The sequence below is a fragment of the Muscardinus avellanarius genome (genome assembly GCF_963383645.1).
Source record: "Muscardinus avellanarius genome assembly, chromosome: 1".
Taxonomy (NCBI): Eukaryota; Metazoa; Chordata; class Mammalia; order Rodentia; family Gliridae; genus Muscardinus; species Muscardinus avellanarius.
The window spans coordinates 38,003,357-38,075,445 of NC_137786.1; the positions used below are offsets into that span (position 1 = coordinate 38,003,357).

Here is a 72,089-nt window from a genome sequence, read left to right on the forward strand (position 1 = left end):
GGTACTAAGGGAGGATGGACCTCAACTCTGAACCACTGCGTTCCTAAAATTCTTTTGCTGAAGAAAGAATTGCAGGACCGCTAAGCACAGCCTTGGCAAAGATTTAGGAACTGTGATCCACCAGTGACCCAGAGCAAAATGCCCAGGTTTGAGGGTTCTAATTATGTATGTGATATTCATGGGGAGGGTCCTACGCAGGTGAGCTATGGTTGGGTTTTGCTGATAAACATTTTCAGGTTTCATGGTGACCATGTCCCATGGTGACCCCCAGGCTCTTGGTGGTCAGAAAGTTCCTCTTTGGTCAAACACTCTAGCCATTAATCACATTAATCAAAATAGACACATTGTGCAAGTTGCTCAGGTGGGTGACTTGAATGTTTAATCTCGTTATTCCTTGTGGTACTAGGGATTGAACCTACAGGCATTCTACTTCTAACACCCCCCCTCCCCCCAGTTCTATTTTATTTTGAAACGGTCTCACTAAGTTGTGGAGGGTACCTAAGTTGCTGAGGCTGACCATGAACCTGAGATCCTTCTGTCTCATCCTCCAAGAACTGGAATTACAAGCATGCACCACCATGCCCAGCTGATGTCCGATCTCTTATATGCTGAATGTTCGCCTTAGACTTAACTGAAGAAGCAATGGCAATGCTCAGGGAAGGCCTCCCTCATCTGAGATATTGCTCCAATCATCTGTCCCAGGAGGGAGCAAGGCCACCAGAGCAAGAGTCCACTGGTCTCCTGGGTGGGGTCCCCTCCTGGGGGCTCCTGTTGCTCCTTCAAGCGTCTCAGGCGGGCTCTGGTACAGGTGGCTCTGAGCCCCACACGAAGCATCCAGGTGGTCCACAGAGCATCCAGCAGCCAAAAAGCCCAAAGGAGGTCAGTCAACTCTTATCATTCAACTCTTAGGATGTCCCAGAAGAGCTCGCACAGGACAGAATAGAAAAGGAGTCACCAGGGTCCACACGCCACCTGCTCCAGGGACTGGCAGCCTGTGGAGCCCTATAGCCTAGTCTGCAGAAGGCCTCTTACTCACAGAGGTGAAAGTTCTGCTTCATCTTGTTGGTCTTGTTCACACCAAGTGACACCAGATATGTAGTATTCAGCAGCTCTAGCTGCACGCAGTTTAATCGTCTTTTGGCTGATTGTGCTGTGTTAGGCAATAGGTGAAAGCTGTGTAGGCACAGGAAACCTAGGTGCTAAATTAATCACAAGAGGCTATCAGCCTAATTGCTAAGCTGCTGAGGCTGACCTCGAACCTGTGATATTCCCATCTCAGCCTCCCAGGTCTGTCTTGGGACAACAGGTCTGCACCACCACATCTAGCATCAGCCTGAAATTTAATCATGGGGTATGAAATTGTCCACTCAAACTGTCATGATGATAGATTTGGTTAGTGTTGAAAAATCCAAAGAACCACTTAGCCTGAGTGCCTTTGGTTTATAGAAAGTTGACTACTGGAGCCAGGCATGGTGGTACACATCTGTATCCTAGTACTTGGGAGGCTGAGACAGGGTTACAGGTTTGAAGCCAGCCTCAGGCAACTTAGTGAGGCTCTCAGAAACTTAGGAAGACTAAGTTTCTAAATTTAAAAAAGTAGGGTTGGGTGTATATCTCAGAGACAGAATGCCTCTGGGTTCAATAGGAAGGGAGGAAGGAAGGAAGGTAGGTAGGTAGGTAGCATAAAATCATACTGGTAGTGCTGGAGCACAGACCAGAACCCAGGTCTCTGGGCACAGGAAGGGGGAATAGAGTGTGCCTAAATGATCGGGGATGTGGGGACAGCAGGGGTAGGGGTAGTCACCACACTCTTCTCGTAATTCTCTTTGATCCAGTCTTTCTCCATTCTTAAGGCTCCAGACTATATGTGGAGCCTGGACTTAGCAAGCCACTCTAGAAGCTAATGCTTAAGTCGTGGGGCAGTTTCGCCCGTTCCTAGATGAGTAGCCCTTAGCAAGTTACTTTATTTTTTTTTAACATCTCCTTTTATTACCTCTGAAATGGAAAGTAAATAAGCTCTCACCTGACAAGATAGCTTTTATAGATTATTCAATAATAAAAATGAATGCATTAAGCCGGGCATGGTGGTGCACACTTGTACCCCAGCATCTGGGAGGTTGAAACCGGAGGATCACGGTTGCAGAGTGAGGCCCTCTGCAACTTAGTGAGCCTGTTTTAAAATAATGAATACAAAATAGGGCAGGGGGTGTAGCTCAGAGGTCGAATGCCCTGGGTTCTATCCCCAGGTCCCCCCCACACAAAATAAAAATAAATAAATAAATAAATAAAAATGGACTCATTAAAAAATACTGTGTAAGCCTGGCATGGTGGTGCACGCTTGTAATCCCCGCGCTTGGGAGGCAGAGACAGGAGGATCGCGCAGGTTCGAAGCCAGCCGCGTGCGCTGGCTTAGGAGACCCTGTTTCTAAATAAAAATATAAAAATAGGTCTGGGAGTGTAGCCCAGAGGTAGAAGGGCTTCCAGGAACCCCAGTACCACCAAAAAAAAAAAATACTGTGTATACACATAATAATATTATTTAGCCTTAAAGGGTGATGGGAATCCATTTGCTTCCTGAGACCATCTACCAAATAACTACCTATATCCCAGCTCTTAAGTGACACTTTTCTTCAGATGTTAAGTACATGAAATTGCTTAGTCGCCATAGTGTGTGTGTGTGTGTGTGTGTGTGTGTGTGTGTGTGTGTGTTTTCATTCCTAGTAGTTCACAACATAAAAAACGAAGCTTCTAATCATCAGCTTCTTAGACTTCATGAAACATGGTACTAGGTTAAAACTAAGAATGAGAATAAGGAGCTGTAGTAATGTCACAAGTTTATTTTATTCTTTGATCAACGGCTAGCCTGAGGAACTCCAGAAGAACCTTATGTGCCTGTGAGAGAAAGAAGAAAAAAATAGAATGGAAAAAAGGGAATTTTATCCAAATGAATAATCCACCTTAACTCAAATAAACCAGTTCAAAGAAAAACCACTTATATCAATGAGACTTACATGAAGGCATACTAAAACTTTAAAAATTCTTTGCCCAGTATATACTTTCTACAATTAAAACTTCTTAACCACCAATTTCTCTCTCCTCCCACTCTCTATTCTTCTCTTCCCTTTCACTCCTCAGTTATAGCCTCCTTAATGAGGGAGTAAAAAGGGAGGAGTCAGAACTAAAACTTACCTGGGAATAAAAAGACTAGGACATGGCAGAAAAAGAAAAGGCAAGATGGGGTGGCGAGGATGGAGAAAAAGGAGTGGAGTCAGGAAGGAGTGCTGCGCACAGCAGTGACTAGCTGCCGTGTGCCTCTTTATCACAAACTCCCAACTTTGTTTGGAGTGGAAGGTGTATGGGGATTATTTACACACGATATATATTTATATAAATAAATGTGTATAAATGAGTTAATATAGTTTCATATATTTATGGAGGTAGGTAAAGAATGGACCAGTGCTAATGTGCAATGAACCAAAGATTTTTATTAACCCTAATGCAGTTTTACAAAATGTAATAAAGGAAGGAAATTACAAAAACAAAGCTCCTGTGAACTCACAGAAATTGGTCCTAAAACTACCTGAGGATGTAGGAGGCAATGGCACTGATGAGTGCACACCTGAGAGCAGCAGCATGATGTTTTAGAGCAAATATATTAAAGTCAGAAAAACGGACTTCTGATCTTTTCTTTTCTTTTTTTTTTTTTTTTTTTTTGTGGTACTGGGGTTCCTGGAAGCCCTTCTACCTCTGGGCTCCACTCCCAGACCTATTTTTAAATTTTTATTTGGAAACAGGGTCTCCTAAGCCAGCGCGTGCGGCTGGCTTCGAACCTGCGTGATCCTCCTGTCTCTGCCTCCCAAGCGCGGGGATTACAAGTGTGCCCCACCACGCCCGGCACTTCTGATCTTTTCTGCTCCATCTTTTTTTTTTTTTTTTTTTTTTTTTTTTGGTGGTACTGGGAATTGAGCCCAGGGGAATTCTACTTCTGAGCTACACCCCCAGCCCTCTTTTTTATTTGAAAACAGAGTCTCACTAGGTTGTTTAGAGTCTTGCTAAGTTGCTGAACTGGCCTGTAACCTGCCTTCTCCTGTCTCAGCCTTGTAATACTAGGATTACAAGCATGCACCACCACACCCAGCTTTCTTCAGCTCCATTTCTTTCTAGCCATGTAATCTTGGGGTAGTATCTTTGGCAGTTCTCAAAACCATAGTTCTCTGATGCATAGCAAATAAATTAATGCATATACAGCACTTAAAATAGTGTGACATTAGCAACAACCAATACAAGTAATATTTGCTTTCTTATCCTTAATATCATTTTCTCAAAACTTGATTTAGATCCAAATTTACTGAACCATTCTTTGACAAAAAAAAAGCTCGATATATAATTAAAAACTAAGAGGGAAAGAATTGATATACTTGAATATATAATTTTTTTGTGTGTTTGTGGTACTGGGGTTCCTGGAAACCCTTCTACCTCCAGGTTACAGTCCCAGACACCTATTTTTTTTTTGTATTTTTATTTGGAAACAGGGTCTCTTAAGCCAGCACAGCTGTCTTCGAATGTGTGTGATCCTCTTATCTCTGCCTCCCAAGTATTACGAGTATGCACCACCACGCCTGGCGAATATATAAATTTTTTTTTTTTTTTTTTTTTTTTGGTGGTACTGGGGTTCCTGGAAGCCCTTCTATCTCCGGGCTACACTCCCAGACCTATTTTTACATTTTTATTTGGAAACAGGGTCTCCTAAGCCAGCGCGCGTGGCTAGCTTCGAACCTGCGCGATCCTCCTGTCTCTGCCTCCCAAGCGCGGGGATTACAAGCGTGCGCCACCACGCCCGGCAATATATAAAATTTTAATTATTCCACATATAACAAACACCCATAAACCAAGTTGAATGGAAAGAAGTGGTGGAAATATGTTTAAAAAGTTAGGAATAACTCTTTAGTGTCCATAAATAGAAAGCTCAAAGTGTAACTGTACCCAAAGACCACAGAATATTCTCAGTTGTTTAGGTTGGGCTTATTACTTAAGCACAAGGGGGAGGATACATGAGGAATCATGGGATTTCTAAGTAGTGGTGTTGGAAAGGACATCTTTAAGTATCAGCTTGAGCCAGGTGTGGTAATGCATGCCTGTAATCCCAGTACTTGGGAGACTGAGAAGAAAGGATCACAGGTTCCAGGACATGCTCAGCAAGTATTGAGAGCCTCATCAACTTAGCAAGACCTGCTTCAACATAAAAACAAAATAGGGCTGGGGGTGTGGCTTGGAGGTAAATGCCCCTGGGTTCAATCCCTAGTAACACACACACATACACACAACTCAGCTTCCATTAGGTGACTTTAAGACAGGCTCAAAGAAGTAAGCTTTTCCTCTGAATTGGATTCTGTCAGAAAGTGGGGAATTATGTGGCTGAATCTCTTAATATAAATATTATCTAGAGAGAAGAAATACGCCAGCCTCACTCACGAGGGCGTGGCAGAGGCGCCATATTGCCACCGGCGGCAGCAGCAGCGAATTCACCGAGTCCACTACAGCTCCATCGGCACACTCAACAACAGTGAGTCAAATTGTGGCCCCTAGTGAAGAAATCCCAGTATAGCACTCCCAGGGACTTGACCCAGTGGGGGAGTGGCAGTGGCAGAGATATCACACCATAGGAGAACGCCCAACCTGGCACCCCCCCCATGGTCTAAAGCAGCCTCGATTGACTCCCTGGGTCTGAAATTCTGCCATACAACCTAGTAAAGGAGTAGTGGGGACTGAGATACCACAGACTCGAGATCCAGAACACCTTAAGTGAAGTCTTAGTGACCCAAGGGAAGAACCCAGAGAAAGCACAAACTTCCTAAATCATGGGAAAGAGGAATAACAATGGAGCAATGAATGCCCACAACCTCACAACATCAGAACCTGATAAAACAGAAATTCAGAGATTTCTAGAAGATCAAATCAGGAAAATAACTGTAGAAATAATAGAGATGTTTCGAAAAGAATTCAGAGAGAGCCAAAAAGAGATAAAGGATGCAATTAATGAAGTAAAGGCCTCAATTCAAAGTACAAGCAACTGATTAGACCTCATGGAGAATAGAATCTTGCTCTTAGAAGATGAGCACTCCAAAAATGAACGCATAGTTTCTAAATTAGAAAAAAATATCCAACAGCAGGAATCTGACATTGAAGAAATATGGGCCCATTTTAAGAGAGCTAACCTAAGTAATTGGAATAGAGGAGGGAAAAGAAGGTGAAACCAAAGGGATCAACAATCTCTTCAAGGAAGTAATAGCAGAAAATTTTCCAAAATTAGAGCAAGAGGTCGATACTCAGGTCCAGGAAACTTATAGAACCCCCTTTAGACAGGATCAGAGAAGAGGATCCCCACACCACATAATTGTCAAAATGACCAATGTGGAAGCCAAGCAGAGAATCTTAAAGGCAACAAAAACAAAGAGCCAAGTGACATTCAGAGGCAAACCAATTAGAATCACTCCAGACTTCCCAAACCAAGTCATGAGAGCCAGAAGGGCTTGGAGTAACATATTCCAAACTCTGAAAGAAAACAACTTCCAGCCAAAAATCTACCCAGCAAAACTTTCTATCAAATTAGATGGGGAAATAAGAAGCTTCCACAACAAACAGAAACTGAAGGAATTTATGTCTTCAAAACCAGCGCTAGAGAAAATACTCAAAGAGATTAACTACAAAGAAGAATTAGGTAACACACATCAGAACCAGAGAAACAAGATTTTCCATCCAACAGACAACTAAGATTGGTTATCTGTGGAGATTCATTATTTATGTTAGTCTTTTACGTATCTCTAAATTATATTGTTTGCTTTTATTGTTGCTAATCTTTAGGACTTCTAGTTGGAATATTAATATACCTTCAGATATAGCATTTGGAAATATTTTATCCCATTCTATCAGTAACTTTTAACTCTGTTTACATTGTCTTTGGATATACAATTTTTTTTTAATTTTTAGGGAGTTTGTATACCCTTCTGTTGCCTGTGCCATTGAAATCATATCCAAGAAATCACTGCCAATTTCAATGTTGTGAGGTTTAATGACACAGATTTTCATCTAAAAGTTTATAGTCTTAAGATTTATATTTAGGTCTTTTATCTATTTTAATATTTGTACATGGGGTTAGGTAAGGTCCAGTTTTATTATTTCTTATGTAATTATTATTTTTCAACAATATTTAGTTAAAAGATTATTTCCTCCACCAAATGTTCGTGGAAACCTTGTCAAAAATAACTTGACAATATATGGAAGAATTTATCTCTAGGCTTTTATTTAACTCCAATAGTTTATATATCTGCCTTTAGAACAGTACTACATTGTTTCAATTATTGTAGCTTTATATGGTTTGAAATCAGAAAATATACATCTTCTAGCTTTGTTCTTTTTCGAGATCGTTTTGGGTATCTAGAGTCCATATTCCACATTAGGATAGATTTTTTCTGAAAAATAAATAAATGTATGATAGTTTCACAAAAAAAGGAAAAAAAATATTCTCTGGTAAGAAAGAAAGCAAAAAGAAATATTGAAATGTTATCTTTAAGTCATCAAAAGCTTGGTATCAGACAAACGAAACTGTTCTGTGAGATTATCATTGTTAATTTTGGATAAATTGCTATAATACTAGATGTCAACCACTAAGCCAAGCATGGGAAGGAGGGATGGGGAGGGAACGGGGTGGGGATCGGGTAGGGGCTAATTGGGTGATGTGTGCATGTATGTCTACAAAAGTTTTTTTTTTAATCCCATTATGATGTATGAATACAGTGCACCAATAAAAAAATAAATAAATACTATCTAAAAAGAAGCCAGGGTCCAGGAAGTAAGGCCCCGACCCCGGGTGGGTGGGTGGGCGCGGGGCACCCTTAGGCAATCCCCCCCCAAAAACTAACAAAAAAATAAAAAAATAAAGAAAAAAAAATAAAAAATAAATAAAAAGAAGCCATGCGTGGTGGCACAGGCATGTAATCCCAGCATTCAGGAGGCTGAGACCGGAGGATCATGGTGCAGACAGTCTCAGCTACTTAGTCCCTCTGCAACTTAGTGAGACCCTGTTTCTATATAAAGAATAAAATAAATAGGGCAGGGAGTATAGCTCGGGGATCGAATGCCCCTGGGTCCCATCCCCAGACACGCAAAAAATAAATAAATAAAAATAAAAAGAGGAAAAACTAGGCCGGGTGAAAGCCATGACAGTGTATAAGTAGCAGTCACTCCTATTAGCCAGGATACAGGCTGTTCATTCTTCCTTTGGCTTGGACAATGTTCATGTTATCCAGATTCAGGCATGGTGATGGAGTTCTCCTGGTTTTGTATTCATCCATTACTGGCAATGAGTGGCCTGATGCTCAATGAGTGGCCTGATGCTTTTTGAAATGCTTTGTGGTCAATAGAACACCAGGGCTTAGCTTGAGTGGCAGACCACCTCCTGCACATCAGGGCTGTTTCCTCTTTGCTAAAAGCCATAGGAAAAAGATGCCCCACCTCATACGTCAATAAAGGGCACAATAAAACATAGAGATACATTTTTTATCCAGCATGCACATTAAAATGAATTTAATGTCCTGATACCCGGGAGATTGAGAAAGGAGGATCACAGGTTCAAGGCTAATACTTAGTGAGACCCTGTTTCAAAACAAATAATAAAAGGCACTGGGGGTGTAGGTCAGTGGTAGACTCCCCGTATGTTTCGCTTGCAAAAATATGAAATGATAATTTGGCTTTGAGGAGACCCACTTTGTCCTCAGACCACATTCCTTCCTTCTGCATCCTCGCATGCAGGTGAACTGCAGGGAAGGCTGGGGCTCCCATCCTGCCCCTCAAGGGAGGAACCTCGATCAGAACCCGCCTCTCCCCAGTGCTGAGCCTGACGATTCGCTCCCCCACTCCATTATCTAAATAAAAGTCTTGCGGGCAGGACGGTGGATTTGGCTGGTTTCAGTATTTTCAGTGTGCGAGAATCTTCTTGGCTAGTAGTTTTGCTGCCCCCTGGTGTTGGGAAAACCAGTGGGACCGGCACCTGCAGATAAGGACCACTAGAGGGCAGCAACACGCCGGGCGGTGAGGATGGGGAGCGTCCTCCTTGCGCTAGGTCCTGAGAATCTAACTTTGGTCTTCATTTGTAGCTCAGAGACAGTGCTGCTCTCTACAATAAAAGAGAAGAGGGGGCTGGCTTGGTGGTGCACTACTGTATTTCCAGTACTTGGAAAGCTGAGACAGGAGGATAACAGCGAGGAATGGGCCTCTCCACAACCTAGGGAGACCCTCTTTCCAAACAAAAAGGTCTGGGGGTATAGCTTAGAGGTAAAATGCCCTGGGTTCAATCCCCAGTACTTAGGTACGTATGTGTACACACATACACATATACACAAAAGTTGTTTTTAGATTAACATGCCCAGCAATGTCTGCAGGGATGGTTGAAAGGAATGGTCAAAGGGCAAATCTTTTAGAAGAAAGGCAGAAAAAGATGAAGAGCCAGGGATAACTTCAGCAGGTATGGACGCACAGGTTGTCCAAAGGAAGGAACAATAGTTATATTAAAGTATTATTTAGATAGAGGAAGACGTTAGATTTTAGTACCTTTGTTCCTTTTTAAGAGTATTTGTCGAGCACCTACTTTTTAAAGAAGTGTGTGTCTGGGATTCAGGGAGGTGGACCATCTGTCTGCCAAAGGAAGATGCAGGGAGCAAGCAGAGCCAGTCTAGGAGAAGCCAGGCTGTGGCTGCCACTGACAACCCCTTGAGGGCAGGGCTGCCATTACAGCATGCCCCTCTGCTGAACAAAAGCAGCTTTAGGATTCAGTGTTTGCCCTGCTGGGTTTTAGTCTGCCTTTGGTCTAATCCCTTTTTACCATAACCCTATTCCTCCCTTTTGGAATGGGAATGTTTACCCTATGCTATTTGATCTTGGAAGTAACTTGTTTTCTATTTATTTATTGTGGTATTGGGGATGGAACCCAGGGCCTTTTATCTCTGGGCTACACCCCCAGACCTATTTAATTTTTATTTGAAAACAAGGTCTCAGTAAGTTGCGGAGAGCCTAAATTACCGAGGCTGGCCACGAACCCACTATCCTGTCCCAGTCTCCTAAGTACTGGGATTACAGGCATATGCCACCACCCCCAGCTGCTTTGATTTTTATAGGGTTCATAGCTAAAAGTTTGTCTTGAGTCTCAGAAGAAAGTTTGGACTTTTGAGCAATAATGGAACAGTTAAGACTTTTGGACTCTTGGGGACAGGTTAAAGGCATGCACTGTGACTTGAAGACCATCTTTCCGGGCCTGAGCAGAATGCTACAGTTTGGGGCTTAAATGTCCCCCAAAAGTCTACATGTTAGCCAAACATGGTGGTGTGTGCCTGTAAACCCAGCACTTGGGAGGCTGAGACAGGAGGATCGCAGGTTTGAGGACAGCCTCAGTAAGTAGTGAGATTTTCATCAACCTAGCAAGACCCTGTTTCAAAATAAAATATAAAATAGTATTGGAGGTATAGCTAGTAGGTATTGGAGGTATAGGTAGTAGGTAAATGCCCCTGGGTTCAATCCCCAGTAACTAACACACACACACACACACACACACACACACACACACACACACACACACACAGTGTTACTGGGGATTAGAGGCTTGTCCAGCAGGGTGGTCCTGTTAGGAGATGAGGCTGGGGCAGGGCTATCACTCAGTGGTAGAGCACTTCAGCATGGGGAAGGGAGGTTGGGCTTAGTGGGAGGTCTTCATCTCACTGGGGTCATGCCCTGGAAGGGGAGTGCAGTGCAGGACCCATCTCTTCCTCTTTTGCTCTTTGACTTACTGACCATGAAGGGAGTTTTGCTTTGCCACATGATCCCATCATGGCTGCCTCACCACAGGCCCAAAAGCAACAGGGCCTATGACCAGGTACCAGAACCTCCAAGATTGTGTGGTAAAGCAAACTTTCTCTATCAGTTGATTACTTCAGGCATTTTCTCGTTCTGGGGGTTGAACACAGGGACTCACACATGCTCAACCACTAAACTACATCCCAGTTTATTATTTCAGGTGTTTTATTAGAGATAAGCCAATACAAGTCTGTATTGTATATCTTCACGCTATACTCCCAGACCTATTTTTATATTTGGAAAGAGGGTCTCACTAAGTTGCTGAGGCCTGCTTGGAACCTGTGCGATCCTCCTGTCTCAGCCTCCCAAGTACTGGGATTACAAACGTACGCCACCATGCCCAGCTCCTGATTGATTTCATTTATGTTTTTGGTGGTACTGGGGATGGAACCCTTCTACCTCCGGGCTACACTCCCAGACCTATTTTTATATTTTATTTGGAAACAGGGTCTCTTAAGCCATCGAGGCTGGCTTTGAACCTGAGCAATCCTCCTGTCTCTGCCTCCCAAGCGCGGGGATTACAAGTGAGCGCCACCACGCCCGGTTGCTAAGAGCCTTGTTGTTGAGGCTGGCTTCAAATGTGCATCCTAGCTGGGCATGGTGGCGCATGTTTGTAATCCCAGCATTTGGGAGGCTCTTGGCAACCTCGTAGACCTTGTTTCCAAATAAAAAACTAAAATAGGAGTGAGGGGTGTAGCTGTGGTAGAATGCCCCAAGGTTCAATCTCAAGCACACACACAAAAAAAAAAGTGTTGGAGGAAATAAGATAACACTTAGGTTAGTACCTAGTACATATTAAGTTTTCAATAAATGACAATCATTGTTATACCCTAATATAAGGAATATAAGGTTCTACCTGCTAGACTTTTTAAAAAGCTTTTTATGGAACAAAAAAAAAAAATGAGCTTCAGGAGACATGCCGCATCAGCACTGGGGTTCCCATAGCAGGGACCCCACCTAGGAAGCCACCAGCTGTGGGCCTGGCCCCTGGCTCACCCTCTAGAGGATGGATGCAGTCATCTATACCAAACTTCACATGGCATTGTCAAAATGAAGTTCAAATCCACTCAGTCCACCCATTTTTTTTTCTTATAAATGTACATGTAGAGACATTTTCCATAAAAGTTCTTTTTTATGTGGAGTAAAATATTCTGCAGAAACACTCAGCTTTGCTTTTGTCCTCATCACCATCAACTCTTTCCCATTCTAGAGAAAAGAACAGAAAAATGTTAAATAAAAAAAAATAGTTCCAAACTTAAAAAAAAAATGAACTTACTTTTGCAAGTGCCCAAAGGAACTGAAAATTTAGGATGTTCCAAATAAGCCCACAGATAAAGCAAACTGAAGAAAGCAATATAAGTTGGAAATTTGAGGAGGACACACATTTTACAAATGCCTAAAACAAACTGAGAAACTCATTAGAGATGCTTTATTCTTCTTTCAGACACTTTGCTGGGCTCAGAAAGGTAATATACAGTCATGCACCACATAACAATGTTTCAGTATCATTCACCTAATGACATTGTAGCTGTCTTGATTTGTCTAAATCCATTTTCTGATATTCACAAAGGGAATCATCTGACCGCCTCGGCTTAGTGAGGACCTTTGCAACTCAGTGAGACCCTGTTTCAAAATAAAGAATAAAAAATAGGGTGTAGCTCGGAGGGAGGTAGAATGCCCCTGGGTTCCATCCCAGTACCACAGGAAAAAAAAAGTATATCCTATTTCAGCCTCCCAATTACTGGGATTATAGGCATATACCACCACACCCAAATAATAACACTATTTTATTTATTGTGGTACTGGGGGTGGAACGCAGGAGCTTTTCTACTTCTGGGCTATACTTCCAGACCTATTTTATACTTTATTTGGAAACAGACTCTCACTAAGTTGCTGAGAGCCTAAGTAGCTGAGGCTGCCTTCAAACATGTGCTATCCTCCTGTTTCATCCTCCCAAGTGCTGGGATTACAAGCGTGGGCCACCACGCCCAGCATAACAACACTATTTTTTTTTTTTTTGGTGGTGGTACTGGGGGTGGAACCCAGGGGCATTCTACCTCCCTCCGAGCTACACCCTATTTTTTATTCTTTATTTTGAAACAGGGTCTCACTAAGTTGCTGAAAGCCTCACTAAGTAGCTGAGGCTGGTTTTGAACCCATGCGATCCTCCTGTCTCAGCCTCCCAAGCGCAGGGATTACAAGCGCACGCCCAGCTTCTAACAACACTATTTTAAAGGTGAGAAAATGTAAGGTCAATGAAGTTAAACAACTTGTACTTGTCTGAAGGCATCCATCTGAGTCAAGATTTCAACTCAGGTAATCTTTCTTTTTGCAGTACTGTGGCATTCTACCTCTGAGCTACACCCCCAGCCCTATTTTTTATTCTTTTTTTGAATCAGGGTTTCACTGAGTTGCAAAAGGCCTCACTAAGTAGTAGCTGAGGCTGTCCGCGAACTGTGACCCTCCTGTCTCAGCCTCCCAAATGCTGGGATTACAAGTGTGCGCCACCACAATGGGCTCAACTCAAGTAATCTTTCAAATCAATGCTCTTAGTCATCTTCCCAATGTTGTCTTTAAACATATAAAGGAATACCACAAAAGTACCCAGAACTATTTATCTAGTCCCATTAAATTTGGAAAATCTTTTTATTCTAAAGAAAATCTTTAAACCTGCTTGTTATTAACTGACCATGTACCCAAAGTGAACTATGTTTGAACTCTATACGTACTTGGCCACTGAAGGCTTCTGGAAAAAAGTCTCAATGTTCAACAGACCAGTGTCATAAATTCCTGGTCATCAATTTCTACAGGATCCCAATTTCTTTCTTAAATATGGAATGCTTCACGAATTTGCATGTCATCCTTGCCTAAGGGCCAGACTAATCTTTTCTGTACCATTACAATTCTAGTGTAAGTGAGCACTGAACTCTGGGTTCCTGATTTCTGCCGGATCCTGTTGATGCTACTATATTACTGTTTCCAAGATCCAACAAAATCTGTCCCATTCTGTTTTGTGATTGGCAGTTTGCTCTCAGTAGTCGTGCCTCCAACCTTTCATGCCACAGTCATCATCTTTTGAGTGTGAACTGGACCTGGTGAATTGCTTCTAAGTTGGGCTTAGTCCTCGGCTTGGCCCTAATGGAAGGTGGTACAAACTGTTAAAAGATGGGGCTTAGGCCGGGTGTGGTGGCGCATGCTTGTAATCCCTGTGCTTGGGAGGCAGAGACAGGAGGATCGTACAGGTTGGTAGTCAGCCTTGCTGGCTTAAGAGACCCTGTTTCCAAATAAATAAAAAAAATATAAAATAGGTCTGGGAGTGTAGCCCGGAGGTAGAAGGGCTTCCAGGAACCCCAGTACCACACACACACACACAAAGATGGGGCCTAGTCGGGCATGGTGGCACATGCTTGTAATCCCAGTGCTTGGGAGGCTGAAAAAGGATGATCGCACAGGTTCAAAGCCAGCCTCAGCTACTTAGTGAGGCTCTCAGCAACTTAGTGAGACCCGGTTTCCAAATAAAATATAAAATAGGTCTGGGAGTGTAGCCTGGAGGTAGAAGGTCCTTGGATTTCATCCCTAGCACCACACACACACACACACACACACACACACACACACACACACACAATGGGGCGTATGCCTGGTGTGGTGGCTCATGCTTGTAACCTCAGCATTCAGGAGGCTGAGATAGGAGGATCGCTGTTTATCAATGGCCCTTTGCAACTCAGTGAGACCCTGTTTCAAAAATAAAAGACTAGAGCTGGGTGCGGTGGCACACGCTTGTAATCCCAGTGCTTGGGAGGCTGAGACAGTAGGACTCCACAGGTTCGAAGCCAGCCTCAGTTACTTAGTGAAGCTCTCAGCAACTCAGTGAGACCGTTTCCAAATAAAATAGAAAATAGGTCTGGGAGTGTAGCCCGGAGGTAGAAAGCCTCTGGGTTCCACCCTCAGCGTCACAAAAATAAATAAATAGCCAGGCATGGTGGCGGGGACAGGAGGATCGTGCAGGTTCGGAGCCAGCCGCACGCGCTGGCTTAGGAGACCTTGTTTCCAAATAAAAATATAAAAATAGGTCTGGGAGTGTAGCCCGGAGGTAGAAGGGCTTCCAGGAACCCCAGTATCAAAATAAATAAATAAATAAATAAAAATAAAGATAGGAATAAAACAATAAAAAGACTAGCTGGGCGTGGTGACTCACGCTTATAATCCCAGCACTTGGGAGGCTGAGACAGGAGGATCGCAAAGGCTCAAAGCCAGCCTCAGCTACTTAGTGAGATCCTGTTTCCAAATAAAGTATTAAATAGGTCTGGGAGTATAGCCCAGAGGTAGAAAAGCCCCTGAATTCCATCCCCAGTACCACAAAAAATAAACAAATTAAAAAGGACCAAAATGCCCCTGGGTTCCATCCCAGGTACTACCACAAAAAAAAAAAAAAAAAAAAAAAAAAGTGGTGGGGCCTGGCAAGAGACTATGTCAGTGGGAGGACAGGGAGGGGATGCTCTTTAATGAGATTGTGGGACTCCATCCAGACTCTTCCTTTTTTATTACCAGCCATGAGGTGAGTGGCTTTCTCTGCGATGTGGCCTGAACAGTGCACTGCCTCACTATAGGACCCAAAGCCACAGGGCCAACCAACCGATTTGTCTTCTTGAAATAACCTCTTTTTTTTTTTTTTTTTCCATTCTCTATTCCTACTTGACCTTCAAAGCTTCCCTTTGTGGGAGGGCATTGGCACCAGCCTGTAATCCCATCTGCCATTGGGAGGATCTACGATTGATTCAAGGGCAGCCTCATCACCGCAGTGAGACTTTTCTGCAACCTAGCAAGACCTTGTTCAAAAAAAAAAAAACAGGCTGGGCGTGGTGGTGCACGCTGGTAATCCCCGTGCTTGGGAGGCTGAGACAAGGAGGATCACATGGGTTTGAAGCCAGCCTCAGCTACTGAGTGAGGCTCTCAGCAACGTAGTGAGACCCTGTTTCCAAATAAAAATATAAAATAGGTCTGGGAGTATAGCCTGGAGGTAGAAAGGCCCTGGGTTCCGTCCCCAGCACCACCAAAAAAAAAAAAAAAAAAAAAAAAGGAAAACAGAAGCCAGGCGTGGTGGCTCACACTTGTAATCCTAGCATTCCGGAGGCAGAGACCAGATAATTATGATTCTCAGACAGCCTCAGCTACTTAGCAAGGCTCTTCACAACTCAGTAAGACCCTGTTTCAAAAAATATAAACACTAAAAAATAGAGCTGGTGGTGTAGCTTGGTGGTATAACGGCCCTAGGAGGTTCCATCCCCAGAACCACAGCAAAAAAAAAAAAAAAAAAAAATCAGCAACGAAGAATTTTACCTTGGGTAAATTACCTTGGGTTCCATCCCCAGTACCGAAGGGGGAAAAAGAAAAAAAAGCCAGACTTGGCAACACACTCATAATCCCAGTACATGGGAGGCAGAGACAGGAGGATTGCAGGTTCGAGGTCAGCCTCAGCAAATAGTTAGATTGTTTCAAAATAAAAGTAAAATAGAGCTGGGGTGTAGCTAGACGTAAAATGCCCTGGGTTCAATTCCTAGTACAAAACAAAAACTTTCCCTTGATATGATGAAAAAAAATCTAACCTCTTTTACATGGTTTATAAGGCTCTTGTGGGTTTGTCTCCAGAAACATTCTTTCAGTTCCAAGAATGCTAAAGGCTAGAACAGACTCCGTATCACCTCTTTCAGGTCACTAACTTTCCTTGGCCCTCCAGATTACCCTACTTTCACGTGATACTGAGCAATCGGCACCCAGGCAACTACAGTTTAAAATGTTTTAAAATGTTTCTTTACTCAGCAAGGCACGGTGGCGCACACCTGTAATCCCAGTCCCTGGGAGGCTGAGACAGGAGGATCGCAGGTTTGTGGCCAGCCTCAGCTACTTAAGTGAGACCCTACGCAAGATAGTGAGACCCTGCTCCAAAATTAAAAAAAAAAAAAAAAATTGGGCCGGGGGCGCAGGATGCCCCTGGGTTCAGTCTCCAGCACCCCGCGCACACAATTAAAAAATGTTTACCCTACCAGACTAACATTTGGGTTGCGGTAACCGTCTGCTCCTTGCCCACGGCCGGATTTCCCAGTATCGTAAACAGCACCCCGCACAGCGCTGATTCTCCAAACGCGTGTTGAAAGATTAAGCTCGCCCATTTAGCTACCTGACTTCTCCTCCTCTAATCCTCATTCTCGAACCCTTGGCAAGAAGGGCCTAAGCCCGAGCGCGGGCATCTTCCTGGGAAGCCCTCCTGCGGCGGGGGAAGCGGCGGGTCCCGCGCGCGGCCCGGCGGCCTCTTTAAAGGGCGCGGGCGGCGGGTCACGTGCGGGCGGCCGCGGCCCCGGCCCCGGCCCGACGCGGCGAGGGCGGGACAGGGCCCGATCCCCGCGGCCCGACGTGCTCGCGCCCGCGCTCCCGGCAGGGCACGCGCGTCGGCGGGGCCCGGGCTGCTGCGGGGAAGATGGAGGGCGGGCCGCGGCTCAGGAGCGGGGCCAGGTGCGGGGCGCCGCGCGCGCCGGGAGGGGAGAGCGCGGAAGGGGAGGAGAGAGGACGGAGCGCGAGCTAGGTAAGGCGGGCCGGCCGCGGCGGAGGGGTGGGGCGGGGCGGGGCGCCGGAGCGCGGGATAAAAGCGTGCCGGGGACGGTGAGCCGGCGTAAGCCCGAGTTCGGTACCCGGGACGCCGTTCTCTGCGGTCCCGGGGGGCCGGCGGCGGGAGGAGGGGCGGCGCCGTAGGTTTCAGCCGCCGCGCCGCGGGCCTTCCCCCCGCAGGGCGCGCGGCCTGGCCCGCGGGAGCCCGCCACGCGCGGCGCCGCTCCTCCGCGCAGGGGGCGTGGCCTCCCTCGCTCCTCCGCGCAGGGGGCGTGGCCTCCCCCCGGGCCCGGCGCCGCGTCGGCCGGAGCCCGACGCCGTGACGCAGCACGTCGACGTCAGTGACGCGCAGGCCCGGGCCGCTCCTCCTTCCCTGAGTGAGTGCCGGCCGGGCTGGGGCGGGGGAGAAGAGAGGGAGGGAGGGAGGGAGGGGGAGAGAGAGGCGACCCGGGAGTCGTTGTGGGCCGCGGGCTGGACCGGGTCCTGGGGCGGCGGGAGCCCGGGCCGGGCGGAAGGGCTCGGCGGGCGGTTAGAGGGCCGCCGCGGCCGCCGGGTCCCCTCCCCGGCCGGACTTGCGCGCCCCGGTGCCCCGAGCCTCCGGCGCGGCGCCCACCCCGCTCCGGCTCGCGTCTCCCGACTCCAATTAGGTCAGGCGCGGAGTCCCGCGGCTCCGGCCCGCGACGCGCGGCCGCCCCGGGCTCGCCTTTCTTTCTTCCCTCGCCTTCCTGTCTTTCTTCACCCTCCCCCCTTCTTTTCACGGTCCTGGGTTTTTGTTTTTTTTGTTTTTGTTGCTGTTGTTTTGTGCTTTAGGGGTTTTGTTTCCCAGCTCGAGCTCATGGGTGTACATTATCATGCTACTCTTTTGTAGAGCAACCCGACGGCCATGGAGGCTGAAGAGACGATGGAATGCCTTCAGGAGTTTCCTGAACATCATAAAATGATCCTGGACCGATTGAATGAACAGCGAGAGCAGGACCGGTTTACCGACATCACCCTGATTGTCGACGGTGGGTAGGGTAATGGGTAGAGGGGCAGATTTGTGGCTTCAGTTCTTTACTCCTTCTGCCACCTGCCCCCACCTTCTTAGCCCACCCCATGTGGGCTCCCTGCTGAAGTCTGTGGAGGGTTGCATTGGGACCAGAGGGCACTTGTCAGTGTCTGCTCCTGTCTTAGACTCTGCTGCAGAAAGCTGGTTGGCCAGTCCTGCTCGCAGTACAATCTCGTGTTCATCACATTTTAACTTTTTGTGGCGTGTTGAAGTATTCTCTTTGTACTTGTTAGTACAAGATAATGAAGTTGAAGATACAGAAGATGTATCTCAAAATGTTTAATAGCCTCTTGTTGGTAAGCTGCTTTGAGATGTCCCTCACAGCAGTCATTTGGGAAAGTGTGATACCTTTCTAGTTTTCCAAATGGTCTTGAAGGGAGGGCGTGAGAGATTCCTTGCCTGTGCTCTTAACTGCTTTGGGAGCCCCTCAAGTTGAGCTCTTTTATCAGTAGTATTTGTTGTCATTATAATGGAGGCATACCCACCTTGGCTATGTATCTTTTTTGATTAGTAAAAAATAGGCTTTTCTGCACAAGCTATTATAAGTCTGTCGTAGACTGAGTTTCCATATATTAGGTTGAAAAGTTTTCCGAGTTTCCATATATTAGGTTGAAAAGTTTTCCATCACAGACACATCCAACTATGTGTGTGTTCTATTGTTTTTTCATCTCTCCTTCCTAATGATGTATGACTTTTTGCATTGTTTTTATGTTTAGCAGTTTCAACTTAGTAGAATAGGCTGCTTGTTACTTAATTGAAAGTAACGGAAAGTGTTAGGAGGTTCTTTACATAGTGTTGTAAACTGGACTTTGTAAAAACTGAACTAATACTGGTTTGGTTTTTTTTTTTTTTTTTGCTTTTTATTTATTTATTTATTTTTTTTGTGTGTGTGTGGTACTGAGGATGGAACCCAGGAGAATTCTACCTCAGAGCTATACCCCCAGCCCTGTTTTTATTCTTTATTTTGAAACAGGGTCTCACTGAGTTGCAAAGCTGTCCGAGAACTGAGATCCTCCTGTCTCAGCCTCCTGAATGCTAGGATTACAAGCATCCGCCATCACACTCGACTTAAAGATTTTGAAATAAGATTTGACTTTATGTCTAATTTGTATGAAAAATTTCCAAAATAGCCGACAAGAATATTCTGACTTTGGCTCAATACTTATATAAAAATAAAACTGTTATGAAGCGAAAATTTGGTGTTTTATAGTTTAGTTTAACATTGGTTTTTGTGCAAGCAAGCATATGATACCATTCCCCTCTTTCTACCTAGGACACCCTTTTAAGGCCCACAAGGCTGTTTTGGCTGCTTGCAGTAAGTTCTTCTACAAATTCTTTCAGGAGTTTACTCAGGAACCTTTGGTGGAGATAGAAGGTAAGTTCTTGTTAAAATTTGTAACACTTAGCAAACATAATTGGCTCTTTTTTGGTGTGGTACTGGGGGTTGAACCCAGAGACATTATACCTCCACGCTACATCCCCAGTCCTTTTTTACTCTTTATTTTGAAACAGAGTCTCACTGAGTTTCAAAAGTTGTTGAGGCTGTTTTGAGAACCTGTAATCCACCTGTCTCAGCCTTTCTAGTACCGGGATTACAAGCCTGTAATACCATGCCAGGCTCATAATTGGTTCTTTAAGGGTTTTGTTTTTTTCCCCCCATACTGGGAATTGAACCCAGGGGTATTCCACCACTAAGCTACACCCCAGTCTTATTATTATTATTATTATTATTATTATTATTATTTTGAAACAGGGTCCAAGTAGCTCAGCTGAGTTCTGTAAGTTTTAAATAGTTAATTTAGCTAGACACCATAGGGAATAGGCATCAATAATTCCTGTCAAGCAGCTAGATAAATTGTTCTTTTTTTTTTTTTTTTTTTTTTGGTGGTACTGGGGTTCCTGGAAGCCCTTCTACCTCCGGGCTACACTCCCAGACCTATTTTTACATTTTTATTTGGAAACAGGGTCTCCTAAGCCAGCGCACGCGGCTGGCTTCGAACCTGCGCGATCCTCCTGTCTCTGCCTCCCAAGCGCGGGGATTACAAGCATGCGCCACCACGCCCGGCCTAAATTGTTCTTTTGACACTGAGAATTCGTAACTTCTGTAAAGAGCTTGGTAGAATGGCTTGCCAGGAAAACTCTTAGGTGTGGCTCTCCAAAAGATATCTTTTTTTATTGTTGAAACCAGTTATTTCCTTTTGCAAACGTACATTAAAAGTAAACTACCATCTTTTAGTAAGCTTATGTTTCAAATTGGTGGGGATTCTTTTAAGTTACAGGCGTGGTCTCTGTACCAGCAAAAGTAGGTGATGTACTAACAGGTACAGATTACATGCATAAGGTGAAATTTGTTCCTATAACCTGGAAAAGGCTAGGAAAGATGAAGTAAAGTAGCATTCAGAGGAAATTCTAGCGGGTACAGAATGTGTAGAAGGGAAGGATATCATTAATTAGACATCATTTTTATAATTGCTTGACTTTTTTCTAATAGCCTGCCAAGCAACAAGCAGTGTGCTATGTATTTTGTTTGTTTTCTGAGGCTTCTGTTGATCTTTTAAAGAGTTAAGTGGTTATTTCCAATTTACACATCAGGGAACAGGGTCCAAAAGGTTACACGCCCAAGGTTCTCCAGCTAGCAAGAGATTCAGTTTATGCTATTAATTATGATGCTTTGTCTTTTGCTTCTACAATATTTCATCCCATCTCTCAAAAAATTTAAAATAGGAAATAAGTCCATTTGCCTATGTAAATACAGAATATTAAGCTTCTGTCAGGGTTTTTTAGTTTTGGTTTATCTCTTACTGCATACGTATTCTTTGTTATAAATAGGTTGCTTAGAAACACTATTCCCTTGGAAAAATTTGATGCCTAAGGGAGTAAAGAAAACAAAGAGTTAAAAATATCCTATTATTTTAGTATGTTCCAGTTTATAAATCTGCAGTTAAATTTTCTTTTATATGATGGACAGAGCATAGGCATAATGGGAATCCTCAGAGTTCACTAAAGTGAGAATCTAGTTGCCTGGGTGGTATTGGCTTTACTGTAGTGTAGGACTCCATCAGTTCATTCATCTGAGGCTTGCTAATTAACCCTAGGCAGGTTAATTAGTACCTCAGTTGCATATCTGTCTCATTTGAAAAAAAGAGATTAACTGGCTCATAATGGCTAGTCGAAATAATTTCTCAATATCTCTGGCCTCCTGAGTCCATTATGGTATTGCACTGCTAAGCCTTCAATATTTTAGTTGTATATGATAAGGTGGAAAGAATTCTTTATGTTCTTGTAATTTGTCCAGATTCCACTGTAAAGAATGAATTTGGAAGCTGGGCGTGGTGGCGCATGCTTGTAATCCCAGCACTTGGGAGGCTGAAACAGGAGGATCGCACAGGTTCAAAGCCAGCCTCAGCTACTTAGTGAAGCTCTCAGCAACTTAGTGAGACCCTGTTTCTAATAAAATACAAAGTTGGGTCTGGGAGTGTAACTCAGAGGTAGAAAGCCCCTGGGTTCCATCCTCAGTACCACAAAAAAAAAAAAAAAAAAAAAAAGACTAAAAAATAGGGCTGGGTTTGTAGCCCAGAGGTAGAATGCCCCTGGGTTCCATCTCAAGTACTGACAAAAAAAGAATGAATTTGGCTTAGTGTCTTGAACCTTAAACTCTGGGATTGTTCTAATGTCCAGCAAGGTCACTGTAAAGAAAGTGACAGACTGTAAAGAAAGCTACAGCCCATAATTAGAAAACCTGAATTTTAGTCCTGATATTAACTCTTTGTCAGTTGTGTGACTGTAGATATCTATCTTTGCTCCCCCCCACCCCTTCAGTACTCGGGATGGAAGCCAAGAGCATTCTACCTCCGAGCTATACCCCCAGCCTTATTTTTTTATGCTTCATTTTGAAACAGGGTCTCACTGAGTTGCAAAGGGCCTCACTAAGTAGCTGAGGCTGTCCCAAAACCACGATCCTCCTGTCTCAGCCTCCCCAATGCTGGGATTATAAGCATGTGCTACCACACCCGGCCTTTTTTCTTTTTAAATCTGTAAGTATATTAAATAACTTTGGATGTCATGGACATTTTTAATAGTATGTTACAAGACTGGATGCTGTTGAAATCCTCTGGAGAATGATTTATTTTGTTTGTTTTAGCAGGCAGTCAATCTGGTTAGGTTTAGACTGCCCTTTGGCTGTGGATCCAATTTCGTTTTAGTCTTCTAAACCTTTGTAGTGCTTTCCTGGTTCCACGTATGCTGCCCTAGGACCTGGTTGGTAGTCCATGTCATAGTGCAGTTCTCAAAGCCTTTGCTAACCAGCTTTGGGTCAGTACAGCTTCACATAGGAGCTCTAGATCACATATAAGGATTGAGAGGACCTTTTTCTGACTCCCTTCTTTCCATGATTTCCCCCACTCAAACTCCCACAAGCTTCTTTTGTGGTTCTCTGGCTAGAAACCTGGGATTTTAGCCTTTCTTTGTTCTTGTACACTTCCCATAGGTGGGTCTGTTTTCTGGACAATGTGGTGACAGAAAAAAGGTAGAGGGGGGAAAAATATGAATTCTTGCCATACTCTTCAGATCATAGTCTTTTTCCTAATTTCTTTGTCAGAGGAGAGAGCTCTTGAGTTTAGTTGGTAGCAATATGTGTAGCCTCAAAACTAAGATTTGTCTTGAGGCAGGATTGAGAGAGTAGAAAAATTACCAAATATCCTCTCCACTCCTTTCCCTTCCTCCTTTATGACCTTTCCTGGTTCTCTAGCCAGGAAGAGTTTCTCTTGGAATTTTTTTCTGTCTCCACCCACTGCTATGTATTGAAGTTGGGCTCTCAAGTCTAACCTGGGTGATACGGGAGGAGAAACAAAACCCAGAAAACTCACTCCTCTTTGAGTTATTATTTCTCTCCCCAGTCTGCTTGCTTTCTGCTTTCAGAGTCCTTGTATATTTGCTTATGTTTTTTTTCCAGGATTTTTATTTGTAATCAGTAGACAAGGCAGCATGTAGTGTGCATGTACTTTCACTGTCTTAGCCAGAACTCAAATCCCTGCCTGTAAAATAATAGTGACTTCTAGGTGTGCACATTAGAAACACCAGGAGAACAGAGAACGTTTACAAATGCCAGTATCCAGGCTGTATCTCTAAGTCAATTAAGTAGATCTTCAAGGATAGGATCCAGTTATCTATACTTAAAGGTTTACTGGCTCCTTGTTATTCAGGGTGTTTTCTGAAGACTAGTGCTGGGTGGGATTGTTAGAATTGTAGACTAACAATCACAAGATCCCCAAATGATTCTCTTTGAACAGAAGAGTTGGAGCAGCACTACACTAGGATGATTCCAATGTGCGTCAGTGTTTAAGACCACTGCCTAATGGGATTTTATAGAAGCAAATAAAGGATGCGTATGTAAAAAACATATCATATAAATGTATGCACATTTGTATATAGACAGCTGGGCATGGCAGTGCACGCCTGTAATCCCAATACTTAGAAGGCTGAGACAAGAGAATCACAGGTTCAAAGCCAACCTCAGCAACTTAGTAAGTTTCTGTTTCAAAATAAATAAAATAAGGCTAGGGGTATAGCTCAGAGGTGGAACCACCCCAGGCGTAATCCCTAGAACCACATATACATATAAATCAAATTATAACATATGCTAAATATAAACTCAACAGATGGAAGCTGAGAAGTCTCTCCTTGTTCTCTTTCCATAGAGAAATGAGTTATCTTTGTTTAAAAGCTTTGACTTCAAAGTGTTGCCCTTGAAACCAGTAGCATCCTAGCTCAGTTTTATAACTTGGATTCACCCCACGTGTAATCTTTTTTTTTTTTTTTTTTTCCAGTACTAGGGATGGAACCCAGGGGCATTCTAGCTCCGAGCTACATCCCCAGCCTTATTTTTTATTCTTTATTTTGAAACAGGGTCTCAGTGAGTTTTAAAGAACCTCCTCACTAAGTAAGTAGCTGAGGCTGTCCACGAACTGCAATCCTCCTGTCTCAGCCTCTCAAATGTTGACAATGCAAGTGTGTGCCACCACGCCTGGCTTCTTTTTGATTTTCTTGAAACCACAACTCCCTAATCATCTGGTTTCTCTTTAATGGCAAATTTACCATTGTGTCCAATATTTTAGCCCCTACTATCACAAGGACAAAGCAATGTTCAAACATTGAATAGTTTTCTACCAGCTGGGAAAACTTACTAGAGAAATGTCAGAATACTGTCCCTTTATTGCTTTTTTCTAAGTGTTGCTGTTGGAGGAGATTCAGATTAAGATATTATTAGCATTTTCCTCAGATATGCTTTTAGAAAAATTGTGTTCTGCATACTTCTGTTATGAGAGGAATAAGGGGTTGATAAGAAAATTAAACAGTCCTATGATTTCTAAGTTACCAAACTAGTCTCTGATAGAGAATGAAATATTTTCACAGCAACACATTGTCTACTGCTTCAGTTACCTGGGCAGGTGTTATCAGTTTGGTTCATGTTAGTTAATTAGGTTGGGGGGTTGTTCCTAGGACAGCATTGGGGTGGTCACATAAGCTGTTGAGATGCTTACTGAAAGGAAAAAATCCTTGTTTCAAGTGTGAGTCTAAAGATCAAAAACCAATACATATTAAATATACAGCTGATTCTGATCAATCAAGATTGGGAACAAAGTCTATAACTCTTTATTAAAATCCTTGAAGGCTAAATGTGCTTCTTATAATTCCAGATTTCAAAAATTTTCTAAGCCGGGCGTGGTGGTGCACGCTTGTAATCCCTGCGCTTGGAAGGCTGAGACAGGAGGATCGGCACAGGTTCGAAGCCAGCCTCAGCTACTTTGTGAGGCTCTCAGCAACTTAGTGAGACCCTGTTTCCAAATAAAATAGAAAATTGGTCTGGGAGTATAGCCTGGAGGTAGAAAGCCTCTGGGTTCCACCTCTAGTACCACAAAAAAAAAAAAAAAAAAAAAAAATTTCTAAAGGTAAGGTAGTTTGTATGTGTTATATAATCTCAATGAAATATAGGGTAACCAAATGTCGGGGCCCACTCGGCTGGACCGAGATGGCACCCAGGCTTGTTGCCAGCGTGGACTCAAGATGGCGCCTAGGTTTGCAGCCAAGTCACGAGGCTGGCGGTGCCCTGAGCCTGCGCAGTGAGCCCTATCAGGCGCCCTACGGGTGACGCAGCGCCTCGTGCTACCACCAGCCCGCCTATGAGAGGGTTAGAAATGCGCATGCCCTAACTGTGGGAAGCTTGGGGTTGGTGGAATGATGAGGGAAGGGTTATGAGACTGATATATATTTGCCTGCTGTGCGCATTGGCAGCGGAAGAAGAAGCAGCAGCAGCAGCAGCATTATTATTATTGAGAAGGAGCATTAAAAGAGGAAGTAGCTTCATCAACAGAGTCGGCGTTCGTTTGTTTCTTCCCTAGGCTCTGCTGGTCAGAGCCTTAGGGATGCGATAACCAAATATTAATATTTCTGAACCAGACATGTTAATATTTATTCTAAGTGGGATAAAGACTATACATAGTCTTATGCCAATTCTGACCAAGTTTTACTGACAAACTGTGTGTGTGTGAGGGATACTGGGGATTGAACCCAGGGGCATGCTACCTCTCAGCTACACCCCCAGCTCTACTTTTTGTTGTTTTGTTTTGTTGTTTGTTTTTTTTTATTTTGTGGTACTGGGGGTGGAACCCAGGGGCTCTTTTACCTCTGGGCTATACTCCCAGACCTATTTTATACTTTATTTGGATACAGGGTCTCACTAAGTTGCTGAGAGCCTCACTGTAGGTAGTCGAGGCTGGATTTGAACCTGTGCAATCCTCCTGTCTCCACTTCCCATGCGCTGGGATTACAAGCGTGCACCACCACGCCCGGCTTTTGTTTTTTATTTTGAAACAAGGTCTCACTAAGTCGAAGAGGGCCTTACTAGGTTGCTGAGACTGGCCACCAATCTGTGATCCTCCTGTCTTAGCCTCCCAAGTGCTGGGATTACAAATTGTACCACCATGCCTGTGAAACTTTTGATTTTAAGTGATTTGGGAAAGTAGAATCAATAGGATACTGACTATGTATGAGAGAGAATAGGGAGACAGAATTAAGATTTGTCATTGATTCCATATGGTGTTGAGTGAGGAAGAGGTGTATGCAAGTAGGGTGTGGTGGCACATTCCTAAAATCCTCAGTACTTAGGAGACTCAGACAGGAGGATTGAAGGTTCTAGACCAGCCTCAGCAACTTAGTGAGCTTCTCAGAAACCTAATGAGACCTTGTTTCAAAATAAAAAGGGCTTGAGTTGTAGCTCAGAGGTAGAACATCCCTGGGTTCAATTCCCAGTACCAAAAATAAGAAATAATAAAAATATTGAGCAAATAATTTTAGATATAAAACTTATTAAGGTGCCAGGTGTGGTGGTGCACACTTTTGTAACCCCAGTACTTGGGAGGTTAAAGACAGGAGGATTGCAAGTTTGAGGCTAGCCTTAGCAACTTAGACCTTTTTTTTTTTTTTTCAAATAATAAAATAGGTCTATGTGTGTAGTTCAGAGATAAAATACCCCTGGGTTCAATCCCTAGTACCCTCTTCACACACACATATTAAGGCTATATGAAATTCATTACTAAACATCAGGTATTGTTGATATCTTTCACTAAGACTGTTGTCTAAATGAATAGATTAAAAAGCATTAGAATAAATGATAAAAATATAGATGAACCATTAGAAACAGTAAACATTCTAATTTTCTTAAAAGAAATTTCCTTGCTTTGATCTTTTTTTTTGACACTAGATACTGAACCCAGGAGCATTATACTTCTGAGCTATACCCCTAGTCCTATTTTGTTTTTATTTGGAAACAATATCTTGCTAGGGTGATGAGTCTCCCTACTTGCTGAGGCTGTCCTGCAACCTTCCCTTGTGTCTTAGCCTCCCAAGTACTGGGATTACAAGTGTGTACCACCATACCCGGCTTGCTACCATCCACCAGTTTTTCCCCCAAATGTTAATACTGCTAGTTGCTAGATGGCAACCATGCTGGCTTGAAAACTATTTTCCTGCCTTCAACCAAATTGTGTTTTCTGGAATGTTAATATTGCTCGTTGTTAGAAGAGAAAAATGTCTAAAGGTCAGTTTTCAAGCGGCAGATGTTCTAATTCTTCAAGTTACATTGCATTTCTTGACATGCTTTGTTAACAGAATGTGGCATGTAGACTTCAAGTAAAACATCTCAACGGATGGTAGTACAGGCCTATAATACTAGTACTTGAAAAACTGAGACCGGAGGATCACAGGTTCGAAGCCAACCTCGACAACTTAATGAGACTGTCAGCAACCTGGTGATATCCTGTCTCAAAATAAAAAATAAAATAGGTCTGGGGAGGTAAGTCAGAGGTGAACACCCTAAGTTCAATCCCTAGTAACACCACCCAAAAAAAAAGTCTCCAGAGATTGTCAGCAGGCCCTGTGGATTGTAGGAGAAAATAGATGAAGTATAATATCCTAATATTTTTGAGATTCTTGATAGTATTGAAATTTTGTACATAAAATAGTGCAAATACCTAATACATGAGTAAACCTTTCTAATAAAATTATTCCTACAGATCAAGATATGAGTCTCAGGATATGTAGATCAGTGGTAGACTTCTTGCCTAGCATGCACAAAGTCTACCTCAGAAAATAAAGGGCAAGATGTATATTAGTATGCACAATAAAGAATGAGATTTGGAGTGCTTTAGAGTTATGAAAAATAGGTTGTAGTGAATGAGGTCCTGGATATTCAGACTTTTCCAAGCAAGAAGGAAAAGTTTAAAACTGTAATCATATACTTAAGAGTCACACCTAATTTTCATCACTTAATGTCTATCTCAGTGAGTTGTTTTGAGCATTCACTTAATACTTGTATTTTAAGCTGTGCCATATATATGCTTTTTTTGTTTGTTTGTTTTTTGGTGGTACTGAGAGTGGGACCCAGAGACTTTCTTTCTACCTCCAGGCTATACTCAGACCTATTTTATATTTTATTTGGAAACAGGGTCTTACTAAGTTGCTGAGAGTCTCACTAGGTAACTGAGGCTGGCTTTGAACCTGTGTTATCTTCCTGTCTCAGCCTCCCAAGTGCGGGGATTACAAGTGTACGCCACCACTCCCAGCTGCTTGTTTTGTTTTTTTGATTTGTGGTATTGGGGATTGAACTGAGGGCTTTCTACCTCTGAGCTATGCCCCCAACCCTTTTTACTTTTTGTTTTGAAACAGGGTCTCACTAAGTCCTGTGATCCTCCAGTTTTAGTCTCCCAAGTACTTGAATTCCAGGTTTATGCCACCATGCCCAATTTATGTAAGCATTATATATGTGGGTTTTTTTTTAATTAAAATCATAATCTCATTCTACTTAGTCTACTTTAGTAAATATTTAAACATTGTTTTTAGAAAGGTATTTTGTTAGCTGGGCCTAAGTTGCTGAGGTTTTTCTCAAACCTGAGATCATCCTGTCTCAGCCTCCCAAGCACTGGGATTACAAACCACCACACTCGGCTGTTTTATTTTATGTGTGTGCCTGTGGTGGTCGGGGGGAATACTGGCTATCAACCCCAGGAAGGGTTGGGAGAGTGTGTGTGTGTGTGTGTGTGTGTGTGTGTGTGTGTGTGTGTGTGTTGTTTTGTTGTTGTTGTTGCTGTTGGTATTGGAGATTGAACCCAGAGAATTCTACCTCTGAATTACATCCCCAGCCCTTTTAAAATTTTTTGTTTTAAAACATGGTCTCACTAGATTGCTAAGAGTCTCACTTTGTTGCTAAGGCTTTCCCCAGACCTGCAACCCTCCTGTCTCAGCTTCTCAGCCATGCCTGGCTAGGACTAAGTTTTAAACACAAAACTTGAAAAGTGATATTCACGAAAGCTTAATTTAAAAGTATTTTTAGTCATTTATTCACTTCTTTGCATGCCTGTGTTTTAGGAAGCCCTGTTAGATACTATAAGGTGAGTGTATAGATAAAAAAAATTAGGTCTCCCAAGTAAGATATAGCCAGGAGATATCCATGAGTTGTAATGATCAGAACAGGTAAAGTTGAGCCTGGGGGAAATATTAAAAAAAAAAAAAGTTTTATTATTAAATCATGAAGAGCCAGGCATGGTGGCGCACCCTTGTAATCCTAGCATTCTGGAGACTGAGACCAGAGGATCACGATTTGTGGACAGCCTCAGCTACTTAGTGAGGCCCTCTGCAACTCAGTGAGACCCTGTTTCAAAATAAAGAATAAAAAACAGGTCAGGTGGTGTAGCTTGGAGGTTGAATGCCCCTGGGTTCCATCCCCAGACCTGCATAAATAAGTAAATAAGGAATAGAAAGTCTGAACAGACCTACTGTGGAGGTTGAATTAGTTATCAAAAACCTCCTAACAGCCAGGCACAGTAGTACATTTCTGTAGTCCCTAGAACTCCAGAGGCTGAGGTGGGAGGATTGCAAGTTCATGGCCAGCCTAGGCAATTTAGTGAGATCTTATCTCGAAAAGAGCTGGAGATGTAGTTCAATGGTAGACCACACTGGGGTTCAATCCCCAGTACTACCATTAAAAAAAAAAAAAAAAAACTAAGATGAATTTAACCAAACATTACAGAATTAATGCCAGTCCTTCTCAGACTCTTTCAAAAATATTGAAAAGATCTCATTTATGAAATCAGTTTTACTCAAATACCAAAACAAGATGAAGACAGTAAAAAAAGAAAACCATAGGCCAAATATTCCTGATGAATATAGATGCAAAAAGTCTCATCAAAATATTAAGTTTAACAACCTATTGAAAGGATTATACATCATGACTAAGTGAGATTTACTCTTGGGTTCGAGGGTAGTTCAACATACAAAAGTCAGTGTGATAAATCACTTTGACAAAGAATAAACAGCACATACATGATCATCTCAAGACCAATAAGTGGCCCTGGTCATAATTAAATATTTTGTGGCTATGACTTCAAAAGCATAGGCAATAAAAACAAGCACGTGGACTTCATCAAATTAAAAGCTTGTACAGCAAAGGAAACAATGAAAAGGCAGCCTATTGAATGGGAGAAATACTCTTACAACTCATAGTAAAAAAAAAAACTTGTAGTAAAAAAAAAAGCCACTTGATTTAATACAGTTGGCCAACAGGTGTGGGAAAAATGTTTCTCATCCCCAGTTGTCAGGGTATTGGAGATCAAAACTATAGTGAGGCATCAGCTCACTGTCAGGATGAGTATTATCGAGAAAAGACTATAAATTTTGGTGAAGACAGAAATTGAAACCCTTCCACACTATTGGTAGGATTGGGTATGGTCATTATGGAAAACTGAGAGTTTCTAAAAAAAACTAGAACTACTATATGAGTCATAAATTCTACTTATTGGCATTAAATCCAAAAGAACTGAAGGTAGCATCTCAAAGAAATATTAGCGCTCCTGTACTTTTTGCAGCACTATTGATAGTAGCCAAGATGTGGAAAGAGTATAAATGTTCATCCACAAATGAATGAATAAAGAAAATGTGCATACATATAGATGCACACATACAATAGAATACTACTCAGCTGTTAAAAATTCTGCCCTATGCAACAGCTGTTAAAAATTCTGCCTGTATGAACTTTGAGCCTTCACAAATCTTTGGGAAAGATCTTAAAAGTAATTTACCAGGTAGTGTTGGAATTTGGTATGACATTAATTGTACCATTAATGAGAATTCTTATAGGAAATTTTAATGACAGTAATGAATTTCCAAAATACTTTTTTCTTTACTATATAGTATAAGATTTAAATTATTGTGAACACATGCTAATATACATCTTTTTTTACAGGTGTTAGTAAAATGGCCTTCCGTCATTTAATTGAGTTCACATATACAGCAAAATTAATGATACAAGGAGAAGAAGAAGCCAATGATGTATGGAAAGCAGCAGAGTTTCTACAAATGCTAGAAGCTATCAAAGCACTTGAAGTCAGGTAATTATTTTTTTTGTTAGTGAGGTGCACATAGTCATATTTAGGCATGTTCACTCTTGGTCAGGACTATAATGTGTATCATGCCATTAGAGAGTGGACATTTTGCCTGGTGTAGTGGTGCACGTTTACAATCTCAGTACTTGGGAGGCTGAGACAGGAGGAATGCAGGTTTGCTGTCAGCCTCAGCTACTTGTGTGGCCCTTTGCAACTTAGATCCTGTTTCAAAATAAAGAATAAAAAATGGGGCTGGGGTTGAGCTCAGATGTAGAATGTCACTAGGTTCAATCCCCACTACACCCCCCCACACACATACACACAAAAGAATTGGCATTTGAAATTAAGAATATTTGAAGAAGCCAGGTGTGGTGGTGCATGCCTATAGTCCTAGTACCTGGAAGATGGAGAGAGTGGGATCACAGGTTCACAGCCAGCCTCAGCAGCTTAGGCCCTCCACAACTTAATGAGTCCCGATCTGCTCAGAGGTAGCATGCCCCTGGCTTCAGTTCCTAGTACCACCCAAAATAAATAAATAAGGATCCATAAAATCCTTCTGGATAATTATTCACTTGGATTTGATTTCTTATTCTTATGCAAAAAATGTACTAAGATTAAAGTAGCATCTTTGGTATGTAATAAAATAGAGAATTTATGCAACTCTTGTAGGAGTTCTCTGAGTACCTATAAACTTTTGTTGAGTTCAAGATGTAAATTATTTGTATCAAGCCATATTATATTCTACAAAGGGGTTGTCTTACAAAGACTAACATAGTACTGTTTAGAAATCAGTAAGAAAATTAGTGAAGGCAAAATAAATAGGTGAGAGCATAGTGTGGTGGCGCACACTTGTAATCCCAGCGCTTAGGAGGCTGAGACAGGAGGATCACACAGGTACAAAGCCAGCCTCAGCTACTTAGTGAGGCTCTCAGCAACTTAGACCTTGTTTCCAAATAAAGTATAAAATAGGCCTGGGAATATAGCCTGGAGGTAGAAAAGCCCCTGGGTTCCACCCCCAGTACCAGCAAAATAAATAAGCCAGGTTGGGATAAGGAGATAGTTTAATTAGAAACATTATAATATAAGTGCATTCCATTTATATCTATATACTTGCTAGATGAGTTACATCTGGCATTGAGTTCTGGAGCATTTAATACAAAGAAAAAGAAAAAATATTCAGTTACATTATTCATTTTTTTAGAGTCATAATGGATCTAATGCTAAGGAACAATTCTTGATATTAAAACAAAATTTCTTCTAGGAGATATTAAGAAAATATTAGGGAAACTATTCATAGTGATACACACTTGTAATACAAGTACTTGAGAGACGGAGACAGGAGGCTTACAGGTTCACAGCCAGCTTTCGCAACTTAGTAAGGGTCTCTGCAACTTAGACCCTGTTTCAAAATAAAAGAATAAAAAATGGAGGTAGAATGCCCTGGGTTCCATTTTCTGTACCAAGAAAAAAAGAATTAAAGGATATAATGAACAAATACTTCAACATCTTCACATAATGAACAGTGACAGTGTAAGATAGTGTAATGACTAATAACAAGCTCTTAGAGTTATTCTCCTTGGGTTACTATCTAAGCTCTACCACACTGTGGCCTTAATGAGGTTACTAAACCTGTCAGCTTAGTGGCCTTAGCTGTCAAATGAGGTATAATGTGCTTTCTACATAGAATTATTTGTGAGAGTTTTGAATTAGATGTAAAGGGCCATAGCAAGATGTCTGGCATGTAATACTGTAAATGTGTGAGTGACTACAATTATCTTTGGTATATACTTTTTTTTTTGGTGGTTACCCTTAATATAGGTCATTGGCATTTGGCATGACATAGTTTGGTAAAGTCTGCTTCATGGGGTAACAATGATTTAATCCAACTCACTGGTATGGTTTGATTTAGACAAAATTGAGACTAGCTCTGAATAAATAATTCAACTATAGTTATCCATAAATTTAATGTCTTTTAATTAGTTTGATGACAGTTCAAGATTAAACCAGCCAAGCATGCTTGATCCTAGTACTTAGGGAGGCTGAGACAGGGAGGTTCAAGATCAGCCTCAGCAACCTAGTGAGACCCTGTTTCAAAATAAAAAATGAAAAGGGCTGGGAGTATAGCTTGGAGGTAGAATACCCCTGGGTTCTCCCCAGTAACCCCTCCCCTACCACACAAAGAGCAAACTTCCTAACAAGAGTATATACTCTTGATGCCTAACACCTGGCACATAGCAGGTGTTTAGTAAACATTTGTGAATGGAAAGATGGATGCATCTGTGCCAGTTGAAACTAGATCCGTACTCGTCTGCAGAGAGAGCTAAACTTTGATATCAAAATAGAAATGGTGCTGACTGGGCAATCCCTTCTCAGACTGAAGGTAGACTAAGGGAAATGTATTTGGCTAGGACAGTATCAGATTTGTGGTTAAAGGTTGGTGGAGAATGTTTTGTGTGGCCTCTTGGTTGTGAATACTTTCATTATAAGGGAAGTTCTTGGCAACAGAACTTTCTGTCACAGTGATCTAGGTTGAATTTGGGGGACATTTAATCAAGTTCATGTTTGTAGTGTTTGGTAGATGAGGTAAAAATGTAAGACTGGGGGATTCTTACAGTAATTACAACCATCTGTACTTTTCACTATAAAAACAGTAACATTATTGCTTGAACCAGATAGGCATGTAGTATACTCTGATGAGTTTCTTTGAAAACAGGAGACAGCAATATTTACATATTGTCTGGGCTTCTTCAGGGAAAGTGTCTATGACATTTTTCCACCTGTGTGTGAGCTGTATTTCATTAATTGCATGCTTGTAATTTTTTGATTGAAATTTTGATATTTTAAATAATGTATAATGTACCAATGCTGGTATTTATATCCTTTCAGCCCCCAGTACACACAGTTTGTTGTTGCCGTGTCTTCAGTAACTTTTACTAAGTGAAAGTCTATTCTTTGAAGTCCACTAAGTTAGCTTGCTGGTCAGCTGATAATTGGACAGGAATTTCCTTAAATTTCTTGATCCAGTAATTTTCTGCACTTGTGCTGAGGAGCTCTGTTTGGGGGCACACCATCAGTGTTCCATCATGCAGTTTATAAGTCTTGCTTTAACCTTTACTTCCTGAGTGCACAGAACCTCAAGGTCAGATAGTGGTGAGAGCTTTGAGCCCTCTAAGGTCTTTCTTGGGAAAGCAGGCAACCCTGTACATGTGTGTGACCTGGATTTCCTAGAATTGTCAGGAACTTTTCAAAGACCCCTATGGACATCTTATTTCCTGATTGTTTCCTTTAAGTATTTGGTTAGCTTAGTAGTAGCTCCAATTGGTAATTCTATTTCAGTAGCAGCAATGATAAGCAAGCACTGTTGGATTGTTTCTTGTATATATTTTGTGATTGGGGCTACTTCAAGAGAGCTCTGAGTCAGATCAAATCTCCAAATATTGTGTATTGTTGTCCTGTTTTAGGTCTATTTCTTATTTGGTATGTGTAAAGCACTCAAAACAGTGGCTGCTACATAGTAATATTATTACCCATATGCTCTAGTCTCTGCTTAGAATGCCTTCTCTCTGCTTCATTATTGGCAGACTCTTACTCATCTTTCTGGTCCCAGTCCAGAACTGGCCACTTGTTCTCTAAAGTCTTGCCTATTGCTTCTAGCAGGTTGACTTAGATGCTTCTACATTTTTACTTTTTTACATTTTCCATTTAAGCAGTAATCATACTATTATTTCCACATTTCCCCATTAGACTAAAACCACTTGTAGGAAGGGATTATGCATTTTTCATGTTTAGGAGGCACTTGGATGAAGCTTGAAAAGCTCAAATGAACTTGTGTCTCTTGGGCTAACCAGTTGCCAGGGCTTTCTTCTTTCTTTCCTCTGGAGTCTCTACAATTGCTTCTTGGCTTGCCATTTAACTCTGAATACAAGCTGATTTTTCCCACTGTATGAAACAAAAATCTGTTAGCAGCACGTTTTGTTCTCTATTCCAGTTTGAGGCAGGGATCTGGGTTCATTAGGTTATGTTCAAAATTAAAGGGAGCATAAGAAGGCTGGTTAAGAAGTAGTTTACAGTTTACCTCAATACTTGTACTTGAACAAAATTTAGCCATACTGCTTCATTATAAAAGGTACTTTTTTCTCATTTTGATGTTTTTCAAGTAGGGGTGTCTCTGGTCCATTAAGTTTATAGTTTATAGTTCAAGTTTATAGTTCTGAGAATATTTCAACAAAATTGACAGTGATATTAAGTTAGGTTGGAAACTGTGATTTAGAGCTTACATATTAATTTTTATTATATTACAGTTATATTCTATATTATAAGTTTTGATTGGTATTCTACATCTAGTTATAACTGGGTTTTAGTTAAATCAGTTATTTGCATTGTTGATGATGCCAAAGAAGTTGAGGTTTTTTTTGTTATTTTTTGGTACTGGGGATTGAACCTAGGGTCATTCTAGCATTCTTTTGAGCTACACCCTCAGCTCTGTTTTAGTTTTATTTTATCACACTAGGCTAATTGGAGTCACACTACTTGCTACTTGCTGATGCTATTCTTGAATCTGCAATCCTCCTGTTTCGGCCTCCTTAAGTACTGGAATTACAGGCATGTGCCACCACATCTGGTTAGCAAACATTTTCTTAAAGAGACAAAATAAGCTGAATACAGTGGCACATACCTATAATCCTAGTAATTGGGAGGCCTGAGACACGAGATTGCAGATTGCGGGTTTAAGGCCAGCCTCACCAGCAACTTAGACCCTGTTTCTAAATTTTCCTAGAGGTTATAGCTCAAAGGTAGAAATGCCCCTGGGTTCAGTCCCCAACACCAAAAAAGGAAAGACATAGTATCTTAGACTTGTTTGCCAGGTAGTTTCTTGCAGATTCTTAGCTCTGCTATTGTAGCATGAAGACAGCCATAGCATGTTGAAGAATCTATGTTTTAATAAAACTTTGTTTACAAAGAGCAGGTTGCAGTTAGGTAAGTGTTTGCTTGCTCCTGCTTTAAGCATTCTAATAGGTGTTTATAGGTATATCATTGTGGTTTTAGTATAAGACTATGTAAGTGGCACGTAACTATTTCAAGTTAGGGGTTTTGGGGGGTAGTGTTTGGTACTGGGGATTGAACCCAAAAGTATTCTATCTCTGAGCTATACCCTCAGCTCTCTTTTATTTTTTAGTTTGAAACAGGGCCTCATTAAGTTTCTGAGGGCCTCACCAAGTTGCTATGGCTGGCCTCAAATCTGTGATCCTCCTGTCTCAACTTCCCAAGTACTGGGATTATGAGCATGAGCCACTAAGCCCAGCTTTAACAGTTTTGAGATTTAGCATACATACACATACCTATTTTATTGCTGTTAGATAATGATCATATTTATCTCCTTCTGATGTTTCTTCATTTTGTAATTCATTCTTCTCTCCTTATCCCTGCCTTAATCTTTGTACAGCTGTCACTATAGAATACTGTACATTTCCTAGAGTTTCAGATAAATGTAATCATATGGTATATACTTAAGTTCTCTCACCTTATTTTGAAATACATCTGTATTGTGTTTATATATATTTAACTCCTTTTCATTGATGAGCAGTATTCTGAATATACCACAGTTTCTTTTATCATTTCACCATTGGTGGCCATTTAGGTTATTTACAGCTTTTTTGCTATTAAAGTAAAATGAATATGAACATGTGTGTACAATTTTTTAGACATATGCTCCATTTCTCTTGGTAAATACCTAAGAATGGAATAGCCATATAGATACATGTTTAATGTTTGAAGGAAAACAGTTGTGTCATTTTATACTCGTATCTGAGTGTTTCAGTTGCCTCACCACCTTGCTAATACTAGGTATGACCAGGTCTTTTCATTTTACCCATGCTGCTGGTGGTTGTATAGCAGTTTTAATTTGTATTTCCCTAATGACCAATGGTGTTGAACATTTTTTGCACACATTTTTTGCCATCTGTATTCTTCTGCAAGATGTCTGCTCAGAACTTTATCCTACTTTTTAAGTTGAGTTATTATCAAAAAACAGTGAAGAGTGAGGTTATATCCTATTTGTAAGCTAATAGGTTAGCTAACCAGTTTTCATAGTTTCATGGATGTAAGCAGAATACACGAGACCCTTGACTCAGCAAAAAAGGACTTGGTTATTTAAAGCATAGGAAGTCCCATGGGCTCTGTGTTTATATTGGTTTTCCTTCGGTGCACTTCCCCCCCAATCCCACAGGAGTGGCACAGTGCCCTAGGTGTATGTTGTACTTATAGTGGTTTACATCATAGTTGAAGAGCCCTGAGCTTTAGGAAACCTAAATCTTTTATAATTAGCTGCAAGAAAACCTGCCTGACCTTTCTCCTAGAGGGCACATTATCTTTATTATACTGTATGTAAGTACCTACCTAACATTCTGGAAGTAGACCAGCTTTATCTTTTAAAGCTCTTAGCCATATAAACAACCTTGAAAAGATAGAAATCAAAAGCTGTCAAAGCCTTGTTGATAAGACATGCAAAAATGCAAGGGATTACTGGGATGTAATCCATTCAGTTTTTCTTATTACTTATTTAAGGTTACTGTTAATGGAATTTCAATCTGGAGGATATAACTATTTTGTAGTACTAACCCAAGTCATTGCATACATCCCTACAGGTTTGTACCGGAATGCAATAACTGAGCAAATCTTTAGAAAAGATGGCATTCTTCTTTAGTTTGGTATTAACTTTTCCACTTAGCCCTAGGTTAAGTATAGCAAGATATTTTAGCAATGAAGTCTAGGGCAAGTCTGTCATCTATAATAACCCTTGCCAGTGATTTGAGGCTCACAGGAATGTCTTCCAGAAGTCAGTGGGTGTCACTGATCATATCAGCTTTAATCAGGCACAAATTTTGTATCAACTTCTTAATTGGACCACTTCCATTGAAGGAAATCTTGCCCGAAGGGCACTCAAATAAATCAGTAATTTTTTTTTTTTTTTTTTTTTTTTTTTTTTTTGCGGGTCTGGGGATGGAACCCAGAGGCATTCAACCCCCAAGCTACACCCCTCTGCCTGATTTTTTTATTCTTTATTTTGAAACAGGGTCTCACTGAATTGCGGAGGGCCTCACTAAGTAGTTGAAGCTGTCCGCGAACCACGATCCTCTGGTCACAGCCTCCCAAATGCTGGGATTACAACGTGCACTACCATGCCCGGCTATAAATCAGTAATTCTTCCTCAAGAGCTCCTAACCAAGAGTATCGTAGTTTTAGAGAGTTCCACAGTCAGCCGAGCGTGGTGGTGCACGCTTGTAATCCCCGTGCTTGGGAGGCTGAGACAGGAGGATTGTGCAGGCTCGAAGCCAGCCTCATCTGGTTTAAGAGACCCTGTCTCCAAATAAAATATAAAATAGGTCTGGGATTATAGCCTGGAGGTAGGAGGCCCCTGGGTTCCATTCCCAGTACCACCAAAAAAAAAAAAAAAAAAAAGTAAGAGAGTTCCACAGTCATCTGAGGATTACTTGAACTTCCTTAAAATATTTTATCATCTCTTATAACGACCACTGGGGTATAAGTCATATTTTGAAGAGGGAAGTAAGTTAGTATATGGCACCTACACATGTATAGTTCTAGGGCCACCTAGGAGTCCAGGAGAGAAAGTTTTATAATTGTTTGTGCCCCCAAATTGGACATCATTCAAGGGAACAGGTTGACCTGGCTTTTAATGTGCTCTTCCCCTTTCTTACTTTAGTTAGAATGATTAAATGTCCTTGTAATTTTTGGAGGAAATGAGAACAATTGTTTCAGTCTTTCTACATATCATAAACACCTGAAAGCCAGCTGAGTGGTAGTTGTCCACCTCATGGACTTGTCTCAGCTATGAGAAGGATAATTGGGCAAACACCTGGTTTACTGCTATTGTTTTGCCTGGGAGGAGCAAAGGCTTAACTATTCTTAGCTGTTTTTAAAGGATGTGCTAAAGTTACGGGAATTGGCAGTCAAATCATGGGGGGGTAGCAACTCAGCTGCTAGTTTAAAGATGCTTTGAGTAGCTGAGGAGAGCTGCTTTAAGAGCATTCTCTTTCATTGGAAAGACTGTAGGGGTGATTTGAGAAGACAGATAATTAATGTTTCTTTTTCCCTCATACATCTTGGGTATAAGATGTTCTTTCTCAAACAATTTCAGCTATCTCTGCTATCTTTTTCAACAATTGTTACCCAGGAAGTGGGTTTCTTTAATAAGGCAAGTCACCCAAGTTAACAGATCAGACAATTAGACCATTAGTAACAGCCCTTGAATCAGTAAAAATTTAGAACAAATAAATGTGATGAGTTTTGGCCAGAGTTATAAGGACATACTCTATTTCTACCCACCGCACAGAACTACCATGTCTGATTTTGGTTTTCAAAGTGTTAAGCTGAACACCTACAGAGCACTCTTGAGGTTTCACCTTAGCCAAATTGTCAGTGAATCAAGGACTCCATTAATTTATTGCCTTTGCTTTGATCATCAGAGTGGAGGAAGTGCAACTTTTTCATATGAATTCAAGAGGCCAACTCCTTAAATACAACATTTGTTTGACAAATGACAGTTGTTGGACACTTTTTACCTTATTAGTCACGAAGTCTGAGTTAACTCACCCACAAAAGGGAAATACTAGGCTGGAAAACCTTAAGGCCTCCTTGGATCAAGCATCATATTCAACAGAAGTCCAACAGTAAGCTCACTTTTTCTTTTCAAAGGGGATGTACCTTGTAGCTTTATCCTGAGTTAAGACCAAAACCCAAAGAATAACCACCTTTGGGTGGAGATTGACTCCCTTTACCAGAAGCTCTATGCACAGAAGCATCAATCTCAGAGACTTAGAGCTTAGGGCTGTGGGTCCCCAAAGGTATAAATGCTGTAGTTTGATGGACAGCTTCCAGTGCAGCCTTTTGGTTGCAGCCCAACTTAAAAGGGTGCTAGTTTGCAAATTAGCTGCTACAAAACAGAAAGCAGCATGCCCAAGTGAGTTACGTACTCTCTAGTATACTCCAAAATTCAATAGGATCCTGACCTCAGTTAATGGTGGAAGGGAGTTGAACAAACAGGTTTTTCTTGACTCTTGCAGAGATTGAGCACTATGAATCTACCTACATAGATCTTAACTACTTGGTGTATAGGCCCCTGGATTTTGTCAGAATTAATTAGTAACCCTTGCTGTGGTCAGAGCCTTTGAGAACTGACACTTCTGACTTGCCAGTCAATAGGACATCATCAGTGTAACAAACTTTAGACATCAGAGGATAGAGAAACTGCCCTAAATCCTGCCCCATCACTATAAACAAATGTTAGGTTCCTTTCAGTGTTTTTGTTTTCTTGTTTGTTCGTTTTGGTACTTGGGGATTGAACCCCAGGGGCATTCTACCTCTGAGTTACATCCCCAGCTCTTTTTTATTTTTTGAAACAGGGTCTTGCTAGGTTGCTGGTAGTTTCCCTGTGCTGCTCAGGCTATATTTGAACTTGAAATTCTCCTGTCTCAATCTCCCAAGTACTGGGAATAGCATGCACCACCACACCTGGCTCCCTTGTAGCTCTTCTCTATTTGTAGCTCTTCCCAGTCAAGATGATCCCTTGTGGTACTTATGGGATAGGGAAATATAAATGCACTTTCTACTCTCTGTTCAGATGTCAAAGCAACAGGATATAAATTCAACCCCACCTGCAGTCAGGATAGCCTCCCTATACTGCTCTGAACCATGCTCACACCCCATCAGTTGAATGCAAGTACCTCCTCTTCCCAGGGAACCAAGTAGGATGTTGAGTTGGACTTTCAAATCTAACAGAGTCATCGAAGTTGCTGAGTCCTTAATATTTCTGAGTTTCCCCAGCATGCTTGGATTAACATACATTCCCTATAGTTCTTGGAAACAGGGAGACTATTGCTTTGCCCCTAATTTTCTTTCTCCTTAAAGCAGTTGATGGTAGAAAGGAAGGGAGAGTAAAAGAAATGTGGAGGGAGAAAGAGACTGTGCTACTAACCAAGGCATACTCCTTTTGGTTTCAAGCAGCACAAAAACTGCATATGGTTCAATCAAATACACCTTCAGTGTTTTCAGCCTACCCACAGACCTCAATCAACAGCAAAATTATCACTTCTGATATCACCTAATTTAAGTTTGTGGATTCCTTGATTCAGTAGCTCCTTCCATATTGAATCATATTCCTTGATTCAGTAGCTTTCCAGTTGGGGCTTCAAGACTTACCTTTTGACTGGAGTTTACTGCGCCATCTTTGCCTATTTTTAACCTAAAGGATGTGGCATTTTCAGCAAGCCTGTCCCTAAGATTTTTCCTTTGTTTTCTTCTAAATATTTAATAATTTGACAGTTTAATGGTTACATTTAAAATCTGACCCATTTTGTGTTTTTGTATATGGTGTGAGGTAAGAGTTAAGGTGTATATTTCCCATATAGAATCAGATGTTCTAACACCACTGTTAAAAGATCTTTTCTTCATTTAGTTGCTTTGGAACCTTTTTTCAAAAGTTAATCTATAAGTATGGCTCTGCTTTTGGACTTTATTATGTTCTATTAATCTTCATAGATCTGATTTCACCATTATCATTATCTTAATTGCTAGAGCTTTACAAGAAGTGTTAAAATCAATATAAAATTTCCGATTTTTTTTTATCTTTTTTGATGTGTGTGTGTGAAGGAAGTACTGGGGATTGAACCCAGGAGTATTCTGACTCCAAATTATACCCCCAGCTCTATTTTAGTTTTCTTGTAAAAAAGGGTTTTGTTGCCGGGTGTGGTGGCACACACTTGTAATCCCAGCATTTGGGAGGTTGAGACTGGAGGATCATGGTTCGCGGACAGCTTCAGCTACTTAGGCCCTCTGCAACTCAGACCCTGTTTCAAAATAAAGAATAAAAAATTGGGCAGGGGGTGTAGCTCAGAGGTTGAATGCCTCTGGGTTCCACCCCCAGACCCACAAAAAGAAGGGTTTGTTAGGCTGATGAGTGTTTCACTGCTAGTTGAGGTTGTCCTTGAATCTCTCTAATTCTTTTGTTTCAGTCTTCCAAATACTGAGATTACAGGTCTGTGCCACCACACCTGGCTTCTATCTTAAGATTTATTATCAGTTTATTGAAGAAAACAAAGCTTACTTTATTTATTTGTGTAGGTCTAGGGATGGAACCCAGGGGCATTCGACCTTTGCACTACACCCCTTTCCTGTTTATTTATTTTTATTTTTTGGTGGTATTGGGGGGTGGAACCCAGGGGTTTTTCTACCTCTGGGCTATACTCCCAGATCTATTTTATACTTTATTTGGAAACAGGGTCTCATTAAGTCGCTGAGAGCCTCACTAAATAGCTGAGGCTGGCTTTGAACCTGTGCGATCATCCTGTCTCAGCCTCCCAAGCGCTAGGATTACAAGCATGTGCCACCATGCATGGCTTATTCTTTATTTTGAAACAGGGTTTCACTAAATTGCAGAGGACTTCACTAAGTAGCTGAGCTGTCTGTGAACCACAATCCTCAGGTCTCAGACTCCCGAATGCTGGAATTACAAGTGTGTGCATACCCAGCTCTTGCTTTAATTTTGTTTGTATAGATTTTATTTAATCTGTACATTATGTATTTCAGAAACAAAGAAAACTCTGCTCCATTAGAGGAAAATTCCACAGGGAAAAATAAGGGGAAAAAAAGAAAGATTGCAGAAACTTCAAATGTTATCACTGAGTCGTTGCCATCTGTAGAATCAGAACCTGTTGAAATTGAGGTGGAGATTGCTGAAGGTACAATTGAAGTGGAAGATGAAGGCATCGAAACATTAGAGGAAGTGGCTTCTGCAAAGCAATCCATAAAGTACATACAGAGCACAGGTTCCTCTGATGATTCCGCTCTAGCACTTTTGGCAGATATCACCAGCAAGTACCGTCAAGGTGATAGAAAAGGGCAGATTATTAAAGAAGAAGATGGCTGTGCAACTGACCCCATAAGCAAACAGGTAGAAGGTATTGAAATTGTGGAACTTCAGCTGTCACATGTGAAGGACTTATTCCATTGTGAGAAATGTAACCGTTCATTTAAATTGTTTTACCATTTTAAGGAACACATGAAATCACACTCCACTGAGAGTTTCAAGTGTGAAATATGCAATAAAAGGTATCTTCGGGAGAGTGCATGGAAACAGCACCTAAATTGTTACCACCTTGAAGAAGGTGGAGTCAATAAGAAGCAAAGAACTGGGAAAAAAATTCACATATGTCAGTACTGTGAGAAACAGTTTGACCACTTTGGACATTTTAAAGAGCATCTTCGAAAACATACAGGTAATTAGCAAGTACTTTATATTAAAAGTGTATTTTTTCCATATTCACTTGAAGTTGAAATCCTTTTTATGATACCACAAAATCTGACTTGGGTGTTTTCTAAAGCACAGTCTGAACATATTTTTATAATATTACTATGTTGAAGTATCAATGCTTTAAATGCAGATTAGTGTTAACTTGGAAAGTGATTATCACTTTTCAGATTTTTGTAATTTTTCAAAGAAATATGTAAAAGTTTGTGATTTATATACTAAGTATGAGTTACTAAATCTTAATTACAGTGGAACTTTACTGTTCCTATTTTTACATTTCTCATGATATGTTAGATCGGTCAGTACACTTATAAGCAGTCTCTGACATGTTTTTACTTTTTTGCATACATTTCATCATTTATTTTGGCCCAGTAAATAGGCAGTACGATTTATGTGTCTCCCTTACCTCTTTCAACAGCAAATGTATCTGGACCTGGTAGATAGCCAGGGTATTCAGGAGGGTATTTCTTCTTAACAGTAGTTCTTTCTCCTGGAAGCCATCTCATGTTTGAAGGACAGGTTCCAGGAACCCGTCTACTCAGGGCCTCTGTTTCCTATACTTCCACATCCCCAGTGCTTATTTTCTTCTCTGTCTTGTGCGCTGTCCATGCTCTCACTCCTCAAGAATTCGTTGCTAGATTTCCTGGTTCATGCACAGGATCTGCCCCCAATTATTAGGATCTTGGATAGACCCTAAATCCATTATAACAAGAGTGTGGAGAAAATGGTTACTACAGGTGCTGAGTGTCTAGGTTTTTGGACATTTATTCCTGAGTACTTGTTACACACAGGTAGTGGTTAAGGCCTTTTGGGCTGTTGGTACACTAATTACAACATAGATATCTTATACTATTCAAAATCTTTCTTGATGCCAACATGTGAAGAGAGATTCTGGTAAAAAAAAAAAAAAAAAAAAAAAAAGGCAAAACAAAAAAAACCTTATAGATCTCTTTACTGTCCCAAACCACTTGCTATCCAGCAGTGGAGGAACTAGATTAATTAATTAAGATAATGTATCCCTTCCTATCCAAATTCTTGTTGTCTGTCAATACATGGGAACTAAATAAATACATGAGTAGGGAAGAAACCTACTGTGTTTAATTGTGTGTGTTTGTGCTTGTGGTACTGGGGAATGAACCCAGAGGCATTCTGTCTCTGAGCTACAACCCTCAGCTCTATTTTATTTTTTATTTTAAAACAGTGTCTCACTAAGTTGTGGAGGGCCTTTACAAGGTTGCTGAGGCTATCCATGAACCTACCATCCGCCTATCTCAGCCTCCCAAGTATTGGCATTAAAGGTGTGTGCCACGATGCCTGGCTCAGTATGAATGTAAAAGGCTTCGAGGTACTAGTTTTAAATTGTTTAGGAAATTAAATCTTATTTCAGACACATTATGTATGTTTCATATTTGGAAACTGCCTGTAATTATTTTGATCCTTAAAAACAAATATGATTTATTGATATATTTTTAGTCTCTTGGGTGAACATTTTTATAACTGGGTTACTTTTGCAAAAGAATTGATATACCAGCATAGTAAATAAACATTACTAGGTAACCAGTGAGGTTTGTGTGTAGGGGGGTTGAACTTAGGCATTCTATATCTCTGAGATTCATCCAACCCTATTTTTTTTGTTTTAATTTTGAAACAGGGTTTTACTGGGTTGATGAGAGTCTCACTACTTGCTGAAGCTGTCCTCACACCTGCAGTACTCCTGTCTCAGCCTCCCAGATACCATAAGTGCATGCCACAGCACCCAATTAACCAGTGAGTTTTGATAGGGGCTTCCAGTACTCCCACAGAGATCAGTTGCTTTTATGTTACTTCTTAGGAATGTAATATTTGATAATAAGATAACATCATTTCTGGTTTTTTGTTTGTTTGTTTGGTACTGGGATGGAACCCAGGGGCATTCTATCTCTGAGCTATACCCCTAGCCCCTTTTTTTTTGCATTACTGGGGATGGAACTCAGGGGCATTCTACCTCCGAGCTACACCCCCAGCCCTCTTTTTTCTTTTGAAACAGGGTCTCATTGAGTTGCAAAGGGCCTCACTAAGTAGCTGAGGTTGGCCACGAACTGCGATCTTCCTGTCTCAGCTTCCCAAATGTTGGGATCAAAGGTGTGTGCCACTATACCCGGCTCATTTTGGAAATTTTAAAATGTGCTTTTTTATATCCTCTGCCTTTTATTTATTTTTTGGTGATACTGGGGATGAAACCCATGGGCATTCTCCCTCTTATGTCCCCAGCCCTGTATTTTATTCTTTATTTTTTGAAACATGGTCTCAGTGAATTGCATAGGATCTCACTAAGTAGCTGTGGCTGTTCGTGAACTGTGATCCTCCTGTCTCAGACTTTTGAATGCTGGGATTACTAGTGTGTGTCACCACGCCCAGCTCCCTGCCTTTTATTTTGGATTGGACAATAGAATATAGGGCAAAGTATATTATGCTTGTTTTCTTGCTTTCAGAATGATATAAGTAGCTTAATTAACTTGAGTAGTTATAAATTATAGAACCATATATGCCCAGTGGAGGGAGAATCAATTTAGGATACAAAGCAAAACTGAACTTTCTAGTTTAAGTTACTATACTAGTACAAGATCATTGTAGGTGTGTGCTCAATGGCTTAGTGAATTGGAAGAGCATAAGCAATTCATTTATGTTTAAATTAATAAAGGGTCATTTTTCCTTATAACAATGTAATTGTGAAAATAGGATACAATCCTGTCCCTACCCACAAAAGACATAACATACTTCACTCATTTTCATATTTTGCATCTTTTTATTGGATTAATGATTTGGTTTCCAAGTATATTCTTAAAGTATGCACTATATTTCTATGATTTGCAAAGTTTTAGCTGTTGCCTATACTGTGAATTAATTTATTATAGGAATGACAATTTTATCTTGTTAGGCCACAGATAGAAAGCAGTTTTAGAAAGCCCAGGGAGCTCAGTTGTGTTGGAGAGATATGCAGACACAGTCCCACTATGACAGGCTAAGTTCTGGAAACATTCTGAGCAGAGAAAATAAAACATACACAGGAGGCATGGAAGCATATGCATGGCAGTAATGCATATGGCTGGAGGGTTGGGTCCAAGTGGAGGAATACCAGACGCAGCCAGAGAGGTTGAAAAGGCTGGCCAGGTGGCGTGTGCCAGGTGGCCTCTATGAGGATCTCCCAGTGTCTTAAGGGTGAAAGAAAGAATGATAAGAGAGAAGGCGGAGGTCATGTAATTTTTATTTATTAATTAATTATTTTATTTATTATTTTGTGGTGGAGCTAGGGATTGAACCCCAAGGATATTCTACCTCTGAGGTACATCTCCAGACTCATTTACTTATTTTTTATTTTGAAACAGGATCCAAGTTACTGAGAGTTGTCTTTGAATTTGTGATCCTCCTGTCTCAACATCCCTTATAATGGGATTACAGGCATGTGCCACCATGCCCAGCTGACTGGAATCTAAAGTTAAGAGGCAGTCTGATGAGATTTCTGTTTTAGAGAAGTAACTGGCAAGATAGATTGAAGCAGAGTGAAACCTGCTAAGTCTAATGAGGAGTCTGTTCAAAACCAGAGTGGGAAATTGGATGAAGGCAGCAATAAAAAATATAAGTAAATAAAAATAAAAGGAATGAAGACTTAGTAATATAAAATAGGCCAAATCCAAAGGTTTGGTGAATAGTGAGGTGGGGATTAAAGAGAGCCTGACTCCTAGCATTTTGCTTTGGGGAATTCAATGATTGGCAGTTATTAACTAAAAAATACAGAAGGATATGCAGTTTAGGGGTGAAGAATGGTGCCAGAAAGCAAGGAGGGAGGAAGAAAATACACCCCCTGGTGTGCATGGTCACATACCTCTAATCCTGGTACTTGGGAAGCCGAGACAAAAGGATCTCAGATTCGAGGACAGCCTCATCAACCTAGCAAGACCTGTTTCAAAATAAAAATTTTAAAAATAGGGCTGGGGTTGTAGCTCAGAGGTAGAAAGAATGTCCCTGGGTTCAATCCCCAGTAACATGCACACATGCATAACCCAGTGATCTACTTCCTACAATTAGGCCCTACTCCTAAAGTTTCCACAACCCCCCAGTAGCACCATCAGCTGGGAACCAAGCCTTCAACACATGAGTCTTTGGGGGAAACATTTCAGATCCAAACTGTAACAGCTACTTTACAAGGTTGAGACAAATAAAATGGTGAAAGCACTTCGAAAGCTGTACCTACCCATATATCTAAAATAGAATAATCTGTTCTTATTTCTAGATTTTACTGGGCTTATTAAACTAATTTGTGTGAGAGGGTTGGGGGTACTGGGAATTGAACCCAGAGGCATTGTACCTCTTGAGCTACACTCCCATCCCTTTTTTGATTTTGTCCTTTTTTTTTTTTTTTTTTTTTTGATACTGGAGAGTGAACCTAGAGGTGTTATACTCCAAGACCTATTTTAGTTTTTATTTTGAAACACGGTTTTGCCAAGTTGCTGAAGCTGGCCTTGAACATGCACTCCTCCCATATTTAGTGGTATGGTGGGATCAGAAGCCAGATTTATCTGGAATAAGGGAGAGAGTTAGAGGCAGGTGTGGTACCACATTGCCTAATCCCAGTATTTAGAAGGCTAAGACAGGAGGTCCCAGGGTTGAGAGCAGCCTCAAGAATGTAGTAAGAGCCGGGCATGGTGGTGCACACTTGTAATCCCAGCATTTAGGAGACTTGAGACTGGAGGATCGCGGTTCGTGGACAGCCTCAGCTTCTTAGGCCCTCTGCAACTCAGTGAAACCTGGTTTCAAAATAAAGAATAAAAAATAGGGTAGGGGGTATAGCTTGGAGGGGAAATGCCCCTGGGTTCCATCCCCAGACCTGCAAAAAAGAAAAAGAAAAAAGAATATAGCAAGACTTTCAGCAGCCTAGGGAGTTCCTGTTTTAAAGCAAAATATAAGCTGGGCCTGGTGGCACAGGCTTGTAGTCTCAGTACTTGGGAGGATGAAACAGGAAGATTGCAGGTTCCAGGACAGCTTCAGCAAGTTAGGAGACTCTCATGAACCTAATGAGACTCTGCTTCAATATAAAATAGAGTGGGGGTATATCTCAGAAGTAGAACACCCCAGTACCACAATAATGAAATAGCTCAAGTGGCATACTATGAAAAGTCTAGTGGCACATGCTTGTAATCCCCGCGCTTGGGAGGCTGAGACAGGAGGATCGCACAGGTTCAAAGCCAGCCTCAGCTACTTAGGCTATCAGCAACTTAGACCCTGTTTCCAAATAAAATATAAAATAGGTCTGGGAGTATAGCCCGGAGGTAGAAAGCCTCTGGGTTCCACCTCCAGTACCACCAAAAAAAGAAAGAAAAAGTTGTACAAATTTTCTTGTAGGTTTCATTAATAATGAAAAATTGTGCATTAGTAAAACCACAAGACTTGCTGGGTGTGAGGGTAAACATGTGTAATCCCAGTACTCAGGTGGCTGAAGCAGGAGGATCTCAGTTTGTGGACAGCCTCAGCTATTTAGGCCCTTTGCAGCTCAGACTCTGTTTCAAAATAAAGAATAAAAAATAGGGCTGGTGGTATACCTCGGAGGTAGAATGCCCTTGGGTTCTATCCCTAGTATCCCAAAAATAAATAAATAAATATTTAAAAAAATAAAAGGGCTGGAGGTATAGCTCAGAGGTAGAGCACCCCTGGGTTCAATCCCTAATACAGCATATGTGCAGGAGCACAGACACAAACACACACAAAGTAACCATTTTGTTTAGCAATATCCCAACATTTTTGCAATTGAAGTTATTATGTCAACATTAATTTTAAAGCCAGGCATGGTGGCGCACACTTGTAATCCTAGCATTTGGGAGGCTGAGACAGGATTGCAGTTTGAGGACAGCCTCAGCTACTGCTTAGGTCCTTTGCAGCTCAGATCCTGTTTCAAAATAAAGAATAAAAAATAGGACTGGGGGTGTATCTCAGAAATAGAATGCCCCTGGGTTTCTTCTCCAGTGCCGCAAAAAAATAAAATTCAGGTAATTTAGGAATTCTCTTTCAAAAAACAATTTTTATCACATGAAAATTGCATAAAAGCTGTATTTATTTTGTTGGGAAAGTCACATAACTCAGTTATTACACTATGTCATTCTATTTAAGTATTAGGGTCACATCTGGGACTGCCTCTTCACTAGGACTCCCTCTCTGAAATCTTATTCCTGTTCTCTGTAGGCATCATCCTCTTCCTGAATTCCCTCACTCTTTTTTCCTGACTGTTCTTGTCCTCTGCTTTATTCCATTTCTGTTGGTGATTGCTAGGTCATCAACCAACTGCTTAAACCTAGTGTTTTGCTAGGTTTTCTCTTTAACTTTGTTATAAAATATACTTTGAGATTTTTCCCCCCCCCCGGTACTGGGGATAGAAACCAGGAGCATTCTACCTCCAACCTATACCCCAGCCCTATTTTTTTAATTTATTTTTTATAGTGTCTCACTGAGTTGCAAAGGGCCTCACTAAGTAGTAGCTGAGGCTGTCCTTGAATCCCATCCTCCTATCTCAGCTTCCCAAATGCTGGGATTACAAGCATGTGCCACCATGCCCAGCTATTCTTTTTTTTTTTTTTTTTTTTTTTCCGGTTTTGGGAATGGAACCCAGAGGCATTCGACCTCCGAGCTACACCCCCTACCCAATTTTTTATTCTTTATTTTGAAACAGGGTCTCACTGAGTTGCGGAGGGCCTAAGTAGCTGAGGCTGTCTGCAAACTGCGATCCTCCAGTCTCAGCCTCCCAAATGCTGGGATTACAAGCGTGCACCACCACGCCCGGCTCATGCCCAGCTATTTTGAGAAATTTTATCCACACTGGAAGTATTTATTGTCACTAAAAAAATAATCATATCAGTCCACTCTATTTTGTTTCAGAATGTCTATATAACTATTTGATGTGTTACCATTCTACTCTGAGTACTTTGAACTTGACACCAAATAATTCATAATCTTTGCCAGCATACCTCACTCCAAACTTCTTGGACTACTGAATCTTGAGTTCTTTCCTAGCTGGCATTCAAACCCAGAGATCTGGAAGTCCTAATTGGTTCTTTCCTCTTTCCTCTTCTTCCACCATTCTGTCTTAACACTTCTGTTCCTTTCCCTAAAGCAAACTTCCTTTTCTTCTCTTACTTTATTCCAAGCAGAATTGCCATCCTCTGTGCTTCTATGGTGCACTTCCCATGGCTTGTTTTCCTATAAGGGGTCTCCACTGTGTGGCATTTATTTTCACACAATTCACTTTCATACCCTGTTCTCTAAAGGTGATTTTTGTTTTTTTGTTACTAGCTATTGAACCCAAGGGCACTCTACCTCTGACCCACAACCCCAGCCCTTATTATCTTTTATTTTGTAACAGGGTCTTGTTAAGTTGCTGAGGCTGTCCTCAAACCCATGATCCTCCTGTTTCAACCTCTCAAGTACTGGTATTACAAGCAAACACCACTATACCCAGCTGACTTTCTTTTCTTTTTAAAGAAGGGCAGCTTATTTGTTTTTTATCTTCATCACCTACCACATTGTCTGATATGTGGTGTGTAAAAATGTTTGTGGAAAGGATATCAATGCATTTTTCCTAAAATACAAATTAATCATAATATTTAAAGGGAATATTTCAGAAATGTAAAAATGTTGAACAGAATTCACATCCAAATTTTATTTCTTCATCAGAGCATAGATACAATTAATAATCACTGAATCTTACTGTCACCTCTAGAAAAATCTTTGGGCTATGGTAAAAACATTTGAATTATAAATTGTGATGCCTCTTAAGAACATGCTATTAAAGTTGACCAAAAAGAAAAACTCTTTAAATTTGCTTTTGCTATTTTTCTTGATTTGACAATGTATTTTTTCTTTCATAATAGGGGAAAAACCTTTTGAGTGTCCAAATTGTCATGAACGATTTGCTAGGAATAGCACCCTTAAATGTCACCTCACTGCATGCCAAACTGGAGTGGGGGCAAAAAAGGGAAGGAAGAAGCTTTATGAATGCCAGGTATGTGTGGATATATTCCATCTTTAACAAAGGAATCTCTAGTTTGCAGGCATTTTTGTTGTGTATACATTACTGAGGATTGAACCCAGTGAGACATTCTACTTCCAAGCTACACCCCCAGCCCTATTTTTTTGAAATAAGTTCTTGCTATCATGATGAGAGTCTTAATACTTGCTAAGGCTGTCTTTGAACCTGTCATCTTCCTGTCTCAGTTTCTCAAATATTGGGATTATAGGCATATACCACTACACCTGGCTTAATTTGCTATCTTTAAAAGGGAAAGGTAATAGTCCTTACTTACCATGGTTCATTTTAGGATTTTTTTTATTTTGGAACTGTACAAAAGCAGTATGTGTTTAGTAGAAATTATACTTTGATTTTTGGATTTTGAACTTTTCCTGAGATAGTGATATGCAGTAGGATGTTTTTATGATGGTGCATAGCAGGGAGCCACAGCTCTCAGTCAGCCGTGCCATCATGAGAATAAACAACAGTCAAAGCCGGGCGTGCTGGCACACACTTATAATCCCAGCATTCGGGAGGCTGAGACTGGAGGAACGTGGTTCAAGGACAGCCTCAGCTACTTAGTGAGGACCTCTGCAACTCAGTGAGACCCTGTTTCAAAATAAAGAATAAAAAATTGGGCAGGGGGTGTGGCTCGGAAGTCGAATGCCTCTGGGTTCCATCCCCAGACCCGCAAAAAAAGAAGAATAAACAACAGTCAACACTATAGTGTGCCATTTTGCTAAGCTGTGGTGTCTGGTAGGTTAAGACCCATATTTGGTTTGTGTAAGGGCATGTGTGTATTACTAGGGATTGAGCCCAAGGGCATTCTGCCTCTAAGCCCTGTTTTATTTTTTCATTCATCTATTTATTTATTTTGTTGGGGATTGAACCCAGGGGCATTCTACCTCTGAGCTATACACTCTCATCCCTGGTCTGTCTGTCTGTCTGTCTGTCTTTCTTTCTTTCTTTCTTTCTTTTTTTTTTTTTTGCAGGTCTGGGGATGGAACCCAAAGGCATTCAACCCCTGAGCTACACCCCCGTCCTATTTTTTATTCTTTATTTTGAAACAGGGTCTCACTTAGTTGCAGAGGGCCTAAGTAGCTGAGACTGTCTGTGAACCGTGATCCTCCGGTCTCAGCCTCCCCAATGCTGGGATTACAAGCATGTGCTACCATGCCCGGCTTTATTTTGAAACAGGGTCACACTAAGTTCTGGAAGGCCTTAGTAAGTAGCTGAGGCTGGCTGTGAACCTGCAATCACCTGTTTTAGCCTCCCAAGTACTGGGATTTCAAGCGTGCGCCACCACACCCAGCTTATTTTTTTTTTTTAATTTAATTTTTTTGTATGTATGTGGTACTAGGGATTGAACCCAGGGGCATTCTACCTCCATGCTACACCCCCAGCCTGCTTATGTTTCTTATTTGGAAACAAGTTCTCGCTAGATTGTTGAGAGCCTCAATAAGTAGCTGAGGCTGGCTTCGAACCTGCAACCCTTCTCTCAGCCTCCCAAGTACTAGGATTACAGTCATGCACCACTGTGACTGGCTTTTTCTTTATTTTGAAAGTGTCACTAGGTTGATGAAAGAGTCTACTTGCTGAGGCTGTTCTTGAACCTGTGGTCTTTCTGTCTCAGCCTCCCAAGAACTAGGATTACAGGTGGGTGCCATCATGCCCAGCCATTTTTTATTTCAAAACATGGTCTTACTGAATTGTGGAGAGGCTCACTAAGTTGCTGAGGCTGGCCATAAATGTGCAATCCTCATATCTCAGCTTCCCAAGTACAAGGATCACAGACATGGCTTAAATGCATTTTTTATTTTTTACATATTTTACTATTACTTATTACATTATGATGGAATAAGTCCATCATAAGTCAGTGTCCTAAATAACAGGTAGTTTGAAACTAGTTACTCTTAACCATAGAGCATTCACTAAAAGTTTGGGAGAAGGATAAGGGAGGATTGAACATTTATGGCCAGCCTCAGCAAGCACTCAGCAATTTAGTAAGCGTGTCTCTAAATAAAAAACAAAAACCAGGTGTGGTGGCGCACGCTTGTAATCCCAGCGTTTGGGAATTTGAGACAGGAGGATCACACAGGTTTAAAGTCAGCCTCAGCTACTTAGTGAGGCTCTCAGCAACTTAGACCCTGTATCCAAATAAAGTATAAAATAGGTCTAGGAGTATAGCCTGGAGGTAGAAAAGTCCCTGGGTTCTAGCCCCAGTCCAAATAAAATAAAATAAATAAAAAAGGGTTGGTGGGTTAGTAGTGTAGGTTGGTAGAGTGCCCTTGGATTCAATCCCCAGTATTCCCCCCAATCCACAAAAGAAACAAATATTGTAATGGTTCTGATGTTAAAATTATGCTAGAAATTCCAAGTATGTTTAGTTTATATTCCAAGGGTATGTGTGTGGTATTAGGGATTGAACTCAGTATGTTCACCTGTGAGCTACACTTTTCAACCCTTTTTATTTTTATTTTTCTATTTTATATATAATTTATTTGAGTCTCACTAAGTTGCAGAGACCCTTTCTAAGTTGCTGAGGCTGGCCTTGAACCTGAGATCCTCCTGTCTCAGCCTCCCAAGTACTATTATAGGTGTGTACACCACACCCAGCTCTTAAGAATTTATAGGTTACTTAACCAGTGAAGGCAATATTGAAATGTTTTCCAGAATATAAGTTGCTAGTTGTATCAGCTAAAAGACCAAGTGAATTATGAAATAGTTTCAACTAAATTATATTGTAGATACCATATTCATAATATTTTCAGAATTACTTTCAATTTATTATCAATGTTGTCTCTTATAGAGAATAAATGTATCCATGTTTTCTTCAGTAACATCATATCTTTGATTATTTCAGGTCTGTAACAGTGTGTTTAATAGCTGGGACCAGTTCAAAGATCACTTGGTAATACATACTGGAGATAAACCTAACCATTGTACTCTGTGTGATTTGTGGTTTATGCAAGGGAATGAATTAAGGAGGCATCTCAGTGATATGCACAATATTTCAGAGCGTTTAATAACTGAAGAAGTCCTTTCAGTAGAAACACGTGTGCAAACTGAACCAGTGACATCAATGACTATTATAGAACAAGTTGGGAAGGTGCATGTGTTACCATTACTTCAAGTCCAGGTGGATTCAGCACAAGTGACTGTGGAACAAGTCCATCCAGATCTGCTCCAGGACAGCCAAGTACATGATTCACACCTGAGCGAGCTTCCAGAGCAGGTCCAAGTGAGTTATTTAGAAGTGGGTCGGATTCAGACTGAAGAAGGTACTGAAGTCCATGTAGAGGAGCTACATGTTGAACGGGTAAATCAGATGCCAGTGGAAGTACAAACTGAGCTTCTAGAAGCAGACTTGGATCACATGACTCCTGAAATCATGAACCAAGAGGAGGGAGAGCCTAGCCAAGCAGATGCCACTGAGGCTGCCGAAGACGATCACGAAGGTGCTGAGGGCCTAAAGACCAAACCAACAGTGGACGCCCATGCTGAAAAGGCAGAGAATGAGGACAGAACAGCTATGCCAGGTTTAAAATGAGATAACAAATATATTTTGAAATTCATGTGTTGGCTTTTTTAACTAAGTATGGGCAGTGTGACTGTCCTTAAGCTACAGACAAGTGGACCAAAGTTAAACTATTTCCTGTGTGCTGAACTGTTTCTATCAAAACAAGCTGGTGCCCCTCCTCCAGTTAGTGCCACAGAGGAGACATCTTTCTCATAAATGAAGGGGAGCTTTGAGAAGTATATTTCTGGAAACGTAAATGGATTATATTCTTATTATATAGTTGGGTACGAATGTTTCTATTTTCATTGTGGTGATGGTTCTTTTTCTTTTCCCCAGGACATGTCCTTCCTCAAATTTTTTTTCCATATTGTAAAATCAAACGTAAAATCATTAGAATACAAGTTTATGTATTCTAATGCATGTTAGGAAATTAAACATATAGGAAACACAAGGCTGCATGAAAAAAAGTGCATTGTTGCTGTACAGTTAAGTTTTGGCTCTGGCTTTCCTTGGTTTGAACAATATTCTTGTCTACCCCAATAGTCACAGGTGCCATCTCTGCAACAGAAACAGAGTGGTGGTGGTAAAATTTCCAGAATGTTAAAAAAAATTCACACCATGTGCCTTTTCAAAACCAACTAAACTTCTATAAAACGTCTCTGGTTCTTTCAAAGTTTGTGTCGTAAGGAGCAATGTAGGCAGTGCTATAGTACTTCATATTTTTACTTACAATGACAACTACCAATCCTTTTCATTTAAGTTAGGTTGAGAAATTTCATTTAATGGTAGCTGAGGGGCCATTTTTCAATTGGGAAGATTCACATACATCTGTGGTAAACTTTATTTTGATGAGAAGTTGCACTAGTATTTTACCACCAGATGAAAAAAAAATGAGCATTTAAAAATTAATGTATTTAAAATAAAGTACAGAGAAAAACATGTATGTAATATATCAGGTTTTTGTTTTGAATAGAATCTTTTCCCCAATCCTTAATGTAAAGATCTTGTGCTATAACTTTTAAAGCCATACAAATAAGAGTGCTAAACTGTGGACTTAAAAGTAGGTTTGTAAATATTTTTAATCAGTATTACTTGGAAAATAAAAGATAACAACTACATAAAATAAACCAATATGCTATTTTCTTTACATGTTAAATATTGGAAGATATTTGCATTTTTTAAGTAAAATTTAAAATTTTGTGTTCATGACTCTTTTTTTTTAACCAGTGTGGAATTTGGTGTATGATCAGTATTTTCTCATGTCTTTTTGCATTGTATTAATGTGTCTTATTCATGAACAAAGATAAAAATTCCCAGTATACACCTCCAACACTCAAAATCAGCTCAAAAGAAAGGAGAAAGAAGTTGGCAGTCTTTGTAGTTCTTAAATAGTGAGCACAATAACAAGTGGATTTTTAAAAATTGAGCCTAATCATTTAAGCAAAAATTTTACCCTCTTATTAGTATGTTAAGTTTAAAAGCGATTCAGCTAACCACCTTTGGTAATCTTGATGTTAAATAGTAACATGTTTTTGAAATATATTGAAGAGATTGGAGAGCTCACAGGTTTAGATGTATCAAGAGTAAGAAAGTTGTGTTTTTATTTTAAGATCAAATGTATAGGAGCACTTCCAAGTGTATTGTTTGGCAGTTAAGTACATACTATAAAGTGTGTGTGTGTGTGTGTGTGTGTGTGTGTGTGTGTGTGTGTGTGTGTGTGTGTAGATATTTTTAGAAGTCAGAATATACTGATATAATTTTAATCCAATTGAATATTTAGTTTGCTTTAGGCTGCCTGGTTCTTGTGGCAGCTTGGGGAGGGGTTGGTTCAGGTTTTTTAAAAGCTATAGGAAAAAGTGGTCTGAAACATGTAAATTGCCAGCTAGTATGCAGTGAATTTTGAATTCTAAAAATAGCTCATTCTGTGCCCTTAAACCAAGATATAACACAAGGTTTATTTTTAAACATAATCCTCTTTCAAGAACTCAGACTCCAAGGTAGAGATCAGGGGCAAAGGCACATCATAGTGTTATAATTATCATTTGAGCCAGGCAGGATGATAACACGCTTCTAATCCCAATACTTGGGAGGGTGGGACAGAAGGATTATAGGTTTGAGACTAGCATGGGTAACTTAGACCTTGTTTCAAGGTAAAGTAATTTTAAAAGGTCTGGGGATATAGCTCAGAGGCAGAACACTCCTGGGTTCAATCTCTAGTTTTAAAATAAATAGATAATATATCATTTGAGTTTTCATATGTGGCAGCCTTTCAAGGCAGTCTCATTTTCCTTTTCCCAAAAGGTAGATTTGTAAGGCCGCCACATACTCAGAATGCCAGTGAATTTGATTGGAAAAGAAGAGGAAGACTGCCTGGTTATAAGCCTTATGCTGAATAGCAGGTTGTAGTTTGCAAAGAAAACACTTTATACACAATGTGAAACAGGTTTTTAAAAATGTATTTGCTTCCATGGTATGTTCCCACTTAATTTCTATTTGGGGTTTTAAGCTAAGTCTACAGTATGGTACTTGAAATGTAGAGTGAGTGTGCAGTGTTGGTCATCGTGGGAGATCCTTTATCTCCCATGCTCTGTCGATTGGACATCGAGTCTCAGATATCAATTAGGTGTCCAATGATTCAATTCTGATGCTATGCAGTTAGGCCCCTACCAAAAGTGCTCAGTACCACAACGTTGTCCCTACAGGCACAGCGACAAATGGAGTCAACGGGCCAATACTCATGCCCAGTCATAATCCCTTAAATTCGATAATGCCCTAGTACAATTCACAGAACTCAAGAGCAATACTTATTACAATTGGAATTTTATTAGAAAAGATACAACTCGGGAACAATCAAATGGAAAAGATGGATCAGTACGGTGGAGGTATAGAGTAGGCCTCAGAGTTTCTATGCTATCTCCTAGTTTGCCACCCTTTCAGAAGAATGATGTGTCCAGTAATTCGTAAGCTCCTGTAATTGAACCGTATAACCTTAGGCTAGTTAGATGATTGGCCGTAGGTGACTGAATCTAGTCCCAGCCCCTCTGTTCTCCTGGGAGGCTTTCAGGGAGCCCTCTAATCACAGTTAGTTCCTCTGGTGGCCTGCTGTCCACTTGAAGCTCTTTAGAGGCCCTCTGAGTGTAATCTCAGAATAAACTGGTAAGGGCGAAAGGGGATTATTATGAATAACAAAAGTCATTCCTATCAGAAAATTCTAAGGGTTTTAAACTCTGTTTTAGGAATCAGTGACAAAAACCAAATAAGTATTTACCACACCTGCCATCAGGTATTCAAAGGAAAGCTAAACTCTTAAAATCAGTACATTTAAAAGCTGAAAATAGCCGGGTGTGGTGGTGCATGCTTGTAATCCCCGTGCTTGGGAGGCTGAGACAGGAGGATCGCACAGGTTCGAAGCCAGCCTCGGCTACTTAGGCTTTCAGCAACTTAGTGAGACCCTGTTTCCAAATAAAATATAAAATAGGTCTGGGAGTATAGCCCAGAGGTAAAAAGCCCTTGGGTCCCACCCCCAGTACCACCAAAAATAAAAATAAAAAATAAATAAAAGCTGGAAATCTTAGGTTCAAAAACAAAAAGCTCTGTAGTCTTCGGGTTTGTTTGGTTTTTTTTTTTTTTTTTTTTTTTTTTTTTTTTTTTTTTTGGTTCTGAAGATTGATCCCAGGGGCCTTTGAGCTATACCCCCAATACTATTTTACTAAGTTGCTGAGAGCCTCACTAAGTAGCTGAGTCTGGCTTCGAACCTGTACGATCCTCCTGTCTCGGCCTGCCAAGAGCAGGGATTACAAGCGTGCGTCACCACGCCCGGCTGGCTTAGTTTTAATAATTTAAAAAGATCCTCTTCATACACTGAAGAGTGTAGGAATATTTTCACAGAAATTTGAATATTTTCCCCACCTCCTTCAGCTTGGATTTCAGGATTGGAAGGGTCAATGAAAGATGTCTAGACTGTCCATTTTATTTATTTTCGCACTGCTGTATATGGAATCCAGGGACCTTTGACCTCTGGGCTACACCTCCATACCTATTTTTTACTTGGAAACGGGATCTCGTTAGGTTGTTGAGAGCCTCACTGAGTTGCTGAGGCTGGCTTCAAACCTGCACTCTTAACTGTCTCAGCCTCCCAAGCATGAACGACCATGTCCAGCCTGTCCATTTTATGTTGAATAAAACAACAGATTTAGGCCAAAGAGTAGGGCCTACATGTAAAGTTCACCAACCAGACTTTAATTCACATCTTCAGTTTAGCATGGTTATTTTAAACACCTTATGTTAGTAAGGTGTTAATACAAAATACTGTTTTATAACTCTGACATGCAGAATTACAAGTATATGCATACATTGAAAGTCTATCCTGATTTTATTAGAAAAAATATAGTAGCTTTTTTGTGTTAATTACATCTGGAGAGGAAGGCCTAGTCTAGATATGTATGTGTAATGTGTTGAGCTGTGTTTGTAGCTGTGTGTGTGTGTGTGTGTGTGTGTGTGTGTGTGTGTGTGTGTGTGTGTGTGTATGGCACTGGGGATGGAACCCAGGTGCATTCTACCTCCGAGCTATGCCCCCTCCCCTATTTTTCATTTATTTTTGAAACAGGGTCTCATTGAGTTGCAAAGGACCTCACTAAGTAGCTGAGGCTGTCCCAGAACCATGATCCTCCTGTCTCAGCCTCCCAAATGCTGGGGTTACAAGCATGCATCACCATGCCCAGCATATTTGTAGCTCTTGATAAAATTATCATAAAGGATTCAAATGGGAAACAGCAGGAATTAAAACTACCAAACTTTCATCACCATCAATTAATGAGATTTCTTATAGAGACCTAAAAGTATACTGCTTTAAAACCACAAATGCAAGCTGGGCATGGTGGCGCACGCTTGTAATCCCAGCATTCGAGAGGATGAGACCGAAGGATCGCGGTTTGCGGACAGCCTCTGCTACTTAGTGAGGCCCTCTGCAACTCAGTGAGACCTAGTTTCAAAATAAAAAATAAAAAATAGGGCAGGGGCTGTAGCTCAGAGGTAAAATGCCTCTGGGTTCCATCCCCAGACACGGAAAAAAAGAAAAAAAAATTGGGCAGGGGGTGTAGCTCGGAGGTCAAATGCCTCTGGGTTCCATTCCCAGACACACACACACACACACACACACACACACACACACACCACACAATGCAGAGGCTGTCATAAATATAGTCTAGATTATCATGTTCTACAAACTACTTCATTAATCCTTACTTATATGGTAAGTAGGAAGGCAGAATGTTAATATCTTTTTCTTCTTTCCTACAACCTAATAGGACATTTATATTAAACTGAAGAAATATCTACCTTGATATTTCTTTTTTTTTTTTTTTTTTTGGTGGTACTGAGGGTGGAACCCAGGGGCTTTTCTACCTCCGGGCTATACTCCCAGACCATTTTATACTTTATTTGGAAACAGGGTCTCACTAAATTGCTGAGAGCTTAAGTAGCCGAGGCTAGTTTTGAACCTGTGTGATCCTCCTGTCTCAGCCTCCCAAACACTGAGATTACAAGTGTGCGCCACCACGCCCAGCTTGATATTTCTACAAGAGTATATCTTGGGAAACAACTTGTTTTCATGTGTATGTGTAGTACTGGGGATTGAACTCAGGACACTACCTCTGAGCTACACCTTCAGCCCTATTTTTTAAATTTTTATTTTGAAACAGGGTCTTGCTAGATTGATGAGAGTCTAACTACTTGCGAGACTGTCATTAAACCTGCGATCCTTTCTCAGCCTCCCAAGTACTGAGATTACAGGCATGTACTACTGCACCTGACTGGCTAAGGAAAATTTTTTGAAATATGAAGTTAGGGATGCAGAAAGGATAGTCTCAAAGGAGAAAGGCACATAAACCCTTGGAATGTAGAACCAGCAACTCAAGAGCCACCCAATCTATGTTCTCTGCCTGTGTCCTGGCCTGCAGCTTGCTGATTGGCTGATGGAAAGCAACAAAACAAGATAATCAGGAGGCATCTGGCAGAAGTACTCCTTTAGAGAGCATGGCATTAAAGACTGCTACCTGAGAAATGACCCTAGCCTCATTATCATAGCAAGATATAAGATCCTAATGAGACAGCATGATTGAAACGTGTAAACAAGAGCATGTGCAGGGAGAACTGGCATGGAATTATGTAACCCCTCCTTGACCCCACCACTAGTTGAGCCCCTGAGCTACTGATCCTCTACAGATGTTCAAACCCCTGGCCAAAACACACTCCCCCACCCTGAGTGTGTACTTTCCCTTTATAGTAATTCTTTTTTTACTCCTCACCCATGATATGTCCTTAAAGTGTTTTCTGCAGTATAGTCAAACATGAGACAGAATGAGTTTTGACACACATAATGTCCAGTAGGAGCTCCTGATAAAAAGATTATAAACTTGGGAATGGGTCTGTTATGGACTATTTGTGTCCCCCCAAATTCATGTGTTGAAATCCTAACTCCCAGTGTGATGCTATTAGGAGGTGGGGCCAAGCCAGGCCTGGCGGTACACCCTTGTAACCCCAGTTACAAGCAGACAGGAGGATCGCAGGTTCACAGGCAGCCTCAGCTACTTAATGAGGCCCTCCATAACTTAATGAGATCCTGTTTCAAAATTTTTAAAAGGAATAAAAATAGGGCTGGGGGTGTATCTCGGAGTTAGAGTGCTCCTTGGTTCAATCCCCAGTATTGGGAAAAAAAAAAAGTGGGACCATATTGGGGATGGTGATACATATTGTAATCCCAATATTTGGGAGCCTGAGACAGGAGGCCCTCAGATTCAATGACAGCCACAGCAACTTAGTGAGACCCTCAGCCACCTAGCAAGACCCTATTTCCAAATAAAAAATAAAACAGGATTGGGGATGTAGCTCAGCTAGAATGCCTGAGTTCAATCTCTAGTACTACCTCCCTCCCCGACCCCCCAAAAAAGATCTGGGGCCTGCCTTGGTCGGTAATTAGGTCATAGAAGTAGAAGAAATTTCATAAGTAGGATGAATATCCTTATAAAAGACACCAGCAAGCTGGACACAGTGGCACACACCTGTAATCCCAGTACTTGGGGAAATGAGATGGGAGGATCACAGGTTTGAGAATCAGTAGTGAAATTCTCATCAACTTAGTAAGACCCTGTTTTGAAATAAAAATAAAATAGGGTTGGGGTGTAGTTTGGAACCAGAAAGCCCTTGGGTTCAACCCCAGTAACACATACACACACCAGCAAGCTCTCTCAATACCCTCTGCCGTCTGAGGAAGCAATGAGAAGCTAGGAGCCTGCAGGTCTGCACCAGAACCTGACCATGCTGGTACCCCAATCCAGGCTTCTAGATCCAGAACTCTAATGGTAAATGTTTGATTGCTATTTAAGCTGCCCAGTCTATGGTAATTTGTTAGAGAAATTTCATCAACACCCTGCCAAACTTTGAAGATGAAAGATATCTGAAAAGAATTATGAATTGTGGACAGACATGAGTTCTCAAAATCAGGTAGCAAATAGATCTTAAACAAGATAAATAAAATTTCCTGAGGCGGGTTCTGCCCTCTCAAGTTGCAGGTTTAACACTGCAGCAGTGTGCTGTCTTAGAAAAATTTGGTCTTCATTATCTTCTAAGACTTGTCTAATGTCCCTACCAGAGAGAAAGAGAAAGGAATACTGGAAGTAGTGATTCCCCATAAGTGGCCCAGGCTCATTCAGTATGGGTACAGTGTACCAGGTGACACTGACCCAAAAATGAGAACACAACGTCCCTATAGGTTCTTGAATGCACCAAGTACACGAATACTTAGTAGGGGAGATCTGACCATCTCTGGGCCCCAACTACTTAGACGCCATGATTAAAAAAAAAAAATCCTGCTTTAATCCATGTCCAGTGGGATCCTCCTGGAACCAGCCCAAGTTTCTTGCCTCTGGGTAAGAAAAATTTAGTTTAATATTCACCAGAAATTTTGTCTTATTCTCATAACAACTCTTGAATTACAGGTGAAGAAACTGAAGTTAAAAGATGCTTGAAAATCAAACAGGCCATATAGCTATTAAATAGCAGAGCTAAAAAAAAATCAGGGCATAGCTCTATGACTCCAAAGTCCCAACTTTTATTTACTATCAATAGTTCTCAAAGTATAGACTAGGCAATTTCTGCATAAAATCATCTTCTCTTTAAGAAAGTATTTTTCTTCCTGCCAACACAGGGGAGCCGGGTTCAGCACACTAAATGTGAAGGAGCTTCCCAATAGCCATGGGACTTCCCACATGTTCTCTAAGTCTTACATTTTTATAAATTCATTTTGAAAATAACCTTTTTATGAAATTAATATATATTTTCTGAGACATATGAGCATCATAGAAAATGAAAAAAAATACTGGAAGTTATTAAGAAGACCACTTAGATCACCTGCAATTCTACTGGATAATGAAAAACATTTCTAATATTTGGTGTATATCCTTCTAACCATACTCACAATAAATGTTTATTATTCTATTTTAAATTTTTTATTTCCACTTAATATATGGAAAATACTTCCTTATACTCAAATCAAGAATTTTCAACCTCTATATGTGTTACATTGTAATTGACCTATTGTTGAATGGCCCCTTCTAGGAGAAAAAGGACCCTTGTTTCAAGTAAAGAGAATTGAAAGCAGTCAGTTATGGTTAGGGTGTCCCAGGACTCCAAAGGGGAGGGCAGGCCGGCAGGAAGGGTTCTATATGAAAGGAGCACGCTCAGCATTATGGCTAAAAGAGAAATGGAGAGCGGGGGTTTGTGTCCTAGAATAGAGTATGGCAAATGGTCTTTAGAAGGATTTCTAAGCTAGGTGTGGTGGTTCACACTTGTAACCCCAGTACTTGCAAGGCTGAGATGGGAGGATCACAGGATTGAGGGCAGCCTCAGTAAGTAGTTCTCTTATCAACCTATCGAGAACCTGCTTTGAAATAAAAATAAAATAGGGCTGGGGATATAGAGCTGAGGTAGAATGCCCCTGGGTGCAATCCTCAGGAAGAAGAAGAAGAAGAAGAAGAAGAAGAAGAAGAAGAAGAAGAAGAAGGAGGAGGAGGAGGAGGAGGAGGAGGAGGAGGAGGAGGAGGAGGAGGAGGAGGAGGAGGAGGAGGAGGAGGAGGAGGGAGGAGGCAGCAAGAAAAAGGAGGAGGAGGGGAAGAGATTTCCAATGCAGTTTTAAGTTTTCCTTGCATCCTGTGAAAAGATCTACACCACAGAGACTCCACGTCAGGTTGGGAGTGTGAGGCTCTCAGTTTCCAGGCAATTTCCCTATGGAATTTTACCCTGTGCATTGTCATGTTGGAGGGCTCAAGGGGTATTTCACATCTTAAAAAAAAAAAAAATGCACGCCGGGCGTGGTGGCGCACGCTTGTAATCTCCTTGCTTGGGAGGCGGAGACAGGAGGATCGCGCAGGTTCGAAGCCAGCCGCGCTGGTTTAAGAGACCCTGTTTCCAAATACAAAGCATAAAATAGGTCTGGAAGTGTAGCCCGGGGGTAGAAGGATTTCCAGGACTCCAGTACCACCAATATGACATTTTACCTTCTATTTTATTGTTTAGAAAGAAAGTAGACTAATATGACTAATATGTACTATTTTAAAAATAGTTTTGTTTTTTTTTTTGGTGGTACTGGGGTTCCTGGAAACCCTTCTACCTCCGGGCTACACTCCCAGACCTATTTTATATTTTTTATTTGGAAACAGGGTCTCTTAAGCCTGGCTTTGAACCTGCGCGATCCTCCTGTCTCCACCTCCCAAGCGCGGGGATTACAAGCGTGCGCCACCACGCCCGGCTTTCCTTTCCCTTTAAAAACAAATCTTCCTCACAGAGAATCCTTACCCCTCACAAATAGACGGCCACTCTCATAAACCAAGAAAGCAATTGTTTCAGGTTCTTTTGGTTTTCCTGCAGAGGGCCAGTGGAGCTGTCCAAGGTTTCATCTCTTGCCCTTCCTGTTCCTGACCCCTTTAGCGTCCCACAGAGAGGCAGCGAGGGCTGAGGAAGAGCACTGTGGTGACGCCTCCTGTCTGGGTTTGCGTCCCAGCTCCAGCATTCCACAGGTGTGTGGGCTTGAGGGGGTCACAGAACCTCGCTGGGCCTCAGTTTCCTCATCTACCAAAACAGAGATGGTAATAGACCAGAACCTAACCCATAATTACTGTGAGGACTTAACAAGTTAATCTTTGTAAAAGTATTTATAACAGTGTGTGGCAAATGTGTGTGTGTGTGGGGGGGGGGATTTTGGGGTCCTCTAATTTCTATCGTAAAAATATTTTAGACAGGTTATTTTTCTCCTGCTTTTGTAAATAATGCAGTGGCAATCGTGAATACAGGATGGAGGTATGGGGGGTTAAAACCACTTCCCACAGAGCTAACAGAGCTAAGGTTTAGGGTGTCTGGTCCTGGCTCTACCATTAACCTGTAGGACTCTGGCTACGTTAACTGACCTCTCTGAATTCAGTTTCCTCCTCTGGCTCAAACAAAGGATTTAAACTTTAAAAATGCCCTCTATGGGCACGAAGCACAATCTTGTACACCATTATGTTCCACATATAAATAAAATAAAATATGAAAAAACAATGCCCTCTATACGTAGTATTCTGTGAATCGGTTTCCCAGCTCTGCTCTCAATCCAGTGACTTGGCTTTCTTGTTTGAAAGCTGGGGGAGAAAAAAAAAAAAGAAAGAAAGAATATTTGGCACTTACCCTGAGCCGGAGGGTCATAGCTGGGAGTAGGCCGGGGCCTGGGGAGCCACGCACCCTGGGCACCAGGCCCGATGTGTGCCAGCAGGCGGCACGAGCACTTCTCTCCGCAGATCCTAAACCCTGCGGACTCCGGAGGAGCAGCGCCGCGGGGTCTGTCGGCGCGTTGGTGGCCGCGGTCGCCGAGGACTCCGAGAGCCTCGCTCCGCCGCCCGGGTCCACGCTCCAAGGGGGTCCTCGCCCGGCGGCCGGACCCTCCCTCCATCCCTCCCTCCCTCCCCGGAGCCCGCAGGGCGTCCCCGCGCCACGCCCTTCCCCGGCTGCCATGGAAACCGGCCTCCCGGGCCGGCCCCCCGCTCCCATTGGTCCGTGGGTCCCCGCGGCGGGGCGCGGGGTGCGCTCAGCTCCGCAGCCCTCCACCTGCCAGCTCTGGAGCCCAGCGCCGGGACCCCGCGCGGCCGAGGTAAGCGTGGCCCCCGGGGGAGGGGCGCCGTCCTGGCCCGGGGCGGGAGAGGGTCCTAGCCCCCACCCTCGGGCCGGGTCGTGCGCGCCAGGTGCCCGCTCCGGACTGTGCGCACCGCGGGCACCGCGGCTGCCATCGCGCCACCCGTGGCCCCGGCCCCGGCCCCGGCCGAATCCAAGCGCCTGCGGGCCCTGCACACCTGCCCGGGTCCGGGTGGAGGTGGGGGAGCTGACATCTCAAGGCTGTGGCCCAGGGGAACGAAACCCCCGCCACACCCCGCACCGCGATGATCCCCATAAAGAAGATCCTGGGCTCCTTCCCGAATACCCCTCCGGAAATATTGGGAAATCCAGGACTGTGGGTGCCACTAGGAAAGGATCGCAATAGGGTCTTTAAAATGCTGGCTCTGCTCTGCTGCTGCCCGCCGGACACACCTGGGTAGCAGGAGCGGTCAAGGCAATAGATGAAGGTGCCCTTAGCCCCAGTATGAGCAATTAAGAGGCGGCCGTCTGGACTTTCCCCTTTTCCTTTTCTCCTTCGCGCCTGTCCTCTTTCTTTCTTTCCTCCTTCTCCTCCTCTTCCTCCCCTTCGTTCACTCTCCTCTCTCGCATTTTCGTCTTCCCGAGTTTAGTGGACAGAGAGCTCTATGTTAGGGCCAGCCTCCCCCACCCCATTCCTCATCCCGGTTCAAAATAAGATTGAATGAATCACATTCTGAGCGCTCACCCGTGTCATTCAGACAAGTTTAGAAATTAAACAAATCGCGTTCGCACTCCAGGCCGCGGGAATCCAAAAAGGAAACAAACAAAACCAGATTAAAAAAAAAAAAAAGTGTGCCAAGATTTCAAATGTGACTCTAAAACGAGTATTTGTTTATGGTAATTTTTTAACGGTTGAAAAATATGTATCTCACAAGCTCGCATCGTCAACATTCAATGTTGATTCACAGCAGCGATTCAAAAGATGGTTTCTGTTAGTGTTGCAAAAGCCCTTCTAATTTTGGTTGCCATGGAAACGGAAGAAGTCGCCCGGTGCTATTGAGAGGCTGCCAGGCTGGAACCAGGAACTATTCTTGAAGGGAACTCCTCCTGTCTCCTAATGTCACCGTGAGAGTAGAGTGGGTTTATAAAGAGATACTTGTTTATTTTCCTGAAAGTACTCAAATCCCCAGGCATTGGGGTGTGTGTGTGTGTGTGTGTGTGTGTGTGTGTGTGTGATTTTTAAACATTTTTTAACCTTTTCAGGGTTTGCACATTTGCGCAGCAGCACTTCCCTCTGAACAAATGAGAGTAAACAGCGCCCTCCAGAAAGTCAAATGCCCAAATAGTCACGGGGTCCAGCTGTCTTCCCACACTTGCTGCACTGACGGAGGACAGAGGACAGTGTTTGGTGTTCAAGGAATCCTGGCCTGCGCCCAGATCTCCCTCTCCATTTAGCATTGAAATTTGGAATCCTAATTAGCTTTCTAATTAGGAGATGGAGTGTGGGTGGGGGTCTGGGAGAGATGATTGGGGGAAAACTAAGCCCAGCTCTGCACCAATAGTATTTGGTGTGCTGAATGTGCTTAGCAAAGCCCTCGTGGGTTTATTTTTGGCCTTGCCCCTGTTAAGTGGTAAGCCTGGAAAAACCTTCAGAGAGGCCTCCTTCTGTGTTAGGAAAAATATGGCCTGGCTATTTGGTTTGAGGTGTGTGCTTTTTTTTTTTTTTTTTCTAATAACCAAACCACTCTTAAAATAAAGGAAGGTTTGTCTTACTTCTAAATTCCCCAGTAATAACTACAGATAGGCCATTGAGCCCTCTATGTCTTATTTAGCCTTAGGTTTTTAGTTTAAAGAAGGCTTAATTTGGGACAAGGCGTGGTACCATTTCAAATGCTTTCATCAGCAAATGCTGGTGCCTTTAAAGAACCATAATTGTTTACACATTCAGAGTTCCTGAGCTTTAAATCCTATGAATCAGTTTTACACATTGATAGCATATGATTAGAAAATTTGCAAGCCTCTAGACCTACAGTATTAAAAGAAGAAAAGCAAAGATTTTTGTCTTAGGAGGCTCATATTTTCAGCCACATATATGGCTCCACTTTGAAAAATTTAAGAATAAAATCTTAAATTCAACTTCATTCTTGGCATTGGATCATAAGAATAGTTTTAATTTGTTGGCTGATTTCCTTAGAGTTGTTGAAAGAACACACTTTATAAAATTAGTTTTATTCAATTTACATCTTGTAATTTCCTAATGTTATTCTATAAAAATGTTTTAGAATTAAAGGTACAAACTTCGGGAAAAGGGAAGGTTTGAATGACTTAGGAAGGTAATGGTGTGCCACTTGAATTAAACCCATTCCAGTTCTTGAATTACGTCCTCGTAATAACTTCAAGGTTAGCTTGGCTGTCGGTACGCAGCATCCCAAGGAATATTGGCCAGTTTTTACTGATAGTTAAGTTGCATTCAAAAGACAAGTTATTTCAAGCTAACTACTTGGAAAAGAAGGACTTGCAGGGACCACAGTGGAAAATTCTCAGTCCTTGAGCATCTCCCATAAATACATCACACATTAAATTAGATCCATATTGAGCTTACATTGTTAGGACGGTGTCATTACTGTTCATTACAGATTCAAGTTGGGAACTTAGGTTGTATTTCTCTCTTTAGTTTTGTACAGCTTTTTGGAAAATTATTTGTTTACTTAATTATTAGAGTGTGTGTGTGTGTGTGTGTGTGTGTGTGTGTGTGTGTGTGTGTTACAGAAATTGATCCCAGGAGCCGGGTGCGGTGGCGCACACTTGTAATCCCTGCACTTGGGAGGTGGAGACAGGAGGATCGCGCAGGTTCGAAGCCAGCCATGCTGGCTTAAGAGACCCGGTTTACAAATAAAAATATAAAGAATAGGGCTGGGAGTGTAGCCTGGATGTAGAAGGGCTTCCAGGAATCCCAGTACCATTAAAAAAAAAAAAAGAAAAGAAAAGAAAGAAAAGAAATTGATCCCAGGAGCATCTACCTCTGAGCTACACCCCCAATTCTATTTTATTTATTTTTTATTTCAAAACATGATCTCACTAAGTTGATGAAGGCCTTGCTTGTCTCAATCACTCAAGCAAATATTGGGATTACTGATGTGCACTACCATACCTGGCTTAATTTTTAGAAGCCTATTGCCCCTTTCTCCTAAATATTATAATGGCTTTTTATATTTTTTATTTGGAAGCAGGGTCTCTTAAGGCAGCAAGGCTGGCTTCAAAACATCTCGACTACGCAATCCTCCTGCCTCAGCCTCCCAAGCTTGGTTATTACAATTGTGCACCACCACGCCCGGCTATAATGGCTTTTTAAAACACTTTCTTTAGCATTTCCTTCCCAGTCCACTGCATCAGACCATCATTAGTTTCATTACAGAACTACCCCTGTCCTCCAAAAATAGCCTCCAATCGCACAGGTTCGAAGCCAGCCTCAGGTACTTAGTGAGGCTCTCAGCAACTTAGTGAGACCCTGTTTCCAAATAAAATATAAAATAGGTCTGGGAGTATAGCCTGGAGGTAGAAAGCCTCTGGGTTCCACCCCCAGTACCAAAATATATAAATAAATAAATAAATAAATAAATAAGAAAAGAAAAAAAAACACAAAACAAACAAAAACAAAAATAGCCTCCAATCTTCTGACCTGAACCAGTAATTTTCTACTCCTGATGCAAGTTGGCATTGAGATTTCCCTTCTCTCCCTTCTGTTCTCTCTCTTCTTTTCCTTCCCTTGGTTTCCCCCCTCACTTTACAGAGGACCCATTCTGGTAGCTTCTTTAAAAGTGGCTTTGGGAAGTAAATTTTTGAAACTTTGCCTGTCTGGAAATGTCTGTTCTCACACTTGCTCGATGCTTTACCTGCATATAGAATTCCAGTTGGAAATTACCTCCTGCAGATTTCTGAAGGCATCCATTCATCATTTAATAGCTTCTGTTGCTGAAAAGTCCAGTCCATTCTGACTTTTAACTCAGCACGAAATCAAGTTTTATTTTCTTCCTGGAACCTTGTGGGAGTCTCATTGTTTTGTGGAATGTCATTGAGGTGTGGATTCGATTTGTATGGATTGTGTTTGTGTACCTTGTGGGCACTTCCAGCCTAGAAACCCAGGCCCTTTACTCCTGGGGATTACAGGTAGGCATGTTTAGAGAGTTGCTCCGCTATCCGTTACAGGTCCACCTTGCCTGCTGTTGCTTGTGGAGTGCTTCAGCTGCTTGCTGCCCTTTGGAATCAGATGTGCTGCCAACACGCCCGACCCTTATTCTTTATTTTGAAACATGGTCTCACTGAGTTTCCTCTACACAAGGAAAGCCATTCTGGTTGTGGCCCCTGAAAAGTGTGGGCCATGACAGAAGGAAGCAAAGCTCAGATGAACAGGTGATGGGCATGGGGGCGGGGCCTGGTGAGAGCTTCAGGGGAAGAAGCAGGTGCGACTCTGGGGGGGTGGGTCTCCTTACCTGCATGAGAGACCAAATGGAATGTGGGGTTTTCTAGGAAGCTCAGGGGTTAGGTGAGGCTCAGAAGTCAGAGGGAGTAAGATGGGAGCATACGCCTGTGATACCAGTACATGAGAGGCTGAGGAAGGAGGACTGCAGGTTCAAGGCCAGCCTCAGCAACTTAGTGAAGCCCTGTTTCAAAAGAGAAAATAAAGAGCTGGGCATGGCGGTGCACACTTGCAATCCCACCCCTTGGGAAGCTGAGACAGAAGGATCACACAGGTTCAAAGCCAGCCTCAGCTACTCAGTGAGGGTCTCAACTTAATGAGACCCTGTTTCCAAATAAAGTATAAATAGGTCTGGGAGTATAGCCCAGAGGTAGAAAAGACCCTGGGTTCCACCCCAAGTGCCACGAGAGAGGGTGGGGAAATAAAACAGAGCCAGGGATGTAGCACAGATTTAGAATGCCTCTGGGTTCAATCTCCATTCCCACATATACACACAAAAAAAAGAAGTCAAAGGGAAGGCTTCTCTATACAAATGCATCCCAAGAGCTTGGGCTGCTTTGGTCTCCCTGGGCTCATCTGGGAGTCAAATTACCCAATTTGTTAAATTACCCAATTTGACTCTTCAATGACCCATGACAGCTGTCACCCTACTTCACTCACACAGGATATCTGTGACCAGAAACAGCCACTTAGTAATGTTTCCAGAGTCTTAGAGTCAAGCCTTGAGCCACCCCTGGAAAGATGTATGCCTCTTAAAAGCTCTGCATGCAGGAAGGAAACCGCCATATGACCCAGCAATCCTAAAAGAATCATTCCAAAAGAATGAAAGTTAGACTACAGTGATACATGCATGCATCTGTTTATAGCCAAGGTATAGAACCAGCCTAGGTATCCGTCAGCAGATGAATAAAGAAAACGTGGTCTACACACACAATGGAATTTTATTAAGCCATCAGGAATAAAATTATGTCATTGGGAAAAAATGGGTGAAACTAGAGGATATTATAACAAATGAGATCAGCCCTTCTCAAAAAGTCAACGGTCCTATGTTTTCTCTTGTACATGGAAGCTGGAGAGAAAATAGGAAATAAAAGAG

The 72,089-nt window shown here is 41.7% G+C and overlaps 1 protein-coding gene across 1 annotated transcript; it reads left to right on the forward strand.

Moving 5' to 3' along the window:
- Positions 1-18,388: 18,388 nt before the first annotated feature.
- ZNF131 (zinc finger protein 131) lies at positions 18,389-55,389 on the forward strand (the record flags this gene model as incomplete). Its single annotated transcript, XM_080701990.1, has 7 exons — positions 18,389-18,512; positions 19,827-19,928; positions 31,347-31,491; positions 43,087-43,450; positions 43,553-43,775; positions 51,703-51,833; positions 54,703-55,389. 7 exons carry the CDS (start codon positions 18,389-18,391, stop codon positions 55,387-55,389), a joined length of 1,776 nt encoding a protein of 591 aa, XP_080558116.1.
- Between the last annotated feature and the right edge of the window lie 16,700 nt (positions 55,390-72,089).